The following is a 72,089-nucleotide window of genomic DNA, read 5'->3' as shown; positions in this document are numbered from 1 at the left end:
CCCATGAAGGGACAGGTGCATCCAGGATCATCCCATGAAGGGACAGGTGCATCCAAGATCCTCCCATGAAGGGACCAGTGCATCCAGATCATCCCATGAAGGGACAGGTGCATCCAGGATCATCCCATTAGGGGACCAGTGCATCCAGGATCATCCCCTGAAGGGAGTAGTGCATCCAGGATCATCCCATGAAGGTACAGGTGCATCCAGGATCATCCCATGAAGGGACAGGTGCATCCAGGATCATCCCATGAAGGGAGTAGTGCATCCAGGATCATCCCATGAAGGGAGTAGTGCATCTAGGATCATCCCATGAAGGGAGTAGTGCATCCAGGATCATCCCATGAAGAGAGTAGTGCATCCTGGATCATCCCCTGAAGGGAGTAGTGCATCCAGGATCATCCCCTGAAGGGAGTAGTGCATCCAAGATCATCCCCTGAAGGGAGTAGTGCATCCAGGATCATTCCATAAAGGGACAGGTGCATCCAGGATCATCCCATAAAGGGAGTAGTGCATCCAGGAACATCCCATAAAGGGACAGGTGCATCCAGGATCATCCCATAAAGGGAGTAGTGCATCCAGATCATCCCATGAAGGGACAGGTGCATCCAGGATCATCCCATAAAGGGAGTAGTGCATCCAGGATCATCCCATTAAGGGACAGGTGCATTCAGATCATCCCATGAAGGGACAGGTGCATCGAGGATCATCCCATGAAGGGAGTAGTGCATCCAGGAACATCCCTTGAAGGGAGTAGTGCATCCAGGACCATCCCCTGAAGGGAGTAGTGCATCCAGGATCATCCCATAAAGGGAGTAGTGCATTAGGATCCTCCCATGAAGGGAGTAGTGCATCCAGGATCATACCCTGAAGGGAGTAGTGCATCCAGGATCATCCCCTGAAGGGAGTAGTGCATCCAGGATCATCCCCTGAAGGGAGTAGTGCATCCAGGATCATCCCACGAAGTGAGTAGTGCATTCAGGATCATCCCACGAAGGGAGTAGTGCATCCAGGATCATCACCTGAAGGGAGTAGTGCATCCAGGATCATCACCTGAAGGGAGTAGTGCATCCAGGATCATCCCCTGAAGGGAGTAGTGCAACCAGGATCATCCCATGAAGGGACAGGTGCATCCAGGATCAACCCATGAAGGGAAAGGTGCGTCCTGGATCATCCCATGAAGGGACAGGTGCATCCAGGATCATCTCATGAAGGGACAGGTGCATCCAGGATCATCCCATGAAGGGACAGGTGCATCCAGGATCATCCCCTGAAGGGAGTAGTGCATCCAGGATCATCCGATGAAGGGACAGGTGCATCCGGGATCATCCCATGAAGGGACAGGTGCATCCAGATCATCCCATGAAGGGACAGGTGCATCCAGATCATCCCATGAAGGGACAGGTGCATCCAGGATCATCCCCTGAAGGGAGTAGTGCATCCAGGATCATCCCCTGAAGGGAGTAGTGCATCCAGATCATCCCATGAAGGGACAGGTGCCTCCAGGATCATCCCATAAAGGGAGTAGCGCATCTAGGATCATCCCATGAAGGGACAGGTGCATGCATCCAGATCATCCCATGAAGGGACAGGTGAATGCATCCAGATCATCCCATGAAGGGACAGGTGCATCCAGGATCATCCCATAAAGGGAGTAGTGCATCCAGGATCATCCCATGAAGGGACAGGTGCATCCAGATCATCCCATGAAGGGACAGGTGCATCCAGGTTCATCCCATAAAGGGAGTAGTGCATCCAGGATCATCCCATGAAGGGAAAGGTGCATCCAGGATCATCCCATGAAGGGACATGTGCATCCAGGATCATACCATGAAGGGACAGGTGCATCCAGGATCATCCCATGAAGGGACAGGTGCATCCAGGATCATCCCATGAAGGGACAGGTGCATCCAGATCATCCCATGAAGGGATAGGTGCATCCAGATCATCCCAGGAAGGGACAGGTGCATCGAGGATCATCCCCTGAAGGGAGTACTGCATCCAGGATCATCCCATGAAGGGAGTAGTACATCCAGGATCATCCCATGAAGGGAGTAGTGCATCCAGGATCATCCCCTGAAGGGAGTAGTGCATCCAGATCATCCCATGAAGGGACAGGTGCATCCAGGATCATCCCATGAAGGGACAGGTGCATCCAGACCATCCCATGAAGGGACAGGTGCATCGAGGATCATCCCCTGAAGGGAGTAGTGCATCCAGGATCATCCCATGAAGGGAGTAGTGCATCCAGGATCATCCCATGAAGGGACAGGTGCATCCAGATCATCCCATGAAGGGACAGGTGCATCCAGATCATCCCATGAAGGGACAGGTGCATCCAGATCATCCCATGAAGGGACAGGTGCATCCAGACCATCCCATGAAGGGACAGGTGCATCGAGGATCATCCCCTGAAGGGAGTAGTGCATCCAGGATCATCCCCTGAAGGGAGTAGTGCATCCAGGATCATCCCATGAAGGGAGAGGTGCATCCAGGATCATCCCTTGAAGGGACAGGTGCATCCAGCATCATCCCATGAAGGGAGTAGTGCATCCAGGATCATCCCCTGAAGGGAGTAGTGCATCCAGGATCATCCCATGAAGGGACAGGTGCATCCAGGATCATCCCATGAAGGGACAGGTGCATCCAAGATCCTCCCATGAAGGGACCAGTGCATCCAGATCATCCCATGAAGGGACAGGTGCATCCAGGATCATCCCATTAGGGGACCAGTGCATCCAGGATCATCCCCTGAAGGGAGTAGTGCATCCAGGATCATCCCATGAAGGTACAGGTGCATCCAGGATCATCCCATGAAGGGACAGGTGCATCCAGGATCATCCCATGAAGGGAGTAGTGCATCCAGGATCATCCCATGAAGGGAGTAGTGCATCTAGGATCATCCCATGAAGGGAGTAGTGCATCCAGGATCATCCCATGAAGAGAGTAGTGCATCCTGGATCATCCCCTGAAGGGAGTAGTGCATCCAGGATCATCCCCTGAAGGGAGTAGTGCATCCAAGATCATCCCCTGAAGGGAGTAGTGCATCCAGGATCATTCCATAAAGGGACAGGTGCATCCAGGATCATCCCATAAAGGGAGTAGTGCATCCAGGAACATCCCATAAAGGGACAGGTGCATCCAGGATCATCCCATAAAGGGAGTAGTGCATCCAGATTATCCCATGAAGGGACAGGTGCATCCAGGATCATCCCATAAAGGGAGTAGTGCATCCAGGATCATCCCATTAAGGGACAGGTGCATTCAGATCATCCCATGAAGGGACAGGTGCATCGAGGATCATCCCATGAAGGGAGTAGTGCATCCAGGAACATCCCTTGAAGGGAGTAGTGCATCCAGGACCATCCCCTGAAGGGAGTAGTGCATCCAGGATCATCCCATAAAGGGAGTAGTGCATTAGGATCCTCCCATGAAGGGAGTAGTGCATCCAGGATCATACCCTGAAGGGAGTAGTGCATCCAGGATCATCCCCTGAAGGGAGTAGTGCATCCAGGATCATCCCCTGAAGGGAGTAGTGCATCCAGGATCATCCCACGAAGTGAGTAGTGCATTCAGGATCATCCCACGAAGGGAGTAGTGCATCCAGGATCATCACCTGAAGGGAGTAGTGCATCCAGGATCATCACCTGAAGGGAGTAGTGCATCCAGGATCATCCCCTGAAGGGAGTAGTGCAACCAGGATCATCCCATGAAGGGACAGGTGCATCCAGGATCAACCCATGAAGGGAAAGGTGCGTCCTGGATCATCCCATGAAGGGACAGGTGCATCCAGGATCATCTCATGAAGGGACAGGTGCATCCAGGATCATCCCATGAAGGGACAGGTGCATCCAGGATCATCCCCTGAAGGGAGTAGTGCATCCAGGATCATCCGATGAAGGGACAGGTGCATCCGGGATCATCCCATGAAGGGACAGGTGCATCCAGATCATCCCATGAAGGGACAGGTGCATCCAGATCATCCCATGAAGGGACAGGTGCATCCAGGATCATCCCCTGAAGGGAGTAGTGCATCCAGGATCATCCCCTGAAGGGAGTAGTGCATCCAGATCATCCCATGAAGGGACAGGTGCCTCCAGGATCATCCCATAAAGGGAGTAGCGCATCTAGGATCATCCCATGAAGGGACAGGTGCATGCATCCAGATCATCCCATGAAGGGACAGGTGAATGCATCCAGATCATCCCATGAAGGGACAGGTGCATCCAGGATCATCCCATAAAGGGAGTAGTGCATCCAGGATCATCCCATGAAGGGACAGGTGCATCCAGATCATCCCATGAAGGGACAGGTGCATCCAGATCATCCCATGAAGGGACAGGTGCCTCCAGGATCATCCCATAAAGGGAGTAGTGCATCCAGGATCATCCCCTGAAGGGAGTAGTGCATCCAGGATCATCCCATTAAGGGAGTAGTGCATCCAGGATCATCCCATGAAGGGACAGGTGCATCCAGATCATCCCATGAAGGGACAGGTGCATCCAGATCATCCCATGAAGGGACAGGTGCATCCAGATCATCCCATGAAGGGACAGGTGCATCCAGATCATCCCATGAAGGGACAGGTGCATCTAGATCATCCCCTGAAGGGAGTAGTGCATCCAGGATCATCCCCTGAAGGGAGTAGTGCATCCAGGATCATCCCCTGAAGGGAGTAGTGCATCCAGGATCATCCCCTGAAGGGAGTAGTGCATCCAGGATCATCCCATGAAGGGACAGGTGCATCCAGATCATCCCATGAAGGGACAGGTGCATCCAGATCATCTCATGAAGGGACAGGTGCCTCCAGGATCATCCCATAAAGGGAGTAGCGCATCTAGGATCATCCCATGAAGGGACAGGTGCATGCATCCAGATCATCCCATGAAGGGACAGGTGCATCCAGGATCATTCCATAAAGGGAGTAGTGCATCCAGGATCATCCCATGAAGGGACAGGTGCATCCAGATCATCCCATGAAGGGACAGGTGCATCCAGATCATCCCATGAAGGGAGTAGTGCATCCAGGATCATCCCATGAAGGGAGTAGTGCATCCAGGATCATCCCATGAAGGGACAGGTGCATCCAGATCATCCCATGAAGGGACAGGTGCATCCAGATCATCCCATCCAGATCATCCCATGAAGGGACAGGTGCATCTAGATCATCCCATGAAGGAACAGGTGCATCTAGAAGGAACAGGTGCATCTAGATGGGACAGGTGCATCTAGATCATCCCATGAAGGGACAGGTGCATCTAGCTCATCCCCTGAAGGGAGTAGTGCATCCAGGATCATCCCCTGAAGGGAGAAGTGCATCCAGGGTCATCCCATGAAGGGAGTAGTGCATCCAGGATCATCCCATGAAGGGAGTAGTGCATCCAGGATCATCCCATGAAGGGAGTAGTGCATCCAGAATCATCCCATGAAGGGAGCAGTGCATCCAGGATCATCCCATGAAGGGACAGGTGCATCCAGGATCATCCCATTAGGGGACCAGTGCATCCAGGATCATCCCCTGAAGGGAGTAGTGCATCCAGGATCATCCCATGAAGGGACAGTTGTATCCAGGATCATCCCATAAAGGGAGTAGTGCATCCAGGATCATCCCATGAAGGGAGTAGTGCATCCAAGATCATCCCATGAAGGGACAGTTGCATCCAGATCATCCCATGAAGGGACAGGTGCATCCAGGATCATCCCATAAAGGGAGTAGTGCATCCAGGATCATCCCATGAAGGGACAGGTGCATCCAGATCATCCCATGAAGGGACAGGTGCATCCAGATCATCCCATGAAGGGACAGGTGCATCCAGATCATCCCATGAAGGGACAGGTGCATCTAGCTCATCCCCTGAAGGGAGTAGTGCATCCAGGATCATCCCATAAAGGGAGTAGTGCATCCAGGATCATCCCATGAAGGGACAGGTGCATCCAGGATCATCCCATGAAGGGAGTAGTGCATCCAGGATCATCCCATGAAGGGAGTAGTGCATCCAGATCATCCCATGAAGGGACAGGTGCATCCAGATCATCCCATGAAGGGACAGGTGCATCCAGATCATCCCATGAAGGGACAGGTGCATCGAGGATCATCCCCTGAAGGGAGTAGTGCATCCAGGATCATCCCCTGAAGGGAGTAGTGCATCCAGGATCATCCCATGAAAGGAGTAGTGCATCCAGGATCATCCCCTGAAGGGAGTAGTGCATCCAGATCATCCCATTAAGGGACAGGTGCATCCAGGATCATCCCCTGAAGGGAGTAGTGCATCTAGATCATCCCATGAAGGGACAGGTGCATCCAGATCATCCCATGAAGGGACAGGTGCATCCAGATCATCCCATGAAGGGACAGGTGCATCCAGATCATCCCATGAAGGGACAGGTGCATCCAGATCAACCCATGAAGGGACAGGTGCATCCAGGTTCATCCCATAAAGGGAGTAGTGCATCCAGGATCATCCCATGAAGGGACAGGTGCATCCAGGATCATCCCATGAAGGGACAGGTGCATCCAGATCATCCCATGAAGGGACAGGTGCATCGAGGATCATCCCCTGAAGGGAGTACTGCATCCAGGATCATCCCATGAAGGGAGTAGTGCATCCAGGATCATCCCATGAAGGGAGTAGTGCATCCAGGATCATCCCCTGAAGGGAGTAGTGCATCCAGATCATCCCATGAAGGGACAGGTGCATCCAGGATCATCCCCTGAAGGGAGTAGTGCATCCAGATCATCCCATGAAGGGACAGGTGCATCCAGATCATCCCATGAAGGGACAGGTGCATCGAGGATCATCCCATGAAGGGACAGGTGCATCCAGACCATCCCATGAAGGGACAGGTGCATCGAGGATCATCCCCTGAAGGGAGTAGTGCATCCAGGACCATCCCATAAAGGGAGTAGTGCATCCAGGACCATCCCCTGAAGGGAGTAGTGCATCCAGGACCATCCCCTGAAGGGAGTAGTGCATCCAGGATCATCCCATGAAGGGAGCAGTGCATCCAGGACCATCCCATGAAGGGAGTAGTGCATCCAGGACCATCCCATGAAGGGAGTAGTGCATCCAGGACCATCCCCTGAAGGGAGTAGTGCATCCAGGATCATCCCATGAAGGGAGCAGTGCATCCAGGATCATCCCATGAAGGGACAGGTGCATCCAGGATCATCCCATTAGGGGACCAGTGCATCCAGGATCATCCCCTGAAGGGAGTAGTGCATCCAGGATCATCCCATGAAGGGACAGGTGCATCCAGATCATCCCATGAAGGGACAGGTGCATCCAGGATCATCCCATAAAGGGAGTAGTGCATCCAGGATCATCCCATGAAGGGAGTAGTGCATCCAGGATCATCCCATGAAGGGACAGGTGCATCCAGATCATCCCATGAAGGGACAGGTGCATCCAGATCATCCCATGAAGGGACAGGTGCATCCAGATCATCCCATGAAGGGACAGGTGCATCCAGATCAACCCATGAAGGGACAGGTGCATCCAGGTTCATCCCATAAAGGGAGTAGTGCATCCAGGATCATCCCATGAAGGGACAGGTGCATCCAGGATCATCCCATGAAGGGACAGGTGCATCCAGATCATCCCATGAAGGGACAGGTGCATCCAGATCATCCCATGAAGGGACAGGTGCATCCAGATCATCCCATGAAGGGACAGGTGCATCGAGGATCATCCCCTGAAGGGAGTACTGCATCCAGGATCATCCCATGATGGGAGTAGTGCATCCAGGATCATCCCATGAAGGGAGTAGTGCATCCAGGATCATCCCCTGAAGGGAGTAGTGCATCCAGGTCATCCCATGAAGGGACAGGTGCATCCAGGATCATCCCCTGAAGGGAGTAGTGCATCCAGATCATCCCATGAAGGGACAGGTGCATCCAGATCATCCCATGAAGGGACAGGTGCATCGAGGATCATCCCATGAAGGGACAGGTGCATCGAGGATCATCCCCTGAAGGGAGTAGTGCATCCAGGACCATCCCATGAAGGGAGTAGTGCATCCAGGACCATCCCCTGAAGGGAGTAGTGCATCCAGGACCATCCCCTGAAGGGAGTAGTGCATCCAGGACCATCCCCTGAAGGGAGTAGTGCATCCAGGACCATCCCCTGAAGGGAGTAGTGCATCCAGGATCATCCCATAAAGGGAGTAGTGCATCCAGGATCATCCCATAAAGGGAGTAGTGCATCCAGGATCATCCCATGAAGGGAGTAGTGCATCCAGGATCATCCCATGAAGGGAGCAGTGCATCCAGGATCATCCCATGAAGGGACATGTGCATCCAGGATCCTCCCATTAGGGGACCAGTGCATCCAGGATCATCCCCTGAAGGGAGTAGTGCATCCAGGATCATCCCATGAAGGGACAGGTGTATCCAGGATCATCCCATAGTGGGAGTAGTGCATCCAGGATCATCCCATGAAGGGAGTAGTGCATCCAGGATGATCCCCTGAAGGGAGTAGTGCATCCAGGATGATCCCCTGAATGGAGTAGTGCATCCAGATCATCCCATGAAGGGACAGGTGCATCCAGGATCATCCCCTGAAGGGAGTAGTGCATCCAGATCATCCCATGAAGGGACAGGTGCATCCAGATCATCCCATGAAGGGACAGGTGCATCCAGATCATCCCATGAAGGGACAGGTGCATCGAGGATCATCCCCTGAAGGGAGTAGTGCATCCAGGATCATCCCATGAAGGGAGTAGTGCATCCAGGATCATCCCATGAAGGGACAGGTGCATCCAGATCATCCCATGAAGGGAGTAGTGCATCCAGATCATCCCCTGAAGGGAGTAGTGCATCCAGGATCATCCCCTGAAGGGAGTAGTGCATCCAGGATCATCCCCTGAAGGGAGTAGTGCATCCAGGATCATCCCCTGAAGGGAGTAGTGCATCCAGGATCATCCCCTGAAGGGAGTAGTGCATCCAGGATCATCCCATGAAGGGACAGGTGCATCCAGGATTATCCCATGAAGGGACAGGTGCATCCAGGATCATCCCATGAAGGGAGTAGTGCATCCAGGATCATCCCCTGAAGGGAGTAGTGCATCCAGGATCATCCCATGAAGGGACAGGTGCATCCAGGATCATCCCCTGAAGGGAGTAGTGCATCCAGGATCATCCCCTGAAGGGAGTAGTGCATCCAGGATCATCCCCTGAAGGGAGTAGTGCATCCAGGATCATCCCCTGAAGGGAGTAGTGTATCCAGGATCATCCCCTGAAGGGAGTAGTGCATCCAGGATCATCCCATGAAGGGAGCAGTGCATCCAGGATCATCCCATGAAGGGACAGGTGCATCCAGGATCATCCCATGAAGGGACAGGTGCATCCAGGATCATCCCATGAAGGGACAGGTGCATCCAGGATCATCCCATGAAGGGACAGGTGCATCCAGGATCATCCCATAAAGGGACAGGTGCATCCAGGATCATCACATGTAGGGACAGGTGCATCCACATCATCCCCTGAAGGCAGTAGTGCATCCAGGATCATCCCATGAAGGGACAGGTGCATCCAGGATCATCCCATTAAGGGAGTAGTGCATCCAGGATCATCCCATGAAGGGACTAGTGCACCCAGGATCATCCCCTGAAGGGAGTAGTGCGTCCAGGATCACCCCCTGAAGGGAGTAGTGCGTCCAGGATCATCCCCTGAAAGGAGTAGTGCGACCAGGATCATCCCATGAAGGGACAGGTGCATCCAGATCATCCCATCAAGGGACAGGTGCATCCAGATCATCCCATGAAGGGACAGGTGCATCCAGATCATCCCATGAAGGGTCAGGTGCATCAAGGATCATCCCCTGAAGGGAGTAGTACATCCTGGATCATCCCCTGAAGGGAGTAGTGCATCCAGGATCATCCCATGAAGGGAGTAGTGCATCCAGGATCATCCCATGAAGGGACAGGTGCATCCAGATCATCCCATGAAGGGACAGGTGCATCCAGATCATCCCATGAAGGGACAGGTGCATCCAGATCATCCCCTGAAGGGAGTAGTGCATCCAGGATCATCCCCTGAAGGGAGTAGTGCATCCAGGATCATCCCCTGAAGGGAGTAGTGCATCCAGGATCATCCCATGAAGGGACAGGTGCATCCAGGATCATCCCATGAAGGGACAGGTGCATCCAGGATCATCCCATGAAGGGACAGGTGCATCCAGGATCATCCCATGAAGGGAGTAGTGCATCCAGGATCATCCCATGAAGGGACAGGTGCATCCAGGATCATCCCCTGAAGGGAGTAGTGCATCCAGGATCATCCCATGAAGGGAGTAGTGCATCCAGGATCATCCCATGAAGGGAGTAGTGCATCCAGGACCATCCCATGAAAGGAGTAGTGCATCCAGGATCATCCCATGAAGGGAGTAGTGCATCCAGGAGCATCCCCTCAAGGGAGTAGTGCATCCAGATCATCCCATGAATGGACAGGTGCATCCAGGATCATCCCATGAAGGGACAGGTGCATCCAGGATCATCCCATGAAGGGACAGGTGCATCCAGATCATCCCATGAAGGGACAGGTGCATCCAGGATCATCCCCTGAAGGGAGTAGTGCATCCAGGATCATCCCCTGAAGGGACAGGTGCATCCAGATCATCCCATGAAGGGACAGGTGCATCCAGGATCATCCCATAAAGGGACAGGTGCATCCAGGATCATCCCATAAAGGGACAGGTGCATCCAGGATCATCCCATGAAGGGACAGGTGCATCCAGGATCATCCCATGAAGGGACAGGTGCATCCAGGATCATCCCATGAAGGGAGTAGTGCATCCTGGATCATCCCCTGAAGGAAGTAGTGCATCCTGGATCATCCCCTGAAGGGAGTAGTGCATCCTGGATCATCCCCTGAAGGGAGTAGTGCATCCAGGATCATCCCATGAAGGGACAGGTGCATCCAGGATCATCCCATAAAGGGAGTAGTGCATCCAGGATCATCCCATGAAGGGACAGGTGCTTCCAGGATCATCCCATAAAGGGAGTAGCGCATCTAGGATCATCCCAAGAAGGGACAGGTGCATGCATCCAGATGATCCCATGAAGGGACAGGTGCATCCAGGATCATCCCATAAAGGGAGTAGTGCATCCAGGATCATCCCATGAAGGGACAGGTGCATCCAGATCATCCCATGAAGGGACAGGTGCATCCAGATCATCCCATGAAGGGACAGGTGCATCCAGATCATCCCATGAAGGGACAGGTGCCTCCAGGATCATCCCATAAAGGGAGTAGCGCATCTAGGATCATCCCATGAAGGGACAGGTGCATGCATCCAGATCATCCCATGAAGGGAGTAGTGCATCCAGGATCATCCCCTGAAGGGAGTAGTGCATCCAGGATCATCCCATTAAGGGAGTAGTGCATCCAGGATCATCCCATTAAGGGACAGGTGCATCCAGATCATCCCATGAAGGGACAGGTGCATCCAGATCATCCCATGAAGGGACAGGTGCATCCAGATCATCCCATGAAGGGACAGGTGCATCCAGGATCATCCCATGAAGGGACAGGTGCATCCAGGATCATCCCATAAAGGGACAGGTGCCTCCAGGATCATCCCATAAAGGGAGTAGCGCATCTAGGATCATCCCATGAAGGGACAGGTGCATGCATCCAGATCATCCCATGAAGGGACAGGTGCATCCAGGATCATCCCATAAAGGGAGTAGTGCATCCAGGATCATCCCATGAAGGGACAGGTGCATCCAGATCATCCCATGAAGGGACAGGTGCATCCAGATCATCCCATGAAGGGACAGGTGCATCCAGGATCATCCCATGAAGGGACAGGTGCATCCAGGATCATCCAATGAAGGGACAGGTGCATCCAGGATCATCCCCTGAAGGGAGTAGTGCATCCAGGATCATCCCCTGAAGGGAGTAGTGCATCCAGGATCATCCCATAAAGGGAGTAGTGCATCCAGGATCATCCCATGAAGGGACAGGTGCATCCAGGATCATCCCCTGAAGGGACAGGTGCATCCAGGATCATCCCATGAAGGGACAGGTGAATCCAGGATCATCCCATGAAGGGACAGGTGCATCCAGGATCATCCCATGAAGGGACAGGTGCATCGAGGATCATCCCTTGAAGGGAGTAGTGCATCCAGGATCATCCCCTGAAGGGAGTAGTACATCCAGGATCATCCCCTGAAGGGAGTAGTGCGTCCAGGATCATCCCCTGAAGAGAGTAGTGAATCCAGGATCATCCCATGAAGGGACAGGTGTATCCAGATCATCCCATGAAGGGACAGGTGCATCGAGGATCATCCCCTGAAGGGAGTAGTGCATCCAGGATCATCCCATGAAGGGAGTAGTGCATCCAGGACCATCCCCTGAAGGGAGTAGTGCATCCAGGACCATCCCCTGAAGGGAGTAGTGCATCCAGGACCATCCCCTGAAGGGAGTAGTGCATCCAGGACCATCCCCTGAAGGGAGTAGTGCATACAGGATCATCCCCTGAAGGGAGTAGTGCATACAGGATCATCCCCTGAAGGGAGCAGTGCATACAGGATCATCCCATGAAGGGAGTAGTGCATACAGGATCATCCCATGAAGGGAGTAGTGCATCCAGGATCATCTCATGTAGGGAGTAGTGCATCCAGGATCATCCCATGAAGGGAGTAGTGCATCCAGGATCATCCCCTGAAGGGAGTAGTGCATCCAGAATCATTCCCTGAAGGGAGTAGTGCATCCAGGATCATCCCCTGAAGGTAGTAGTGCATCCAGGATCATCCCATGAAGGGACAGGTCCATCCAGGATCATCCCATAAAGGGACAGGTGCATCCAGGATCATCCCATAAAGGGAGTAGTGCATCCAGATCATCCCATAAAGGGAGTAGTGCATCCAGGATCATCCCATTAAGGGACAGGTGCATCCAGATCATCCCATGAAGGGACAGGTGCATCGAGGATCATCCCATGAAGGGAGTAGTGCATCCAGGATCATCCCCTTAAGGGAGTAGTGCATCCAGGATCATCCCCTTAAGGGAGTAGTGCATCCAGGACCATCCCCTGAAGGGAGTAGTGCATCCAGGATCATCCCATAAAGGGAGTAGTGCATTAGGATCCTCCCATGAAGGGAGTAGTGCATCCAGGATCATCCCATAAAGGGAGTAGTGCATCCAGGATCATCCCATAAAGGGAGTAGTGCATTAGGATCATCCCCTGAAGGGAGTAGTGCATTCAGGATCATCCCATGAAGGGAGTAGTGCATCCAGGATCATCCCCTGAAGGGAGTAGTGCATCCAGGATCATCCCCTGAAGGGACAGGTGCATCCAGGATCATCCCCTGAAGGGAGTAGTGCATCCAGGATCATCCCCTGAAGGGAGTAGTGCGTCCAGGATCATCCCCTGAAGGGAGTTGTGCATCCAGGATCATCCCCTGAAGAGAGTAGTGAATCCAGGATCATCCCATGAAGGGACAGGTGTATCCAGATCATCCCATGAAGGGACAGGTGCATCGAGGATCATCCCCTGAAGGGAGTAGTGCATCCAGGATCATCCCATGAAGGGAGTAGTGCATCCAGGACCATCCCCTGAAGGGAGTAGTGCATCCAGGACCATCCCCTGAAGAAAGTAGTGCATCCAGGACCATCCCCTGAAGGGAGTAGTGCATCCAGGACCATCCCCTGAAGGGAGTAGTGCATACAGGATCATCCCCTGAAGGGAGCAGTGCATACAGGATCATCCCATGAAGGGAGTAGTGCATACAGGATCATCCCATGAAGGGAGTAGTGCATCCAGGATCATCTCATGTAGGGAGTAGTGCATCCAGAATCATCCCCTGAAGGGAGTAGTGCATCCAGAATCATCCCCTGAAGGGAGTAGTGCATCCAGAATCATCCCCTGAAGGGAGTAGTGCATCCAGAATCATCCCCTGAAGGGAGTAGTGCATCCAGGATCATCCCCTGAAGGTAGTAGTGCATCCAGGATCATCCCATGAAGGGACAGGTCCATCCAGGATCATCCCATAAAGGGACAGGTGCATCCAGGATCATCCCATAAAGGGAGTAGTGCATCCAGATCATCCCATGAAGGGACAGGTGCATCCAGGATCATCCCATAAAGGGAGTAGTGCATCCAGGATCATCCCATTAAGGGACAGGTGCATCCAGATCATCCCATGAAGGGACAGGTGCATCGAGGATCATCCCATGAAGGGAGTAGTGCATCCAGGATCATCCCCTTAAGGGAGTAGTGCATCCAGGACCATCCCCTGAAGGGAGTAGTGCATCCAGGATCATCCCATAAAGGGAGTAGTGCATTAGGATCCTCCCATGAAGGGAGTAGTGCATCCAGGATCATCCCATAAAGGGAGTAGTGCATCCAGGATCATCCCATAAAGGGAGTAGTGCATTAGGATCATCCCCTGAAGGGAGTAGTGCATCCAGGATCATCCCCTGAAGGGAGTAGTGCATCCAGGATCATCCCCTGAAGGGAGTAGTGCATCCAGGATCATTCCATGAAGGGACAGGTGTATCCAGGATCATTCCATGAAGGGACAGGTGTATCCAGGATCATTCCATGAAGGGACAGGTGTATCCAGGATCATCCCATGAAGGGAGTAGTGCATTCAGGATCATCCCATGAAGGGAGTAGTGCATCCAGGATCATCCCCTGAAGGGAGTAGTGCATCCAGGATCATCCCCTGAAGGGAGTAGTGCAACCAGGATCATCCCTTGAAGGGACAGGTGCATCCAGGATCAACCCATGAAGGGAAATGTGCATCCAGGATCATCCCATGAAGGGACAGGTGCATCCAGGATCATCTCATGAAGGGACAGGTGCATCCAGGATCATCCCCTGAAGGGAGTAGTGCATCCAGGATCATCCCATGAAGGTACAGGTGCATCCAGGATCATCCCATGAAGGGAGTAGTGCATCCAGGATCATCCCATGAAGGGACAGGTGCATCCAGGATCATCCCATAAAGGGACAGGTGCATCCAGATCATCCCATGAAGGGACAGGTGCATCCAGGATCATCCCATAAAGGGACAGGTGCATCCAGATCATCCCATGAAGGGACAGGTTGAGGTTCCGTGACGGTTCCGTGACGACTTGAACCCGTGTTTTCAAGTTTGTCGGAAATACATAAAATTAGTATCAGCGAACCGCAAATGATCCATTTAGTATATCCTAGTGTTTTCGCTACGCTACGAGCAAGAGCACTCCTTCCACTGACACATTTCTGATATACACACGGCATCCATCTTAGATCGTGGCCGCCATTTTTGTGGTTCCTTGCCCTCACATATGCAATAGCCTCTGATCATTTCATTCACTTCACTTTGATTAAAGACACGTAGCCTTAGCCGGAGATTCACCTCTTACATGACACGTGCACCTTAAACCAGATCACGCTGAAGCTGCATGACTCGACAAAGGCTGCCTCCTCTGCCCGAGGCCAGCCCACCTGAACTGGTTTTCCTGTCCATTGTACCTGATCATGATTAGGCGGCCGAAGCCGGTAGCCTTGCCCATTTACAACCCACAAACATCTCTTATCCCGTTTTCTATCTTCTGCACCTGGCTCTGCTCCTTTTCCTTCTGGGCCTTTATTAGGGGGAGGTAACGAACTTTACGATGAGGCGGTCCGGGTCTTGAATGCAATATTGACAAGGGATTGTGATGGACTGGTGGGAACCCCTCTTCGTGATGTTTGGTATCAGATATTATCGACAGTTCCTGTGTAACGCCAAATATTTATTGTTTAGAGACACAAAAGGTTTGGGAATGTACCGACATGTGAAATATTTGCCTAGAGCACAATTTTTGGTATATAAGGAGCAACCCTCAATGTACAAATCGAACAGTCTCCTAGATTCTGCCCGTGTGTAGATTCTGTGACTTCTGTGTCCCTGCAGTAATAAACCTTTGGTCTTTGACGCCACCATCGAGAAGCCCGTGTTTCTGTTCATTTGTGCACCAAGGCAGGTGGGACTCCGGGGTCTTTGGGTGTTGTACCCTGACACCTCTGGACGGAACCAAAAAGTCCAGAACTCCAATTGGCGCCCAACGTGGGGCGACGTCATTCGGTACCGGTCCAAAAGCCTGAAGAGTTCGAGAAGCTTCGTGTGAAGATTCCTGAGGGAGGCGCCCCACTTCATCGATCCCGGCATATCGCAAAAGTGGCCCTGAAGTTCTCTTCCACGAGGGTTCCCGTTCAGGACGGCTGCAGTGGGCCGTTGCCTTGACCGTCGCCCTGTCTTGGACCCGAAGTGGTGCAGTCCTTAGTACAGCGAAACGTGACGGGTTTCTCCTTGGTGACGTCTTCAGTGACTCAGTTAAGTATTTAGTGATAGCTAGCTGGTTACTTTTGTGAGGATTGTTAAAAATCCTTGATCGGTTCTTGGTTTGGTTTGGTTTCGTAAGATTATCACTAGTTGTTCTGGTTACGATAATCTATTTGGTTCAGTTTTGGGTATCGATACATCAGTTCGTTTTTGGTAGGCCTAAGTTCTTGGTTCAAGTGCACAATTTGTTCCGTGTTTGTTTGTTTTGTGTTCCGGACTGAAAATGGTAAGTCGGAAAATGTTGTCTTGTTTTAGTTGCAACAGTGACTCACAATTAGAGGATTCCTGTCTGGTTCCTCCGATTGGGACTCCCCTATATGACCTATATTGTAAGTATGGTGTGGGTCCTATAACTTATAATGAGATATGGGTCCGTTATTGTAAGAAGGATGGTGTCCTTAGCTGGCCACTGCATGGTAGTTTTGAACAAGAGATTCTCGACAATTTAGAAGCGAAATTGTTTAGGAAGAAAGCCCGGCCGGCAATGTTTGACTCTTTTCGTTATTGGCGGAAAGAATCCAAACAGAGAGAAATGAAAAGGTTGAAAAAAGAGCAAAAAGAACTAGAAGAGTTAACTCTAGAGCAAGCGACTAAGCAGTTGCAGGCTGACGAGTGTGAGAAAGCCATAGATGTAGCCATTAGAGAGCGTAACTTAGCGATTGACAAGTGCTATCCTGCCTTGCCATCGAAAATGGCTAAGATACTGGAGGATTCCGAAAACGATCCTCTGCTATCTTATCTGTTACGGTCGCCTCCACCGTATGCACAAGGTGCTGCGGCTCCACTCATCCCGAATGTTCAATTGCCGGTTGCTGGACAACCTGGTGTTCTTGTTCCTCAGAATCAAGTTCCTATACCTCCTGTGGTGAATGTAAATGTTCCTACAGCTCCTCCTCTTCCCGCACTGCCCGCTCCTATACCTACCACTGTACCTATTGGTCCTCAAACTATTTTCCTCGATACTCCTACTGTTTCGTCATCTATTCCTACCTCTACTGCATTTTCTATGTCTGCGAGTGTACTAACTCCACTTTCTGTTCGTCGAAGAATTACTGATTCTGTTACTAATATGCTGTCGCCTATATATAAAACCTTGATTAAGACTCCTACTCCTGACTCTGTTCAGAGACGGAGTCAGCTTCCAAGTACTGAGGAACGGGGAGTTTTAGACTCCACAGCTCTCAGATGGATTACAAAAGTTAGAAGATATAGTACGAAAGATGTGTTAGAGACATTTATGCAATGGGGAGAGCCAACGCAGCGATACGTCTTCGACGAGATGTGCTCGTTGTTGCGTGAGGAAATAGAAGAAGACGATGTCGAATCAGATTTGGAAGATTTAATTAAAATTCAAAAAGAGTTTGCTGCTGGAATGATAGTGGGTGAGAAAATAAAGCAAGCGATGGAACTCATTTTAAGTTTTAGGAATGATCCATCTCTTCGTTCTCCGAGAGATTTAGAGAAAGGTAAAATGAAGCTAAGTCGCCAATATCCTATGAGGGAGGTTCCTCCAATTTGGCGCGAAGCAGTGCCACGTGATGATAATGCTGGTATTGCAGGTGCTCCAGCGCAGTTCCAACGAGTATGGATACATATTCCGTGGAAGCGAGCAGAAGTGTTAGCAGTGAAACAGGCCTTGCCAGATCCACGTAAGAATCCAGCCGGATATTACAAGGAATTGACACAGACAGTTGAGGCTTGTATAATGAACTTAGCCGACATTGATATGTTGTTTGGTAATGTAGTTCCACAACCAGTGTGGGCTAAAATTCGTAGAGAGGATCATCAGGCTGCTTTAGGTGGTGATTGGGCAGCTATCACTGCAGCAGATGCTCAACAAACAGGTGGTGCGAAACCCGAACCCCTAATTGCTAATCTTCCTGGCAGAATAATAGATTTAATGAAGACTCTGATGCCAGCATTGCGTGTTAATTGGGATAAATTATCCGCATGCAAGCAGAAGAAAGACGAAAGTGTCTCCGACTTCTTCACGAGGTTCGAAGAGACTTTTGTAGACCATAGTGGTCAGGATATGAGCACTGAAGGAGGACAGAGATTGTTTGTCGATAAATTTGTGCATAATTTGTTACCCGAATTATGCAATAAATTGAAAGACTCAGAAAGTGCGTGGGCTGTATCTACGACAGCGCAAATACTTGCGACTGCACAGTACTATGAAAATAGGGATAAAGAGGAAAAGGAGAAATCAGAGAAGAAAACGAAAGATTTAAAGACTAAAGTTCTTTTACAGCAGGCGTATCCGCCTCGCACGAATCAGACTAATATGCAACAGAATTCGTATCAAAAGACAGATTATAATTCGACCAGGCCTCAATACCAGTGGAATCAGTGTGCGTACTGTAAGAAAGAGGGTCACTATAAAAATGATTGTCAGATTTTAGCGCAAAATAATGCGGCAGCAGCTCAGAGAGGTCGTGGTGGTTTTGCACAGAATTCTAGAGGTCGGGGACGAGGTGCTATGCCTCCACAAACGAATGATCGTCCTTCTAATCACTTTGATCAACAAAATGTACAGTCAGCTCAACAGAATAGATCTCAGCAATATCTTGTTGAGGATTATTGTGAAGTTGAAGAGGGATTTCAACAAAATGGGTACTAGGACAGCCATGGACAGAGAAAGGGAGTAGTATCAGTTCCAGTGGATCAGAGTGGGCCTTATGTCGCAGTAGCAACATCAGGTGTAGTCGAACCGTTTCTGTTGGATACTGGTGCCGCAAAAAGTTCTATCATGCATGCGAAACTCCCTGGCGCACCTTTGTCTGGCTCAACAAATGTTTCCGTAGGTTTTTCAGGCGCCCCTGTGTACAACCCGATATCTGGTCCTTTGTCTATTTCTGTTGGACCGTGTCAATTGAAAGCACCCTTAATTTTGACGACAGGTTGTAATGAAAATCTGCTTGGTTTAGATTTGTTAAAACGACTATATGCGACATTGTACTGTTCTCCGGAAGGAGTACAGCTTACTTTGGGTAAAAGACTCACCTCTCCGATGTACTTGTCAATGGACGCACTCCCGCCGGAGCTCCGTTCACTCCCTGATTCTCTTTGGGCGACTGGTCCTAATGATGTAGGTCTACTAGAGATTCCACCGTATGTAGTAACTTTGAAAGCGAATGTGAAATTTCCAAGAATTCCTCAATATAAAATATCGAATGAAGGTGAGCGTGCACTCTTATTGATTGTGCAAGATTTGATTAAAAAAGGTGTGGTTGAAGAAACGCGAGGAAATGTTTGTAATAGTCCTGTATTGCCGATTTTGAAACGAACAGATCCTACAAAGCCTCCAGTCTATAGGTTTGTCATAGACCTTAGAGAAGTTAATAAGATTGTAATTCCGCAGTTTCCTGTAGTGCCAGACATTACTGCCTTGCTAACATTGATTCCCGCTACAGCCAATTGGTTCTCAGTCATCGACTTGAAGAATGCCTTTTTCAGCATTCCGATAGCCGAGGAAAGCAGAGATATTTTTGGCTTCTGTTTAGGAGGTCGCAGTTTCAGATTTAAACGCGCTCCACAAGGCTACTGTGAAAGTCCATCTATTTACAGTCAAGCTTTAAAAAGCCAGTTAGATTCTTTTGTCCTTCCTCCAGGTTCTGCCCTAGTACAGTACGTAGACGATCTTTTGGTGGCTGCCGATGACAAGGAAACTTGCAAGGCAGCTACAATTTCACTATTGCATCATTTGTCTAATTTGAATCATAAGGTGTCACCTTCCAAAATGCAATATTGCTGCCAAGAAGTAACCTACTTAGGTCATCTCTTGTCAAAGGAGGGAAGGAAGTTGACCCCAGAAAGAATAAAAGCAATTATGCAAATGAGTGTTCCACGCACACAGAGGGAAGTACGTGCCTTTCTAGGTATTACCTCTTACTGTAGGCAATGGATCCCAAATTTTTCACTTTTAGCAAAGCCATTGGTAGCTTTGACTGGGAAAAATGTTCCGAGTCCGGTGCCATGGTCTGATGAATGTCAAAAGAGTTTTGCTGAATTACGAAAAGCTTTGTGTTCAGCTCCTGTATTGGGCACACCTGATTACAGTAAGCCATTCACGCTCTACGTTCACGAAAGAGAAGGTTGCGCGTTGAGTGTCTTGACACAGAAGTTTGGTGATAAACAACGCCCTTGTGCGTATTTCTCATCAACATTAGATCCGGTAGCTAGAGCATTGCCTAGTTGTTTGAGGGCTACAGCGGCAGCTGCAGCTTCCATTCGACAATCTGCTGGTTTGGTGATGAACAATATGCTAGTGGTCATGGTTCCTCATGCAGTGGACACACTCATGAACCGAACGAAGACACAACACCTTACTAGTGCGAGATTATCTGGTTACGAGCTGACGTTATTAGCGAGTCATATTCAGATCAAAAGATGCAATGTATTGAACCCAGCAACATTGTTGCCAACTGATCAAGAGTCGAGTGATTCTGAGCCACATGACTGTTATTTCAAAACGGAGGAAGAGACAAAAGGTCGTATCGACTTGAGAGATACTCCCCTGTCCGACCCAGATGGTACGCTGTATGTGGACGGGTCATGTTTTAAATTGGAGAATGGTGATGTGACTGCTGCCTACGCGGTAACGACTTTGAAGACGATTGTGGAGACTGCAAGAGTGAGTCAGAATTCTGCCCAAGCTGCAGAGTTAATAGCTCTTACGAGAGCGTGTGTTTTAGCTGAGGGAAAGAGAGTGAATGTGTTTACAGATAGTCAGTACGCATTTGGCGTGGCCCATAGTTTTGGCCGGTTGTGGAGAGAAAGGGGTTTCATTACGTCCCATGGGACTAAGATTCAACATGGTCAGCTAGTTAACGACTTGTTAGAATCTCTAACCTTACCGACTGAAGTTGCGATTGTGAAGTGCAGTGCTCATAAAGCAATCACGGATGATGTTGGTCGGGGAAATGCCTTTGCTGATGAAACCGCTAAACAGACAGCTAGAGACACGATGAGTAGAATGTACGTTGCTACGTCTGCAAGATGGATTGCTGAGTCTGGAATGTGTGAGGACACAATGGAAAGTGTGAAAGAGATTCAGAAAGAAGCGACTGAGGAAGAGAAACGCGTATGGAGAGAAAGTACGGGCAAATTGGACTCGAATGGATGTTGGATCGATTTGACAGAACAGCAGCGTTGGATGTTGCCTGATGCGTATGTGCTTGCAGTAGTGACGATGGCGCATGGAGTGGCGCACATAAGTTCTAAAGGGATATGTAAGATGTTAGCTCCGGTTTGGAAGAATGAGGGAATCAGTAAGTGTGCAGAGAGAGTGGTGAAAAATTGTATGGTGTGCTTGATGCATAATCCTGGCAAGGGAACTCCAACTCCAGCTGGTCATTTTGCTCCTCCTTCCTGTCCCTTTGAAGTAATACAGTTAGACTTCATTCACATGGAACGCTGCAACAATTTAAAATACGTCCTGGTGGTGGTTTGTGCTTTTTCCAGGTGGATAGAAGCATACCCACTAAAGGACAACACTGCTTTATCAACTGCCAAAATTCTTCTCAAAGAATTTTTCCCTAGGTATGGAATGCCACGGATTGTATGGTCAGATAACGGAAGTGAGTTTATAGGGAAAGTTATGCAGAGTGTGTGTGCTGGTCTAGGATTGAAACAAAAATTTCATAGTGCGAACCATCCCCAGTCTGCTGGTTTAGTCGAGGGTTACAATGGCACCCTCAAGCTTAAAATAGCCAAAATTCAAGCATCCACAGGTTTGGCTTGGCCAGACGCACTTCCTTTGGCCTTGTTATCAACGAGAGCAACAGTGCATTCTAGAATAGGGCTTTCTCCATATGAGATTGTATTTGGCCGCCCGGCAAATGTCTGGGGTGTGCCAAGGCCTAAACAATTCTGCTCCATTGAATATCCTATGTTGATAGACTATCTTTATGACTTGACTGCTAAATTAAGTCTTATTCATCAACAGGTTTTTGATGCTTTGCCAAAGCCTCCGGAGAGTCCAGGGCATCAACTGAAACCGGGTGACTTCATAGTGGTCCGGAACTTCGCGAGGACAAAGAATCTTCAGCCTCGCTACATCGGCCCCTTCCAAATCCTGCTGGCAACGAGGACAGCTGTACGTGTTGCTGGCCGGAAGAACTGGATCCACGCTTCTCACGTAAAGCGTGTTCCACTGCCGCTGCCCTACGACGACTGGGTGAGGAAGGGAATTTGTGCCTCCGAATCTGAAATAACTCCAAAATTTGTCCCTTTCAGCGATGCCGATTTGATTTCTGACACTTTGAAACGTGACTCTCCTCTTGAAAAGACTACTTTGAACATTGAACATTTGTCTCCAGCATCAGAAGAAACTTTGCCATCTGCGAACGTAAACTCTGCAACAGCTGCTAGTGATACACTATTTTCCGATCAGACAGTACCAGCAAGGAAAAGATACAACCTTAGAAGCCATAAAACGAACTAATAAAGCAGGCAACTGCATATTGTGATTTTGATATTTATATACATTGGACTTTTTTGCTTTTCAGCCAGGAAGTTTGCTATTGTTTATTGTTTTTAATAAATTGCCTTGCCGTCTGGGTAGCCGTAGGGTCGTGGCTGTGTGCCTAGTTTGAATTTGCAGGGGTCTGACACAAGGTCGATCTTTCTGTTAGTACTGGGAACTCCCAGGGCTGACAGAGGCATTTTCATCTACGTACACATCATCAGTGGTCGCGAGCGGATTGTAGAAGATGGAACTTCCTGCGCTGCAACGAGAAAATGTGATTTACGTTCGCAGAAACAGACTAAATAGAATTCTTCATAGCAAATGTTTCTTGATGCAATGTGCCATTACATTTTTGATTGTTTTAGCAACACTGGTGGGTGGAATTGTCTTTAGCATAAATTTGATTTTTGTGCCAGTATCTACAGTACCTCCCCTTGATCCTGCTATTTCTACTGTTTCTTCTATACACTCTTTTCACTCGTTTCCGGAACATGAGCAAGCTCGACGCTCAGAATTCATTAATAATACTTTTGTACAGCTCTTGCACCAACACCAACTGGTAGTTAACACGACAGACTGTTGGGTGTGTGGCTTGATACCCCACACTATGGATAAAGGTATTCCCTATCTGGTTTTGCCTTTCAGCTACAATGGATCATTTCAGGCCCTTCAAACCATCTTTGCTTATGCCCTTGAAACCTATCCTCCACGTCCACCACGCTCCACTAAATATAACTCTGCCAACAAAGCTTTAGTCCAGGGAATTATTGACATGATCAAAGACGTCAATAATACTCCATCTTACCCTAGAGACGAATTGCGAGTATATTTAAGTTGGAATACTTCAGAGTATCGCCTTAGTTTAGGAGAAAGCAAGCGTAAAAGCTCAACTCCAATCTGGGTCGTACCTCACCGAGGTCAGGTCTGTTTGCAAGGTAATGGGAGAAATCCGAGAGCTCAGCTAGGGAGGAGTGAGTGCGTAGAGACTTATGTGTTTCCGGCTAACTCTTCCCCTGCCTTCCTTACTGCCAGGGGTACCTACTTCATCTGTCGAGACAGAGCTTATACATGGTTGCCTGCTGACTTTTCAGGTTCATGTTATATTGCTCGATTGTTGCCTCCGACATACACTGCTTCACCGGATTACCACAGAATAAGAGTAGCTAGAGGTGTTTTCAGTAAGGAAGATACCGCTGGTCAGGAAGCTGGAGACTTCTTCAAAGGCTTCCTTCCGTTCTGGGGGCCTATGGCCAATAGTAGAAACATACGTCAGCTAACACGGGTAGTTGAATCTACTATTACCGAAACTGCTGGTGCCCTTAGCAATCTGACAGCTGAGCTTCAGGCGGATAGGCTCATGACATTGCAGAACCGTATGGTTCTAGATGTTATACTTGCAGATCGAGGTGGGGTATGCAGAATGATCCAATCGAGCTGCTGTGTCTTTATTCCTAATAATGCTCCAACAGTTTACGAGGCGATCTCTAAGTTGCACAAGATTTCGGACTCCATACATGTAGATGAGGGAAACTGGTCCTTTATGGAGTGGGTTTGGACTCTGATCTCCGCGTGGGGATGGAAGGTTCTAATGGTCATTGGTGTCATCTTAATATTACTATTCTCATGTTGTCTGATTATCCAGTGTGGTCCTGCTCTGTGTAGTCTTTGTGCTACAACCTGTTTTAGGAAACCACCTGCATTTGGAGAAAAGACACGAGAAAGGATGATGATACAACAACATGTCACTGACCTGATGAGCATAGAACTAGATTCAGACATAGATTGAGTAATTGCCTATGTAAGGGCAAAAGGAGGGTCTGAGGTTCCGTGACGGTTCCGTGACGACTTGAACCCGTGTTTTCAAGTTTGTCGGAAATACATAAAATTAGTATCAGCGAACCGCAAATGATCCATTTAGTATATCCTAGTGTTTTCGCTACGCTACGAGCAAGAGCACTCCTTCCACTGACACATTTCTGATATACACACGGCATCCATCTTAGATCGTGGCCGCCATTTTTGTGGTTCCTTGCCCTCACATATGCAATAGCCTCTGATCATTTCATTCACTTCACTTTGATTAAAGACACGTAGCCTTAGCCGGAGATTCACCTCTTACATGACACGTGCACCTTAAACCAGATCACGCTGAAGCTGCATGACTCGACAAAGGCTGCCTCCTCTGCCCGAGGCCAGCCCACCTGAACTGGTTTTCCTGTCCATTGTACCTGATCATGATTAGGCGGCCGAAGCCGGTAGCCTTGCCCATTTACAACCCACAAACATCTCTTATCCCGTTTTCTATCTTCTGCACCTGGCTCTGCTCCTTTTCCTTCTGGGCCTTTATTAGGGGGAGGTAACGAACTTTACGATGAGGCGGTCCGGGTCTTGAATGCAATATTGACAAGGGATTGTGATGGACTGGTGGGAACCCCTCTTCGTGATGTTTGGTATCAGATATTATCGACAGTTCCTGTGTAACGCCAAATATTTATTGTTTAGAGACACAAAAGGTTTGGGAATGTACCGACATGTGAAATATTTGCCTAGAGCACAATTTTTGGTATATAAGGAGCAACCCTCAATGTACAAATCGAACAGTCTCCTAGATTCTGCCCGTGTGTAGATTCTGTGACTTCTGTGTCCCTGCAGTAATAAACCTTTGGTCTTTGACGCCACCATCGAGAAGCCCGTGTTTCTGTTCATTTGTGCACCAAGGCAGGTGGGACTCCGGGGTCTTTGGGTGTTGTACCCTGACACCTCTGGACGGAACCAAAAAGTCCAGAACTCCAAGGTGCATCCAGATCATCCCATGAAGGGACAGGTGCATCCAGATCATCCCATGAAGGGACAGGTGCATCCAGATCATCCCATGAAGGGACAGGTGCATCCAGATCATCCCATGAAGGGACAGGTGCATCCAGATCATCCCATGAAGGGACAGGTGCATCCAGATCATCCCATGAAGGGACAGGTGCATCCAGATCATCCCCTGAAGGGACAGGTGCATCGAGGATCATCCCCTGGAGGGACAGGTGCATCGAGGATCATCCCCTGGAGGGAGTAGTGCATCCAGGATCATCCCATGAAGGGAGTAGTGCATCGAGGATCATCCCATGAAGGGAGTAGTGCATCCAGGATCATCCCATGAAGGGAGTAGTGCATCCAGGATCATCCCCTGAAGGGAGTAGTGCATCCAGGATCATCCCCTGAAGGGAGTAGTGCATCCAGGATCATCCCCTGAAGGGAGTAGTGCATCCAGGATCATCCCATGAAGGGACAGGTGCATCCAAGATCATCCCATAAAGGGACCGGTGCATACAGGATCATCCCATGAAGGGAGTAGTGCATCCAGGATCATCCCCTGAAGGGAGTAGTGCATCCAGGATCATCTCATGTAGGGAGTAGTGCATCCAGGATCATCCCATGAAGGGAGTAGTGCATCCAGGATCATCCCCTGAAGGGAGTAGTGCATCCAGAATCATCCCCTGAAGGGAGTAGTGCATCAAGGATCATCCCATGAAGGTACAGGTGCATCCAGGATCATCCCATGAAGGGAGTAGTGCATCCAGGATCATCCCATGAAGGGGCAGGTGCATCCAGGATCATCCCATAAAGGGACAGGTGCATCCAGGATCATCCCATAAAGGGACAGGTGCATCCAGATCATCCCATGAAGGGACAGGTGCATCCAGATCATCCCATGAAGGGACAGGTGCATCCAGATCATCCCATGAAGGGACAGGTGCATCCAGATCATCCCATGAAGGGACAGGTGCATCCAGATCATCCCCTGAAGGGACAGGTGCATCCAGATCATCCCCTGAAGGGACAGGTGCATCGAGGATCATCCCCTGGAGGGACAGGTGCATCGAGGATCATCCCCTGGAGGGAGTAGTGCATCCAGGATCATCCCATGAAGGGAGTAGTGCATCGAGGATCATCCCATGAAGGGAGTAGTGCATCCAGGATCATCCCATGAAGGGAGTAGTGCATCCAGGATCATCCCCTGAAGGGAGTAGTGCATCCAGGATCATCCCCTGAAGGGAGTAGTGCATCCAGGATCATCCCCTGAAGGGAGTAGTGCATCCAGGATCATCCCATGAAGGGACAGGTGCATCCAAGATCATCCCATAAAGGGACCGGTGCATACAGGATCATCCCATGAAGGGAGTAGTGCATCCAGGATCATCCCCTGAAGGGAGTAGTGCATCCAGGATCATCTCATGTAGGGAGTAGTGCATCCAGGATCATCCCATGAAGGGAGTAGTGCATCCAGGATCATCCCCTGAAGGGAGTAGTGCATCCAGAATCATCCCCTGAAGGGAGTAGTGCATCCAGAATCATCCCCTGAAGGTAGTAGTGCATCCAGGATCATCCCATGAAGGGACAGGTCCATCCAGGATCATCCCATAAAGGGACAGGTGCATCCAGGATCATCCCATAAAGGGAGTAGTGCATCCAGATCATCCCATGAAGGGACAGGTGCATCCAGGATCATCCCATAAAGGGAGTAGTGCATCCAGGATCATCCCATTAAGGGACAGGTGCATCCAGATCATCCCATGAAGGGACAGGTGCATCGAGGATCATCCCATGAAGGGAGTAGTGCATCCAGGATCATCCCCTTAAGGGAGTAGTGCATCCAGGATCATCCCCTTAAGGGAGTAGTGCATCCAGGACCATCCCCTGAAGGGAGTAGTGCATCCAGGATCATCCCATAAAGGGAGTAGTGCATTAGGATCCTCCCATGAAGGGAGTAGTGCATCCAGGATCATCCCATAAAGGGAGTAGTGCATCCAGGATCATCCCATAAAGGGAGTAGTGCATTAGGATCATCCCCTGAAGGGAGTAGTGCATTCAGGATCATCCCATGAAGGGAGTAGTGCATCCAGGATCATCCCCTGAAGGGAGTAGTGCATCCAGGATCATCCCCTGAAGGGACAGGTGCATCCAGGATCATCCCCTGAAGGGAGTAGTGCATCCAGGATCATCCCCTGAAGGGAGTAGTGCGTCCAGGATCATCCCCTGAAGGGAGTTGTGCATCCAGGATCATCCACTGAAGGGAGTAGTGCATCCAGGAACATCCCCTGAAGAGAGTAGTGAATCCAGGATCATCCCATGAAGGGACAGGTGTATCCAGATCATCCCATGAAGGGACAGGTGCATCGAGGATCATCCCCTGAAGGGAGTAGTGCATCCAGGATCATCCCATGAAGGGAGTAGTGCATCCAGGACCATCCCCTGAAGGGAGTAGTGCATCCAGGACCATCCCCTGAAGAAAGTAGTGCATCCAGGACCATCCCCTGAAGGGAGTAGTGCATCCAGGACCATCCCCTGAAGGGAGTAGTGCATACAGGATCATCCCCTGAAGGGAGCAGTGCATACAGGATCATCCCATGAAGGGAGTAGTGCATACAGGATCATCCCATGAAGGGAGTAGTGCATCCAGGATCATCTCATGTAGGGAGTAGTGCATCCAGGATCATCCCCTGAAGGGAGTAGTGCATCCAGAATCATCCCCTGAAGGGAGTAGTGCATCCAGAATCATCCCCTGAAGGGAGTAGTGCATCCAGGATCATCCCCTGAAGGTAGTAGTGCATCCAGGATCATCCCATGAAGGGACAGGTCCATCCAGGATCATCCCATAAAGGGACAGGTGCATCCAGGATCATCCCATAAAGGGAGTAGTGCATCCAGATCATCCCATGAAGGGACAGGTGCATCCAGGATCATCCCATAAAGGGAGTAGTGCATCCAGGATCATCCCATTAAGGGACAGGTGCATCCAGATCATCCCATGAAGGGACAGGTGCATCGAGGATCATCCCATGAAGGGAGTAGTGCATCCAGGATCATCCCCTTAAGGGAGTAGTGCATCCAGGACCATCCCCTGAAGGGAGTAGTGCATCCAGGATCATCCCATAAAGGGAGTAGTGCATTAGGATCCTCCCATGAAAGGAGTAGTGCATCCAGGATCATCCCATAAAGGGAGTAGTGCATCCAGGATCATCCCATAAAGGGAGTAGTGCATTAGGATCATCCCCTGAAGGGAGTAGTGCATCCAGGACCATCCCCTGAAGGGAGTAGTGCATCCAGGATCATCCCCTGAAGGGAGTAGTGCATCCAGGATCATTCCATGAAGGGACAGGTGTATCCAGGATCATTCCATGAAGGGACAGGTGTATCCAGGATCATCCCATGAAGGGACAGGTGCATCCACAGCATCCCATGAAGGAACAGGTGCATCCAGGATCATCCCCTGAAGGGAGTAGTGCATCCAGGATCATCCCATGAAGGGAGTAGTGCATTCAGGATCATCCCATGAAGGGAGTAGTGCATCCAGGATCATCCCCTGAAGGGAGTAGTGCATCCAGGATCATCCCCTGAAGGGAGTAGTGCAACCAGGATCATCCCTTGAAGGGACAGGTGCATCCAGGATCAACCCATGAAGGGAAATGTGCATCCAGGATCATCCCATGAAGGGACAGGTGCATCCAGGATCATCTCATGAAGGGACAGGTGCATCCAGGATCATCCCCTGAAGGAAGTAGTGCATCCAGGATCATCCCATGAAGGTACAGCTGCATCCAGGATCATCCCATGAAGGGAGTAGTGCATCCAGGATCATCCCATAAAGGGAGTAGTGCATTAGGATCATCCCCTGAAGGGAGTAGTGCATTCAGGATCATCCCATGAAGGGAGTAGTGCATCCAGGATCATCCCATAAAGGGACAGGTGCATCCAGATCATCCCATGAAGGGACAGGTGCATCCAGATCATCCCATGAAGGGACAGGTGCATCCAGATCATCCCATGAAGGGACAGGTGCATCCAGATCATCCCATGAAGGGACAGGTGCATCCAGATCATCCCATGAAGGGACAGGTGCATCCAGATCATCCCATGAAGGGACAGGTGCATCCAGATCATCCCATGAAGGGACAGGTGCATCCAGATCATCCCATGAAGGGACAGGTGCATCCAGATCATCCCATGAAGGGACAGGTGCATCGAGGATCATCCCCTGGAGGGACAGGTGCATCGAGGATCATCCCCTGGAGGGAGTAGTGCATCCAGGATCATCCCATGAAGGGAGTAGTGCATCGAGGATCATCCCATGAAGGGAGTAGTGCATCCAGGATCATCCCATGAAGGGAGTAGTGCATCCAGGATCATCCCCTGAAGGGAGTAGTGCATCCAGGATCATCCCCTGAAGGGAGTAGTGCATCCAGGATCATCCCCTGAAGGGAGTAGTGCATCCAGGATCATCCCATGAAGGGACAGGTGCATCCAAGATCATCCCATAAAGGGACCGGTGCATACAGGATCATCCCATGAAGGGAGTAGTGCATCCAGGATCATCCCCTGAAGGGAGTAGTGCATCCAGGAGCATCCCATGTAGGGAGTAGTGCATACAGGATCATCCCCTGAAGGGAGTAGTGCATCCAGGATCATCCCCTGAAGGGAGTAGTGCATCCAGGATCATCCCCTGAAGGGAGTAGTGCATCCAGGATCATCCCTGGAAGGGACAGGTGCATCCAAGATCATCCCATGAAGGGACAGGTGCATCCAGATAATCCCATGAAGGGACAGGTGCATCCAGATCATCCCATGAAGGGACAGGTCCATCCAGATCATCCCATGAAGGGACAGGTCCATCCAGATCATCCCATGAAGGGACAGGTGCATCCAGATCATCCCATGAAGGGACAGGTGCATCCAGATCATCCCATGAAGGGACAGGTGCATCCAGATCATCCCATAAAGGGACCGGTGCATACAGGATCATCCCATGAAGGGAGTAGTGCATCCAGGAGCATCCCATGTAGGGAGTAGTGCATACAGGATCATCCCCTGAAGGGAGTAGTGCATCCAGGATCATCCCCTGAAGGGACAGGTGCATCCAATATCATCCCATGAAGGGACAGGTGCATCCAAGATCATCCCATGAAGGGACAGGTGCATCCAGATAATCCCATGAAGGGACAGGTGCATCCAGATCATCCCATGAAGGGACAGGTCCATCCAGATCATCCCATGAAGGGACAGGTGCATCCAGATCATCCCATGAAGGGACAGGTGCATCCAGATCATCCCATAAAGGGACCGGTGCATCCAGATCATCCCATAAAGGGACCGGTGCATACAGGATCATCCCATGAAGGGACAGGTGCATCGAGGATCATCCCCTAGAGGGACAGGTGCATCGAGGATCATCCCATGAAGGGAGTAGTGCATCCAGGATCATCCCCTGAAGGGAGTAGTGCATCCAGGATCATCCCCTGAAGGGAGTAGTGCATCCAAGATCATCCCATGAAGGGACAGGTGCATCCAAGATCATCCCATGAAGGGACAGGTGCATCGAGGATCATCCCCTGGAGGGACAGGTGCATCGAGGATCATCCCCTGGAGGGACAGGTGCATCGAGGATCATCCCCTGGAGGGAGTAGTGCATCCAGGATCATCCCATGAAGGGAGTAGTGCATCTAGGATCATCCCCTGAAGGGAGTAGTGCATCCAGGATCATCCCCTGAAGGGAGTAGTGCATCCAGGATCATCCCCTGAAGGGAGTAGTGCATCCAGGATCATCCCATAAAGGGAGTAGTGCATCCAGGATCATCCCATAAAGGGAGTAGTGCATCCAGGATCATCCCATAAAGGGAGTAGTGCATTAAGATCCTCCCATAAAGGGAGTAGTGCATCCAGGATCATCCAATGAAGGGACAGGTGCATCCAGGATCATCCCATAAAGTGACAGGTGCATCCAGGATCATCCCCTGAAGGGAGTAGTGCATCCAGGATCATCCCCTGAAGGGATTGGGCATCCAGGATCATCCCATAAAGGGAGTAGTGCATCCAGGATCATCCCATAAAGGGAGTAGTGCATCCAGGATCATCCCATGAAGGGACAGGTGCATCCAGGATCATCCCCTGAAGGAGGTAGTGCATCCAGGATCATCCCCTGAAGGGAGTAGTGCGTCCAGGATCATCCCCTGAAGGGAGTAGTGCGTCCAGGATCATCCCCTGAAGGGAGTAGTGCGTCCAGAAACATCCCCTGAAGGGAGTAGTGCATCCAGGATCATCCCCTGAAGGGAGTAGTGCATCCAGGATCATCCCCTGAAGGGAGTAGTGCGTCCAGGATCATCCCCTGAAGGGAGTAGTGCATCCAGGAACATCCCCTGAAGGGAGTAGTGCATCCAGGATCATCCCCTGAAGGAGTAGTGCATCCAGGATCATCCCCTGAAGGGAGTAGTGCATCCAGGATTATCCCCTGAAGGGAGTAGTGCATTCAGGATCATCCCCTGAAGGGAGTAGTGCATCCAGGAACATCCCCTGAAGGGAGTAGTGCATTAGGATCCTCCCATAAAAGGAGTAGTGCATCCAGGATCATCCCATAAAGGGACAGGTGCATCCAGGATCATCCAATGAAGGGACAGGTGCATCCAGGATCATCCCCTGAAGGGAGTAGTGCATCCAGGATCATCCCCTGAAGGGAGTAGTGCATCCAGGATCATCCCATAAAGGGAGTAGTGCATCCAGGATCATCCCCTGAAGGGACAGGTGCATCCAGGATCATCCCATGAAGGGACGGGTGCATCCAGGATCATCCCATGAAGGGACAGGTGCATCCAGGATCATCCCATGAAGGGACAGGTGCATCCGGGATCATCCCATGAAGGGAGTAGTGCATCCTGGATCATCCCCTGAAGGGAGTAGTGCATCCAGGATCATCCCCTGAAGGGAGTAGTGCGTCGAGGTTCATCCCCTGAAGGGAGTAGTGCGTCCAGGATCATCCTCTGAAGGGAGTAGTGCGTCCAGGATCATCCCCTGAAGGGAGTAGTGCGTCCAGGAACATCCCCTGAAGGGAGTAGTGCATCCAGGAACATCCCCTGAAGAGAGTAGTGCGTCCAGGATCATCCCCTGAAGGGAGTAGTGCATCCAGGATCATCCCCTGAAGGGAGTAGTGCATCCAGGATCATCCCCTGAAGGGAGTAGTGCATCCAGGATCATCCCATGAAGGGAGTAGTGCATCCAGGATCATCCCCTGAAGGGAGTAGTGCATCCAAGATCATCCCATAAAGGGAGTAGTGCATCCAGGATCATCCCATGAAGGGACAGGTGCATCCAGGATCATCCCCTGAAGGGAGTAGTGCGTCCAGGATCATCCCCTGAAGGGAGTAGTGCGTCCAGGATCATCCCCTGAAGGGAGTAGTACATCCAGGAACATCCCCTGAAGGGAGTAGTGCATCCAGGAACATCCCCTGAAGGGAGTAGTGCATCCAAGATCATCCCATGAAGGGACAGGTGCATCCAAGATCATCCCATGAAGGGACAGGTGCATCCAGGATCATCCCATGAAGGGACAGGTGCATCGAGGATCATCCCATGAAGGGAGTAGTGCATCCAGGATCATCCCCTGAAGGGAGTAGTGCGTCCAGGTTCATCCCCTGAAGAGAGTAGTGAATCCAGGATCATCCCATGAAGGGACAGGTGTATCCAGATCATCCCATGAAGGGACAGGTGCATCGAGGATCATCCCCTGAAGGGAGTAGTGCATCCAGGATCATCCCATGAAGGGAGTAGTGCATCCAGGACCATCCCCTGAAGGGAGTAGTGCATCCAGGACCATCCCCTGAAGGGAGTAGTGCATCCAGGACCATCCCCTGAAGGGAGTAGTGCATCCAGGATCATCCCCTGAAGGGAGAAGTGCATACAGGATCATCCCCTGAAGGGAGAAGTGCATACAGGATCATCCCATGAAGGGAGCAGTGCATACAGGATCATCCCATGAAGGGAGTAGTGCATCCAGGATCATCTCATGTAGGGAGTAGTGCATCCAGGATCATCCCATGAAGGGAGTAGTGCATCCAGGATCATCCCCTGAAGGGAGTAGTGCATCCAGAATCATCCCCTGAAGGGAGTAGTGCATCCAGGATCATCCCCTGAAGGTAGTAGTGCATCCAGGATCATCCCATGAAGGGACAGGTCCATCCAGGATCATCCCATAAAGGGACAGGTGCATCCAGGATCATCCCATAAAGGGACAGGTGCATCCAGGATCATCCCATAAAGGGACAGGTGCATCCAGGATCATCCCATAAAGGGAGTAGTGCATCCAGATCATCCCATGAAGGGACAGGTGCATCCAGGATCATCCCATAAAGGGAGTAGTGCATCCAGGATCATCCCATTAAGTACAGGTGCATCCAGATCATCCCATGAAGGGACAGGTGCATCGAGGATCATCCCATGAAGGGAGTAGTGCATCCAGGATCATCCCCTTAAGGGAGTAGTGCATCCAGGACCATCCCCTGAAGGGAGTAGTGCATCCAGGATCATCCCATAAAGGGAGTAGTGCATTAGGATCCTCCCATGAAGGGAGTAGTGCATCCAGGATCATCCCATAAAGGGAGTAGTGCATCCAGGATCATCCCATAAAGGGAGTAGTGCATTAGGATCATCCCCTGAAGGGAGTAGTGCATCCAGGATCATCCCCTGAAGGGAGTAGTGCATCCAGGATCATCCCCTGAAGGGAGTAGTGCATCCAGGATCATTCCATGAAGGGACAGGTGTATCCAGGATCATTCCATGAAGGGACAGGTGTATCCAAGATCATCCCATGAAGGGACAGGTGCATCGAGGATCATCCCCTGGAGGGACAGGTGCATCGAGGATCATCCCCTGGAGGGACAGGTGCATCGAGGATCATCCCATGAAGGGAGTAGTGCATCCAGGATCATCCCCTGAAGGGAGTAGTGCATCCAGGATCATCCCCTGAAGGGAGTAGTGCATCCAGGATCATCCCCTGAAGGGAGTAGTGCATCCAGGATCATCCCCTGAAGGGAGTAGTGCATCCAGGATCATCCCATAAAGGGAGTAGTGCATTAAGATCCTCCCATAAAGGGAGTAGTGCATCCAGGATCATCCAATGAAGGGACAGGTGCATCCAGGATCCTCCCATAAAGTGACAGGTGCATCCAGGATCATCCCCTGAAGGGAGTAGTGCATCCAGGATCATCCCCTGAAGGGATTGGGCATCCAGGATCATCCCATAAAGGGAGTAGTGCATCCAGGATCATCCCATAAAGGGAGTAGTGCATCCAGGATCATCCCATGAAGGGACAGGTGCATCCAGGATCATCCCCTGAAGGAAGTAGTGCATCCAGGATCATCCCCTGAAGGGAGTAGTGCATCCAGGATCATCCCCTGAAGGGAGTAGTGCGTCCAGGATCAGCCCCTGAAGGGAGTAGTGCGTCCAGGAACATCCCCTGAAGGGAGTAGTGCATCCAGGATCATCCCCTGAAGGGAGTAGTGCGTCCAGGATCATCCCCTGAAGGGAGTAGTGCGTCCAGGATCATCCCCTGAAGGGAGTAGTGCGTCCAGGATCATCCCCTGAAGGGAGTAGTGCGTCCAGGAACATCCCCTGAAGGGAGTAGTGCATCCAGGATCATCCCCTGAAGGGAGTAGTGCATCCAGGATCATCCCCTGAAGGGAGTAGTGCATTCAGGATCATCCCCTGAAGGGAGTAGTGCATCCAGGAACATCCCCTGAAGGGAGTAGTGCATTAGGATCCTCCCATAAAAGGAGTAGTGCATCCAGGATCATCCCATGAAGGGACAGGTGCATCCAGGATCATCCAATGAAGGGACAGGTGCATCCAGGATCATCCCCTGAAGGGAGTAGTGCATCCAGGATCATCCCATAAAGGGAGTAGTGCATCCAGGATCATCCCATGAAGGGACAGGTGCATCCAGGATCATCCCCTGAAGAGACAGGTGCATCCAGGATCATCCCATGAAGGGACAGGTGCATCCAGGATCATCCCATTAAGGGACAGGTGCATCCAGGATCATCCCATGAAGGGACAGGTGCATCCGGGATCATCCCATGACGGGAGTAGTGCATCCTGGATCATCCCCTGAAGGGAGTAGTGCGTCCAGGATCATCCCCTGAAGGGAGTAGTGCGTCCAGGATCATCCCCTGAAGGGAGTAGTGCGTCCAGGATCATCCCCTGAAGGGAGTAGTGCGTCCAGGATCATCCCCTGAAGGGAGTAGTGCGTCCAGGAACATCCCCTGAAGGGAGTAGTGCATCCAGGAACATCCCCTGAAGAGAGTAGTGCGTCCAGGATCATCCCCTGAAGGGAGTAGTGCATCCAGGATCATCCCCTGAAGGGAGTAGTGCATCCAGGATCATCCCCTGAAGGGAGTAGTGCATCCAGGATCATCCCCTGAAGGGAGTAGTGCATCCAGGGTCATCCCCTGAAGGGAGTAGTGCGTCCAGGATCATCCCATGAAGGGAGTAGTGCATCCAGGATCATCCCCTGAAGGGAGTAGTGCATCCAAGATCATCCCATAAAGGGAGTAGTGCATCTAGGATCATCCCATGAAGGGACAGGTGCATCCAGGATCATCCCCTGAAGGGAGTAGTGCGTCCAGGATCATCCCCTGAAGGGAGTAGTGCATCCAGGATCATCCCCTGAAGGGAGTAGTGCATCCAGGATCATCCCCTGAAGGGAGTAGTGCATCCAGGAACATCCCCTGAAGGGAGTAGTGCATCCAGGAACATCCCCTGAATAGAGTAGTGCATCCAAGATCATCCCATGAAGGGACAGTGCATCCAAGATCATCCCATGAAGGGACAGGTGCATCCAGGATCATCCCATGAAGGGACAGGTGCATCGAGGATCATCCCATGAAGGGAGTAGTGCATCCAGGATCATCCCCTGAAGGGAGTAGTGCGTCCAGGATCATCCCCTGAAGGGAGTAGTGCGTCCAGGATCATCCCCTGAAGGGAGTAGTGCATCCAGGAACATCCCCTGAAGGGAGTAGTGCATCCAGGAACATCCCCTGAAGGGAGTAGTGCATTAGGATCCTCCCACAAAAAGGAGTAGTGCATCCAGGATCATCCAATGAAGGGACAGGTGCATCCAGAATCATCCAATGAAGGGACAGGTGCATCCAGGATCATCCCCTGAAGGGAGTAGTGCATCCAGGATCATCCCCTGAAGGGAGTAGTGCATCCAGGATCATCCCCTGAAGGGAGTAGTGCATCCAGGATCATCCCATGAAGGGACAGGTGCATCCAGGATCATCCCCTGAAGGGAGTAGTGCGTCCAGGATCATCCCCTGAAGGGACAGGTGCATCCAGATCATCCCATGAAGGGACAGGTGCATCCAGATCATCCCATGAAGGGACAGGTGCATCCAGATCATCCCATGAAGGGACAGGTGCATCGAGGATCATCCCCTGAAGGGACAGGTGCATCGAGGATCATCCCATGAAGGGACAGGTGCATCGAGGATCATCCCCTGAAGGGAGTAGTGCATCCAGGATCATCCCCTGAAGGGAATAGTGCATCCAGGATCATCCCCTGAAGGGAGTAGTGCATCTAGGATCATCCACTGAAGGGAGTAGTGCATCCAGGATCATCCCCTGAAGGGACAGGTGCATCCAGGATCATCCCATGAAGGGACAGGTGCATCCAGGATCATCCCATGAAGGGACAGGTGCATCCGGGATCATCCCCTGAAGGGAGTAGTGCATCCAGGATCATCCCATAAAGGGAGTAGTGCATTAGGATCCTCCCATGAAGGGAGTAGTGCATCCAGGATCATCCCCTGAAGGGAGTAGTGCATCCAGGATCATCCCCTGAAGGGAGTAGTGCATCCAGGATCATTCCATGAAGGGACAGGTGTATCCAGGATCATTCCATGAAGGGACAGGTGTATCCAGGATCATCCCATGAAGGGACAGGTGCATCCACAGCATCCCATGAAGGAACAGGTGCATCCAGGATCATCCCCTGAAGGGAGTAGTGCATCCAGGATCATCCCATGAAGGGAGTAGTGCATTCAGGATCATCCCATGAAGGGAGTAGTGCATCCAGGATCATCCCCTGAAGGGAGTAGTGCATCCAGGATCATCCCCTGAAGGGAGTAGTGCAACCAGGATCATCCCTTGAAGGGACAGGTGCATCCAGGATCAACCCATGAAGGGAAATGTGCATCCAGGATCATCCCATGAAGGGACAGGTGCATCCAGGATCATCTCATGAAGGGACAGGTGCATCCAGGATCATCCCCTGAAGGGAGTAGTGCATCCAGGATCATCCCATGAAGGGACAGGTGCATACAGGATCATCCCCTGAAGGGAGTAGTGCATCCAGGATCATCCCATGAAGGGACAGGTGCATCCAGGATCATCCCATGAAGGGACAGGTGCATCCAGGTTCATCCCATGAAGGGACCAGTGCATCCAAATCATCCCATGAAGGGACAGGTGCATCCAGGATCATCCTATTAGGGGACCAGTGCATCCAGGATCATCCCCTGAAGGGAGTAGTGCATCCAGGATCATCCCATGAAGGTACAGGTGCATCCAGGATCATCCCATGAAGGGACAAGTGCATCCAGGATCATCCTATGAAGGGAGTAGTGCATCCAGATCATCCCATGAAGGGACAGGTGCATCGAGGATCATCCCCTGAAGGGAGTAGTGCTTCCAGGATCATCCCATGAAGGGAGTAGTGCATCCAGGATCATCCCCTGAAGGGAGTAGTGCATCCAGATCATCCCATGAAGGGACAGGTGCATCCAGGATCATCCCATGAAGGGACAGGTGCATCCAGGATCATCCCATGAAGGGACAGGTGCATCCAGGATCATCCCATGAAGGGAGGAGTGCATCCTGGATCATCCCCTGAAGGGAGTAGTGCATCCAGGATCATCCCCTGAAGGGAGTAGTGCATCCAGGATCATTCCATAAAGGGACAGGTGCATCCAGGATCATCCCATAAAGGGAGTAGTGCATCCAGGTCATCCCATGAAGGGACAGGTGCATCCAGATCATCCCATGAAGGAACAGGTGCATCCAGATCATCCCATGAAGGGACAGATGCATCCAGATCATCCCATGAAGGGACAGGTGCATCCAGATCATCCCATGAAGGGAGTAGTGCATCTAGAATCATCTCCTGAAGGGAGTAGTGCATCCAGGATCATCCCCTGAAGGGAATAGTGCTTCCAGGATCATCCCCTGAAGGGAGTAGTGCATCCAGGATCATCCCTTGTAGGGAGTAGTGCATCCAGGACCATCCCATGAAGGGAGTAGTGCATCCAGGATCATCCCATGAAGGTACAGGTGCATCCAGGATCATCCCATGAAGGGAGTAGTGCATCCAGGATCATCCCATGAAGGGACAGGTGCATCCAGGATCATCCCCTGAACGGAGTAGTGCATCCAGGATAATCCCCTGAAGGGAGTAGTGCATCCAGGATCATCCCATGAAGGGAGTAGTGCATATAGGATCATCCCATGAAGGGACAGGTGCATCCAGATCATCCCATAAAGGGAGAAGTTCATCCAGGATCATCCCATAAAGGGAGTAATTCATCCAGGATCATCCCATGAAGGGACAGGTGCATCCAGATCATCCCATGAAGGGACAGGTGCATCCAGGATCATCCCCTGAAGGGAGTAGTGCATCCAGGATCATCCCATAAAGGGACAGGTGCATCCAGATCATCCCATGAAGGGACAGGCGCATCCAGATCATCCCATGAAGGGACAGGTGCATCCAGATCATCCCATGAAGGGACAGGTGCATCCAGATCATCCCATGAAGGGACAGGTGCATCCAGATCATCCCATGAAGGGACAGGTGCATCAAGGATCATCCCCTGAAGGGACAGGTGCATCGAGGATCATCCCCTGGAGGGAGTAGTGCATCCAGGATCATCCCATGAAGGGAGTAGTGCATCCAGGATCATCCCATAAAGGGAGTAGTGCATCCAGGATCATCCCATGAAGGGACAGGTGCATCCAGGATCATCCCCTGAAGGGATTGGGCATCCAGGATCATCCCATAAAGGGAGTAGTGCATCCAGGATCATCCCATAAAGGGAGTAGTGCATCCAGGATCATCCCATGAAGGGACAGGTGCATCCAGGATCATCCCCTGAAGGAAGTAGTGCATCCAGGATCATCCCCTGAAGGGAGTAGTGCATCCAGGATCATCCCCTGAAGGGAGTAGTGCGTCCAGGATCATCCCCTGAAGGGAGTAGTGCGTCCAGGAACATCCCCTGAAGGGAGTAGTGCATCCAGGATCATCCCCTGAAGGGAGTAGTGCATCCAGGATCATCCCCTGAAGGGAGTAGTGCATCCAGGATCATCCCCTGAAGGGAGTAGTGCGTCCAGGATCATCCCCTGAAGGGAGTAGTGCATCCAGGAACATCCCCTGAAGGGAGTAGTGCGTCCAGGATCATCCCCTGAAGGGAGTAGTGCGTCCAGGATCATCCCCTGAAGGGAGTAGTGCATCCAGGATCATCCCCTGAAGGGAGTAGTGCATCCAGGATCATCCCCTGAAGGGAGTAGTGCATTCAGGATCATCCCCTGAAGGGAGTAGTGCAACCAGGATCATCCCTTGAAGGGAGTAGTGCATCCAGGAACATCCCCTGAAGGGAGTAGTGCATTAGGATCCTCCCATAAAAGGAGTAGTGCATCCAGGATCATCCCATGAAGGGACAGGTGCATCCAGGATCATCCAATGAAGGGACAGGTGCATCCAGGATCATCCCCTGAAGGGAGTAGTGCATCCAGGATCATCCCCTGAAGGGAGTAGTGCATCCAGGATCATCCCATAAAGGGAGTAGTGCATCCAGGATCATCCCATGAAGGGACAGGTGCATCCAGGATCATCCCCTGAAGGGACAGGTGCATCCAGGATCATCCCATGAAGGGACAGGTGCATCCAGGATCATCCCATGAAGGGACAGGTGCATCCGGGATCATCCCATGAAGGGAGTAGTGCATCCTGGATCATCCCCTGAAGGGAGTAGTGCATCCAGGATCATCCCCTGAAGGGAGTAGTGCGTCCAGGATCATCCCCTGAAGGGAGTAGTGCGTCCAGGATCATCCCCTGAAGGGAGTAATACGTCCAGGATCATCCCCTGAAGGGAGTAATACATCCAGGATCATCCCCTGAAGGGAGTAGTGCGTCCAGGAACATCCCCTGAAGGGAGTAGTGCATCCAGGAACATCCCCTGAAGGGAGTAGTGCATCCAAGATCATCCCATAAAGGGAGTAGTGCATCCAGGATCATCCCATGAAGGGACAGGTGCATCCAGGATCATCCCCTGAAGGGAGTAGAGCGTCCAGGATCATCCCCTGAAGGGAGTAGTGCATCCAGGATCATCCCCTGAAGGGAGTAGTGCATCCAGGAACATCCCCTGAAGGGAGTAGTGCATCCAGGAACATCCCCTGAAGGGATTAGTGCATCCAGGAACATCCCCTGAAGGGAGTAGTGCATCCAGGAACATCCCCTGAAGGGAGTAGTGCATCCAGGAACATCCCCTGAAGAGAGTAGTGCATCCAGGATCATCCCCTGAAGGGAGTAGTGCATCCAGGATCATCCCCTGAAGGGAGTAGTGCATCCAGGATCATCCCCTGAAGGGAGTAGTGCATCCAGGATCATCCCCTGAAGGGAGTAGTGCATCCAGGATCATCCCCTGAAGGGAGTAGTGCGTCCAGGATCATCCCATGAAGGGAGTAGTGAATCCAGGATCATCCCCTGAAGGGAGTAGTGCATCCAAGATCATCCCATAAAGGGAGTAGTGCATCCAGGATCATCCCATGAAGGGACAGGTGCATCCAGGATCATCCCCTGAAGGGAGTAGTGCATCCAGGATCATCCCCTGAAGGGAGTAGTGCATCCAGGAACATCCCCTGAAGGGAGTAGTGCATCCAGGAACATCCCCTGAATAGAGTAGTGCATCCAAGATCATCCCATGAAGGGACAGGTGCATCCAAGATCATCCCATGAAGGGACAGGTGCATCCAGGATCATCCCATGAAGGGACAGGTGCATCGAGGATCATCCCATGAAGGGAGTAGTGCATCCAGGATCATCCCCTGAAGGGAGTAGTGCGTCCAGGATCATCCCCTGAAGGGAGTAGTGCGTCCAGGATCATCCCCTGAAGGGAGTAGTGCATCCAGGAACATCCCCTGAAGGGAGTAGTGCATGAGGATCCTCCCACAAAAAGGAGTAGTGCATCCAGGATCATCCAATGAAGGGACAGGTGCATCCAGAATCATCCAATGAAGGGACAGGTGCATCCAGGATCATCCCCTGAAGGGAGTAGTGCATCCAGGATCATCCCCTGAAGGGAGTAGTGCATCCAGGATCATCCCATAAAGGGAGTAGTGCATCCAGGATCATCCCATGAAGGGACAGGTGCATCCAGGATCATCCCCTGAAGGGAGTAGTGCGTCCAGGATCATCCCCTGAAGGGACAGGTGCATCCAGATCATCCCATGAAGGGACAGGTGCATCCAGATCATCCCATGAAGGGACAGGTGCATCGAGGATCATCCCCTGAAGGGACAGGTGCATCGAGGATCATCCCATGAAGGGACAGGTGCATCGAGGATCATCCCCTGAAGGGAGTAGTGCATCCAGGATCATCCCCTGAAGGGAATAGTGCATCCAGGATCATCCCCTGAAGGGAGTAGTGCATCTAGGATCATCCCCTGAAGGGAGTAGTGCATCCAGGATCATCCCCTGAAGGGACAGGTGCATCCAGGATCATCCCATGAAGGGACAGGTGCATCCAGGATCATCCCATAAAGGGAGTAGTGCATCCAGGAACATCCCATGAAGGGACAGGTGCATCCAGGATCATCCCATGAAGGGAGTAGTGCATCCTGGATCATCCCCTGAAGGGAGTAGTGCATCCAGGATCATCCCCTGAAGGGAGTAGTGCATCCAGGATCATCCCCTGAAGGGAGTAGTGCATCCAGGATCATCCCATGAAGGGACAGGTGCATCCAGGATCATCCCATAAAGGGAGTAGTGCATCCTGGAACATCCCATGAAGGGACAGGTGCATCCAGGGTCATCCCATAAAGGGAGTAGTGCATCCAGATCATCCCATGAATGGACAGGTGCATCCAGGATCATCCCATAAAGGGAGTAGTGCATCCAGGATCATCCCATTAAGGGACAGGTGCATCCAGATCATCCCATGAAGGGACAGGTGCATCGAGGATCATCCCATGAAGGGAGTAGTGCATCCAGGATCATCCCTTAAGGGAGTAGTGCATCCAGGACCATCCCCTGAAGGGAGTAGTGCATCCAGGATCATCCCATAAAGGGAGTAGTGCATTAGGATCCTCCCATGAAGGGAGTAGTGCATCCAGGATCATCCCCTGAAGGGAGTAGTGCATCCAGGATCATCCCCTGAAGGGAGTAGTGCATCCAGGATCATTCCATGAAGGGACAGGTGTATCCAGGATCATTCCATGAAGGGACAGGTGTATCCAGGATCATCCCATGAAGGGACAGGTGCATCCACAGCATCCCATGAAGGAACAGGTGCATCCAGGATCATCCCCTGAAGGGAGTAGTGCATCCAGGATCATCCCATGAAGGGAGTAGTGCATTCAGGATCATCCCATGAAGGGAGTAGTGCATCCAGGATCATCCCCTGAAGGGAGTAGTGCATCCAGGATCATCCCCTGAAGGGAGTAGTGCAACCAGGATCATCCCTTGAAGGGACAGGTGCATCCAGGATCAACCCATGAAGGGAAATGTGCATCCAGGATCATCCCATGAAGGGACAGGTGCATCCAGGATCATCTCATGAAGGGACAGGTGCATCCAGGATCATCCCCTGAAGGGAGTAGTGCATCCAGGATCATCCCATGAAGGGACAGGTGCATACAGGATCATCCCCTGAAGGGAGTAGTGCATCCAGGATCATCCCATGAAGGGACAGGTGCATCCAGGATCATCCCATGAAGGGACAGGTGCATCCAGGATCATCCCATGAAGGGACCAGTGCATCCAAATCATCCCATGAAGGGACAGGTGCATCCAGGATCATCCCATTAGGGGACCAGTGCATCCAGGATCATCCCCTGAAGGGAGTAGTGCATCCAGGATCATCCCATGAAGGTACAGGTGCATCCAGGATCATCCCATGAAGGGACAAGTGCATCCAGGATCATCCTATGAAGGGAGTAGTGCATCCAGATCATCCCATGAAGGGACAGGTGCATCGAGGATCATCCCCTGAAGGGAGTAGTGCTTCCAGGATCATCCCATGAAGGGAGTAGTGCATCCAGGATCATCCCCTGAAGGGAGTAGTGCATCCAGATCATCCCATGAAGGGACAGTTGCATCCAGGATCATCCCATGAAGGGACAGGTGCATCCAGGATCATCCCATGAAGGGACAGGTGCATCCAGGATCATCCCATGAAGGGAGGAGTGCATCCTGGATCATCCCCTGAAGGGAGTAGTGCATCCAGGATCATCCCCTGAAGGGAGTAGTGCATCCAGGATCATTCCATAAAGGGACAGGTGCATCCAGGATCATCCCATAAAGGGAGTAGTGCATCCAGGTCATCCCATGAAGGGACAGGTGCATCCAGATCATCCCATGAAGGAACAGGTGCATCCAGATCATCCCATGAAGGGACAGATGCATCCAGATCATCCCATGAAGGGACAGGTGCATCCAGATCATCCCATGAAGGGAGTAGAGCATCTAGAATCATCTCCTGAAGGGAGTAGTGCATCCAGGATCATCCCCTGAAGGGAATAGTGCTTCCAGGATCATCCCCTGAAGGGAGTAGTGCATCCAGGATCATCCCATGTAGGGAGTAGTGCATCCAGGACCATCCCATGAAGGGAGTAGTGCATCCAGGATCATCCCATGAAGGTACAGGTGCATCCAGGATCATCCCATGAAGGGAGTAGTGCATCCAGGATCATCCCATGAAGGGACAGGTGCATCCAGATCATCCCATAAAGGGACAGGTGCATCCAGGATCATCCCATAAAGGGAGTAATTCATCCAGGATCATCCCATGAAGGGACAGGTGCATCCAGATCATCCCATGAAGGGACAGGTGCATCCAGATCATCCCATGAAGGGACAGGTGCATCCAGGATCATCCCCTGAAGGGAGTAGTGCATCCAGGATCATCCCATAAAGGGACAGGTGCATCCAGATCATCCCATGAAGGGACAGGCGCATCCAGATCATCCCATGAAGGGACAGGTGCATCCAGATCATCCCATGAAGGGACAGGTGCATCCAGATCATCCCATGAAGGGACAGGTGCATCCAGATCATCCCATGAAGGGACAGGTGCATCGAGGATCATCCCCTGGAGGGACAGGTGCATCGAGGATCATCCCCTGGAGGGAGTAGTGCATCCAGGATCATCCCATGAAGGGAGTAGTGCATCCAGGATCATCCCCTGAAGGGAGTAGTGCATCCAGGATCATCCCCTGAAGGGAGTAGTGCATCCAGGATCATCCCCTGAAGGGAGTAGTGCATCCAGGATCATCCCATGAAGGGACAGGTGCATCCAAGATCATCCCATAAAGTGACAGGTGCATCCAGGATCATCCCCTGAAGGGAGTAGTGCATCCAGGATCATCCCCTGAAGGGAGTAGTGCACCCAGGATCATCCCATGAAGGGACAGGTGCATCCAAGATCATCCCATGAAGGGACAGGTGCATCCAGGATCATCCCCTGAAGGGAGTAGTGCGTCAAGGATCATCCCCTGCAGGGAGTAGTGCATCCAGGAACATCCCCTGAAGGGAGTAGTGCATCCAGGAACATCCCCTGAAGGGAGTAGTGCATCCAGGAACATCCCCTGAAGGGAGTAGTGCATCCAGGAACATCCCCTGAAGGGAGTAGTGCATCCAGGAACATCCCCTGAAGAGAGTAGTGCATCCAGGATCATCCCATGAAGGGACAGGTGCATCCTTGGCAGTTCGGGGTGTACTGTTCCCATGTGGCACAGGGTCAAGGCTGATTTGCATATGGCCATGTCTGTATAGGGTTAGTGTAGAGTGCAAGAAAAGTATGGATTTAGGCCCAGATCTCTCTACTGGGGTGAATGTATGACATTGTTCTGCATTCAGTCCATCAACTGTTATTTTTGCATTTGTCTCCCTTAGTGGGATGGGTATGCTCAGACGCGAGTCCCATGCTCTCCGCACCACTGGAGTCCAGCTATCCTGGCTGAAGACCGCTGATAGCCAGAAACCGGTCCTAGGATGCTTGATTCCGGTCCAGGAAAGACATGGCTTGGCAGTTCGGGCTGTACTGTTCCCATGAGGGACAGGGTCTAGGCTGATTTGCTCATGGCCATGTCTGAACTGGGGTGGTGCTGAGTGCAAAAAAACTATGGATTTAGGCCCAGATCTCTGCAGAACAATGTCATACATTCACCCCAGTACATTCTGTCCATCAACTTATTTTTGCATCCAGGATCATCTCATGAAGGGACCGGTGCATCCAGGATCATCCCCTGAAGGGAGTAGTGCATCCAGGATCATCCCCTGAAGGGAGTAGTGCATCCAGGATCATCCCCTGAAGGGAGTAGTGCATTCAGGATCATCCCCTGAAGGGAGTAGTGCATTCAGGATCATCCCCTGAAGGGAGTAGTGCATCCAGGATCATCCCCTGAAGGGAGTAGTGCGTCCAGGATCATCCCATGAAGGGAGTAGTGCATCCAGGATCATCCCCTGAAGGGAGTAGTGCATCCAGGATCATCCCATGAAGGGACAGGTGCATCCAAGATCATCCCATAAAGGGACAGGTGCATACAGTATCATCACCTGAAGGGACCGGTGCATACAGGATCATCCCATGAAGGGACCGGTGCATACAGGATCATCCCATGAAGGGACCGGTGCATCCAGTATCATCCCATGAAGGGAGTAGTGCATCCAGGATCATCCCCTGAAGGGAGTAGTGCATCCAGGGTCATCCCCTGAAGGGAGTAGTGCATCCAGGATCATCCCCTGAAGGGAGTAGTGCATCCAGGATCATCCCATGAAGGGACAGGTGCATCCAAGATCATCCCATAAAGTGACAGGTGCATCCAGGATCATCCCCTGAAGGGAGTAGTGCATCCAGGATCATCCCCTGAAGGGAGTAGTGCATCCAGGATCATCCCATAAAGGGAGTAGTGCATCCAGGATCCTCCCATGAAGGGACAGGTGCATCCAGGATCATCCCCTGAAGGGAGTAGTGCGTCCAGGATCATCCCCTGCAGGGAGTAGTGCATCCAGGAACATCCCCTGAAGGGAGTAGTGCATCCAGGAACATCCCCTGAAGGGAGTAGTGCATCCAGGAACATCACCTGAAGGGAGTAGTGCATCCAGGAACATCACCTGAAGGGAGTAGTGCATCCAGGAACATCCCCTGAAGAGAGTAGTGCATCCAGGATCATCCCATGAAGGGACAGGTGCATCCTTGGCAGTTCGGGGTGTACTGTTCCCATGAGGCACAGGGTCAAGGCTGATTTGCATATGGCCATGTCTGTATAGGGTTAGTGTGGAGTGCAAGGAAAGTATGGATTTAGGCCCAGATCTCTGTACTGGGGTGAATGTATGACATTGTTCTGGATTCAGTCCATCAACTGTTATTTTTGCATTTGTCTCCCTTAGTGGGATGGGTATGCTCAGACGCGAGTCCCATGCTCTCCGCACCACTGGAGTCCAGCTATCCTGGCTGAAGACCGCTGATAGCCAGAAACCGGTCCTAGGATGCTTGATTCCGGTCCAGGAAAGACATGGCTTGGCAGTTCGGGCTGTACTGTTCCCATGAGGGACAGGGTCTAGGCTGATTTGCTCATGGCCATGTCTGAACTGGGGTGGTGCGGAGTGCAAAAAAACTATGGATTTAGGCCCAGATCTCTGCAGAACAATGTCATACATTCACCCCAGTACATTCTGTCCATCAACTTATTTTTGCATCCAGGATCATCTCATGAAGGGACCGGTGCATCCAGGATCATCCCCTGAAGGGAGAAGTGCATCCAGGATCATCCCCTGAAGGGAGTAGTGCATCCAGGATCATCCCCTGAAGGGAGTAGTGCATCCAGGATCATCCCCTGAAGGGAGTAGTGCATCCAGGATCATCCCCTGAAGGGAGTAGTGCATCCAGGATCATCCCCTGAAGGGAGTAGTGCATCCAGGATCATCCCCTGAAGGGAGTAGTGCGTCCAGGATCATCCCATGAAGGGAGTAGTGCATCCAAGATCATCCCATAAAGGGAGTAGTGCATCCAGGATCATCCCATGAAGGGACAGGTGCATCCAGGATCATCCCCTGAAGGGAGTAGTGTGTCCAGGTTCATCCCCTGAAGGGAGTAGTGCATCCAGGATCATCCCCTGAAGGGAGTAGTGCATCCAGGATCATCCCCTGAAGGGAGTAGTGCATCCAGGAACATCCCCTGAAGGGAGTAGTGCATCCAGGATCATCCCCTGAAGGGACAGGTGCATCCAAGATCATCCCATGAAGGGACAGGTGCATCCAGATCATCTCATGAAGGGACAGGTGCATCCATATCATCCCATGAAGGGACAGGTACATCCAGATCATCCCATGAAGGGACAGGTGCATCCAGATCATCCCATGAAGGGACAGGTGCATCGAGGATCATCCCCTGGAGGGACAGGTGCATCGAGGATCATCCCCTGAAGGGAGTAGTGCATCCAGGATCATCCCCTGAAGGGAGTAGTGCATCCAGGATCATCCCCTGAAGGGAGTAGTGCATCCAAGATCATCCCATGAAGGGACAGGTGCATCCAAGATCATCCCATGAAGGGACAGGTGCATCGAGGATCATCCCCTGGAGGGACAGGTGCATCGAGTATCATCCCCTGGAGGGACAGGTGCATCGAGGATCATCCCCTGGAGGGAGTAGTGCATCCAGGAACATCCCCTGAATAGAGTAGTGCATCCAAGATCATCCCATGAAGGGACAGGTGCATCCAAGATCATCCCCTGAAGGGAGTAGTGCATCCAGGAACATCCCCTGAAGGGAGTAGTGCATTAGGATCCTCCCACAAAAAGGAGTAGTGCATCCAGGATCATCCAATGAAGGGACAGGTGCATCCAGAATCATCCAATGAAGGGACAGGTGCATCCAGGATCATCCCCTGAAGGGAGTAGTGCATCCAGGATCATCCCCTGAAGGGAGTAGTACATCCAGGATCATCCCATAAAGGGAGTAGTGCATCCAGGATCATCCCATGAAGGGACAGGTGCATCCAGGATCATCCCCTGAAGGGAGTAGTGCGTCCAGGATCATCCCCTGAAGGGAGTAGTGCATCCAGATCATCCCATGAAGGGACAGGTGCATCCAGATCATCCCATGAAGGGACAGGTGCATCGAGGATCATCCCCTGAAGGGACAGGTGCATCGAGGATCATCCCATGAAGGGACAGGTGCATCGAGGATCATCCCCTGAAGGGAGTAGTGCATCCAGGATCATCCCCTGAAGGGAATAGTGCATCCAGGATCATCCCCTGAAGGGAGTAGTGCATCTAGGATCATCCCCTGAAGGGAGTAGTGCATCCAGGATCATCCCCTGAAGGGACAGGTGCATCCAGGATAATCCCATGAAGGGACAGGTGCATCCAGGATCATCCCATGAAGGGACAGGTGCATCCGGGATCATCCCATGAAGGGAGTAGTGCATCCTGGATCATCCCCTGAAGGGAGTAGTGCATCCAGGATCTTCCCCTGAAGGGAGTAGTGCATCCAGGATCATCCCCTGAAGGGAGTAGTGCATCCAGGATCATCCCATGAAGGGACAGGTGCATCCAGGATCATCCCATAAAGGGAGTAGTGCATCCAGGAACATCCCATGAAGGGACAGGTGCATCCAGGATCATCCCATAAAGGGAGTAGTGCATCCAGATCATCCCATGAATGGACAGGTGCATCCAGGATCATCCCATAAAGGGAGTAGTGCATCCAGGATCATCCCATTAAGGGACAGGTGCATCCAGATCATCCCATGAAGGGACAGGTGCATCGAGGATCATCCCATGAAGGGAGTAGTGCATCCAGGATCATCCCATGAAGGGAGTAGTGCATCCAGGACCATCCCCTGAAGGGAGTAGTGCATCCAGGATCATCCCATAAAGGGAGTAGTGCATTAGGATCCTCCCATGAAGGGAGTAGTGCATCCAGGATCATCCCCTGAAGGGAGAAGTGCATCCAGGATCATCCCCTGAAGGGAGTAGTGCATCCAGGATCATTCCATGAAGGGACAGGTGTATCCAGGATCATTCCATGAAGGGACAGGTGTATCCAGGATCATCCCATGAAGGGACAGGTGCATCCACAGCATCCCATGAAGGAACAGGTTCATCCAGGATCATCCCCTGAAGGGAGTAGTGCATCCAGGATCATCCCATGAAGGGAGTAGTGCATTCAGGATCATCCCATGAAGGGAGTAGTGCATCCAGGATCATCCCCTGAAGGGAGTAGTGCATCCAGGATCATCCCCTGAAGGGAGTAGTGCAACCAGGATCATCCCTTGAAGGGAAAGGTGCATCCAGGATCAACCCATGAAGGGAAATGTGCATCCAGGATCATCCCATGAAGGGACAGGTGCATCCAGGATCATCTCATGAAGGGACAGGTGCATCCAGGATCATCCCCTGAAGGGAGTAGTGCATCCAGGATCATCCCATGAAGGGACAGGTGCATACAGGATCATCCCCTGAAGGGAGTAGTGCATCCAGGATCATCCCATGAAGGGACAGGTGCATCCAGGATCATCCCATGAAGGGACAGGTGCATCCAGGATCATCCCATGAAGGGACAGATGCATCCAGATCATCCCATGAAGGTACAGGTGCATCCAGGATCATCCCATGAAGGTACAGGTGCATCCAGGATCATCCCATGAAGGGACAGGTGCATCCAGGATCATCCTATGAAGGGAGTAGTGCATCCAGATCATCCCATGAAGGGACAGGTGCATCGAGGATCATCCCCTGAAGGGAGTAGTGCTTCCAGGATCATCCCATGAAGGGAGTAGTGCATACAGGATCATCCCCTGAAGGGAGTAGTGCATCCAGATCATCCCATGAAGGGACAGGTGCATCCAGGATCATCCCATGAAGGGACAGGTGCATCCAGGATCATCCCATGAAGGGACAAGTGCATCCAGGATCATCCCATGAAGGGAGGAGTGCACCCTGGATCATCCCCTGAAGGGAGTAGTGCATCCAGGATCATCCCCTGAAGGGAGTAGTGCATCCAGGATCATTCCATAAAGGGACAGGTGCATCCAGGATCATCCCATAAAGGGAGTAGTGCATCCAGGTCATCCCATGAAGGGACAGGTGCATCCAGATCATCCCATGAAGGAACAGGTGCATCCAGATCATCCCATGAAGGGACAGATGCATCCAGATCATCCCATGAAGGGACAGGTGCATCCAGATCATCCCATGAAGGGAGTAGTGCATCTAGAATCATCTCCTGAAGGGAGTAGTGCATCCAGGATCATCCCCTGAAGAGAATAGTGCTTCCAGGATCATCCCCTGAAGGGAGTAGTGCATCCAGGATCATCCCATGTAGGGAGTAGTGCATCCAGGACCATCCCATGAAGGGAGTAGTGCATCCAGGGTCATCCCATGAAGGTACAGGTGCATCCAGGATCATCCCATGAAGGTAGTAGTGCATCCAGGATCATCCCATGAAGGGACAGGTGCATCGAGGATCATCCCCTGAACGGAGTAGTGCATCCAGGATAATCCCCTGAAGGGAGTAGTGCATCCAGGATCATCCCATGAAGGGAGTAGTGCATATAGGATCATCCCATGAAGGGACAGGTGCATCCAGATCATCCCATAAAGGGAGAAGTTCATCCAGGATCATCCCATAAAGGGAGTAATTCATCCAGGATCATCCCATGAAGGGACAGGTGCATCCAGATCATCCCATGAAGGGACAGGTGCATCCAGGATCATCCCCTGAAGGGAGTAGTGCATCCAGGATCATCCCATAAAGGGACAGGTGCATCCAGATCATCCCATGAAGGGACAGGTGCATCGAGGATCATCCCCTGGAGGGACAGGTGCATCGAGGATCATCCCCTGAAGGGAGTAGTGCATCCAGGATCATCCCCTGAAGGGAGTAGTGCATCCAGGATCATCCCCTGAAGGGAGTAGTGCATCCAAGATCATCCCATGAAGGGACAAGTGCATCCAATATCATCCCATGAAGGGACAGGTGCATCGAGGATCATCCCCTGGAGGGACAGGTGCATCGAGGATCATCCCCTGGAGGGACAGGTGCATCGAGGATCATCCCCTGGAGGGACAGGTGCATCGAGGATCATCCCCTGGAGGGAGTAGTGCATCCAGGATCATCCCATGAAGGGAGTAGTGCATCCAGGATCATCCCATGAAGGGAGTAGTGCATCCAGGATCATCCCCTGAAGGGAGTAGTGCATCCAGGATCATCCCCTGAAGAAAGTAGTGCATCCAGGATCATCCCATAAAGGGAGTAGTGCATTAAGATCCTCCCATAAAGGGAGTAGTGCATCCAGGATCATCCAATGAAGGGACAGGTGCATCCAGGATCATCCCATAAAGTGACAGGTGCATCCAGGATCATCCCCTGAAGGGAGTCGTGCATCCAGGATCATCCCCTGAAGGGATTGGGCATCCAGGATCATCCCATAAAGGGAGTAGTGCATCCAGGATCATCCCATAAAGGGAGTAGTGCATCCAGGATCATCCCATAAAGGGAGTAGTGCATTAAGATCCTCCCATAAAGGGAGTAGTGCATCCAGGATCATCCAATGAAGGGACAGGTGCATCCAGGATCATCCCATAAAGTGACAGGTGCATCCAGGATCATCCCCTGAAGGGAGTCGTGCATCCAGGATCATCCCCTGAAGGGATTGGGCATCCAGGATCATCCCATAAAGGGAGTAGTGCATCCAGGATCATCCCATAAAGGGAGTCGTGCATCCAGGATCATCCCATGAAGGGACAGGTGCATCCAGGATCATCCCCTGAAGGGAGTAGTGCGTCCAGGATCATCCCCTGAAGGGAGTAGTGCGTCCAGGATCATCCCCTGAAGGGAGTAGTGCATCCAGGATCATCCCCTGAAGGGAGTAGTGCGTCCAGGATCATCCCCTGAAGGGAGTAGTGCGTCCAGGATCATCCCCTGAAGGGAGTAGTGCGTCCAGGATCATCCCCTGAAGGGAGTAGTGCGTCCAGGATCATCCCCTGAAGGGAGTAGTGCATCCAGGATCATCCCCTGAAGGGAGTAGTGCATCCAGGATCATCCCCTGAAGGGAGTAGTGCATCCAGGATCATCCCCTGAAGGGAGTAGAGCATCCAAGATCATCCCATAAAGGGAGTAGTGCATCCAGGATCATCCCATGAAGGGACAGGTGCATCCAGGATCATCCCCTGAAGGGAGTAGTGCGTCCAGGATCATCCCCTGAAGGGAGTAGTGCATCCAGGATCATCCCCTGAAGGGAGTAGTGCATCCAGGAACATCCCCTGAAGAGAGTAGTGCATCCAAGATCATCCCATGAAGGGACAGGTGCATCCAAGATCATCCCATGAAGGGACAGGTGCATCCAAGATCATCCCATGAAGGGACAGGTGCATCGAGGATCATCCCATGAAGGGAGTAGTGCATCCAGGATCATCCCCTGAAGGGAGTAGTGCGTCCAGGAACATCCCCTGAAGGGAGTAGTGCATCCAGGAACATCCCCTGAAGGGAGTAGTGCATTAGGATCCTCCCATAAAAGGAGTAGTGCATCCAGGATCATCCCATGAAGGGACAGGTGCATCCAGGATCATCCAATGAAGGGACAGGTGCATCCAGGATCATCCCCTGAAGGGAGTAGTGCATCCAGGATCATCCCATAAAGGGAGTAGTGCATCCAGGATCATCCCATAAAGGGAGTAGTGCATCCAGGATCATCCCATGAAGGGACAGGTGCATCCAGGATCATCCCATGAAGGGACAGGTGCATCCAGGATCATCCCATAAAGTGACAGGTGCATCCAGGATCATCCCCTGAAGGGAGTCGTGCATCCAGGATCATCCCCTGAAGGGAGTAGTGCATCCAGGAACATCCCCTGAAGGGAGTAGTGCGTCCAGGATCATCTCCTGAAGGGAGTAGTGCATCCAGGATCATCCCCTGAAGGGAGTAGTGCATCCAGGAGCATCCCCTGAAGGGAGTAGTGCATCCAGGAGCATCCCCTGAAGGGAGTAGTGCATCCAGGATCATCCCCTGAAGGGAGTAGTGCGTCCAGGATCATCCCCTGAAGGGAGTAGTGCATCCAAGATCATCCCATAAAGGGAGTAGTGCATCCAGGATCATCCCATGAAGGGACAGGTGCATCCAGGATCATCCCCTGAAGGGAGTAGTGCGTCCAGGATCATCCCCTGAAGGGAGTAGTGCATCCAGGATCATCCCCTGAAGGGAGTAGTGCATCCAGGATCATCCCCTGAAGGGAGTAGTGCATCCAGGATCATCCCCTGAAGGGAGTAGTGCATCCAGGAACATCCCCTGAAGGGAGTAGTGCATCCAGGAACATCCCCTGAAGAGAGTAGTGCATCCAAGATCATCCCATGAAGGGACAGGTGCATCCAAGATCATCCCATGAAGGGACAGGTGCATCCAAGATCATCCCATGAAGGGACAGGTGCATCGAGGATCATCCCATGAAGGGAGTAGTGCATCCAGGATCATCCCCTGAAGGGAGTAGTGCATCCAGGATCATCCCCTGAAGGGAGTAGTGCATCCAGGATCATACCCTGAAGGGAGTAGTGCATCCAGGAACATCCCCTGAAGGGAGTAGTGCATTAGGATCCTCCCATAAAAGGAGTAGTGCATCCAGGATCATCCCATGAAGGGACAGGTGCATCCAGGATCATCCAATGAAGGGACAGGTGCATCCAGGATCATCCCCTGAAGGGAGTAGTGCATCCAGGATCATCCCCTGAAGGGAGTAGTGCATCCAGGATCATCCCATGAAGGGACAGGTGCATCCAGGATCATCTCCTGAAGGGACAGGTGCATCCAGGATCATCCCATGAAGGGACAGGTGCATCCAGGATCATCCCATGAAGGGACAGGTGCATCCGGGATCATCCCATGAAGGGAGTAGTGCATCCTGGATCATCCCCTGAAGGGAGTAGTGCATCCAGGATCATCCCCTGAAGGGAGTAGTGCGTCCAGGATCATCCCCTGAAGGGAGTAGTGCGTCCAGGATCATCCCCTGAAGGGAGTAGTGCATCCAAGATCATCCCATAAAGGGAGTAGTGCATCCAGGATCATCCCATGAAGGGACAGGTGCATCCAGGATCATCCCCTGAAGGGAGTAGTGCGTCCAGGATCATCCCCTGAAGGGAGTAGTGCGTCCAGGATCATCCCCTGAAGGGAGTAGTGCATCCAGGATCATCCCCTGAAGGGAGTAGTGCATCCAGGAACATCCCCTGAAGGGAGTAGTGCATCCAGGAACATCCCCTGAATAGAGTAGTGCATCCAAGATCATCCCATGAAGGGACAGGTGCATCCAAGATCATCCCATGAAGGGACAGGTGCATCCAGGATCATCCCCTGAAGGGAGTAGTGCATCCAGGAACATCCCCTGAAGGGAGTAGTGCATTAGGATCCTCCCACAAAAAGGAGTAGTGCATCCAGGATCATCCAATGAAGGGACAGGTGCATCCAGAATCATCCAATGAAGGGACAGGTGCATCCAGGATCATCCCCTGAAGGGAGTAGTGCATCCAGGATCATCCCCTGAAGGGAGTAGTGCATCCAGGATCATCCCATAAAGGGAGTAGTGCATCCAGGATCATCCCATGAAGGGACAGGTGCATCCAGGATCATCCCCTGAAGGGAGTAGTGCGTCCAGGATCATCCCCTGAAGGGAGTAGTGCATCCAGATCATCCTATGAAGGGACAGGTGCATCCAGATCATCCCATGAAGGGACAGGTGCATCGAGGATCATCCCCTGAAGGGACAGGTGCATCGAGGATCATCCCATGAAGGGACAGGTGCATCGAGGATCATCCCATGAAGGGACAGGTGCATCGAGGATCATCCCCTGAAGGGAGTAGTGCATCCAGGATCATCCCCTGAAGGGAATAGTGCATCCAGGATCATCCCCTGAAGGGAGTAGTGCATCTAGGATCATCCCCTGAAGGGAGTAGTGCATCCAGGATCATCCCCTGAAGGGACAGGTGCATCCAGGATCATCCCATGAAGGGACAGGTGCATCCAGGATCATCCCATGAAGGGAGTAGTGCATCCGGGATCATCCCCTGAAGGGAGTAGTGCATCCTGGATCATCCCCTGAAGGGAGTAGTGCATCCAGGATCATCCCCTGAAGGGAGTAGTGCATCCAGGATCATCCCCTGAAGGGAGTAGTGCATCCAGGATCATCCCATGAAGGGACAGGTGCATCCAGGATCATCCCATAAAGGGAGTAGTGCATCCAGGATCATCCCATTAAGGGACAGGTGCATCCAGATCATCCCATGAAGGGACAGGTGCATCGAGGATCATCCCATGAAGGGAGTAGTGCATCCAGGATCATCCCCTTAAGGGAGTAGTGCATCCAGGACCATCCCCTGAAGGGAGTAGTGCATCCAGGATCATCCCATAAAGGGAGTAGTGCATTAGGATCCTCCCATGAAGGGAGTAGTGCATCCAGGATCATCCCCTGAAGGGAGTAGTGCATCCAGGATCATCCCCTGAAGGGAGTAGTGCATCCAGGATCATTCCATGAAGGGACAGGTGTATCCAGGATCATTCCATGAAGGGACAGGTGTATCCAGGATCATCCCATGAAGGGACAGGTGCATCCACAGCATCCCATGAAGGAACAGGTTCATCCAGGATCATCCCCTGAAGGGAGTAGTGCATCCAGGATCATCCCCTGAAGGGAGTAGTGCATCCAGGATCATCCCCTGAAGGGAGTAGTGCAACCAGGATCATCCCTTGAAGGGACAGGTGCATCCAGGATCAACCCATGAAGGGAAATGTGCATCCAGGATCATCCCATGAAGGGACAGGTGCATCCAGGATCATCTCATGAAGGGACAGGTGCATCCAGGATCATCCCATGAAGGGACAGGTGCATACAGGATCATCCCCTGAAGGGAGTAGTGCATCCAGGATCATCCCATGTAGGGACAGGTGCATCCAGGATCATCCCATGAAGGGACAGGTGCATCCAGGATCATCCCATGAAGGGACCGGTGCATCCAGGATCATCCCATGAAGGGACAGGTGCATCCAGGATCATCCCATTAGGGGACCAGTGCATCCAGGATCATCCCCTGAAGGGAGTAGTGCATCCAGGATCATCCCATGAAGGTACAGGTGCATCCAGGATCATCCCATGAAGGGACAGGTGCATCCAGGATCATCCTATGAAGGGAGTAGTGCATCCAGATCATCCCATGAAGGGACAGGTGCATCGAGAATCATCCCCTGAAGGGAGTAGTGCTTCCTGGATCATCCCCTGAAGGGAGTAGTGCACCTAGGATCATCCCCTGAAGGGAGTAGTGCATCCAGGATCATTCCATAAAGGGACAGGTGCATCCAGGATCATCCCATAAAGGGAGTAGTGCATCCAGGTCATCCCATGAAGGGACAGGTGCATCCAGATCATCCCATGAAGGAACAGGTGCATCCAGATCATCCCATGAAGGGACAGATGCATCCAGATCATCCCATGAAGGGACAGATGCATCCAGATCATCCCATGAAGGGACAGGTGCATCCAGATCATCCCATGAAGGGAGTAGTGCATCTAGAATCATCTCCTGAAGGGAGTAGTGCATCCAGGATCATCCCCTGAAGGGAATAGTGCTTCCAGGATCATCCCCTGAAGGGAGTAGTGCATCCAGGATCATCCCATGTAGGGAGTAGTGCATCCAGGACCATCCCATGAAGGGAGTAGTGCATCCAGGATCATCCCATGAAGGTACAGGTGCATCCAGGATCATCCCATGAAGGGAGTAGTGCATCCAGGATCATCCCATGAAGGGACAGGTGCATCGAGGATCATCCCCTGAACGGAGTAGTGCATCCAGGATAATCCCCTGAAGGGAGTAGTGCATCCAGGATCATCCCATGAAGGGAGTAGTGCATATAGGATCATCCCATGAAGGGACAGGTGCATCCAGATCATCCCATAAAGGGAGAAGTTCATCCAGGATCATCCCATAAAGGGAGTAACTCATCCAGGATCATCCCATGAAGGGACAGGTGCATCCAGATCATCCCATGAAGGGACAGGTGCATCCAGAATCATCCCCTGAAGGGAGTAGTGCATCCAGGATCATCCCATAAAGGGACAGGTGCATCCAGATCATCCCATGAAGGGACAGGCGCATCCAGATCATCCCATGAAGGGACAGGTGCATCCAGATCATCCCATGAAGGGACAGGTGCATCCAGATCATCCCATGAAGGGACAGGTGCATCCAGATCATCCCATGAAGGGACAGGTGCATCGAGGATCATCCCCTGAAGGGACAGGTGCATCGAGGATCATCCCCTGGAGGGAGTAGTGCATCCAGGATCATCCCATGAAGGGAGTAGTGCATCCAGGATCATCCCCTGAAGGGAGTAGTGCATCCAGGATCATCCCCTGAAGGGAGTAGTGCATCCAGGATCATCCCCTGAAGGGAGTAGTGCATCCAGGATCATCCCATGAAGGGACAGGTGCATCCAAGATCATCCCATAAAGTGACAGGTGCATCCAGGATCATCCCCTGAAGGGAGTAGTGCATCCAGGATCATCCCCTGAAGGGAGTAGTGCATCCAGGATCATCCCATAAAGGGAGTAGTGCATCCAGGATCATCCCATGAAGGGACAGGTGCATCCAGGATCATCCCCTGAAGGGAGTAGTGCGTCCAGGATCATCCCCTGCAGGGAGTAGTGCATCCAGGAACATCCCCTGAAGGGAGTAGTGCATCCAGGAACATCCCCTGAAGGGAGTAGTGCATCCAGGAACATCCCCTGAAGGGAGTAGTGCATCCAGGAACATCCCCTGAAGGGAGTAGTGCATCCAGGATCATCCCATGAAGGGACAGGTGCATCCTTGGCAGTTCGGGGTGTACTGTTCCCATGAGGCACAGGGTCAAGGCTGATTTGCATATTGCCATGTCTGTATAGGGTTAGTGTGGAGTGCAAGAAAAGTATGGATTTAGGCCCAGATCTCTGTACTGGGGTGAATGTATGACATTGTTCTGCATTCAGTCCATCAACGGTTATTTTTGCATTTGTCTCCCTTAGTGGGATGGGTATGCTCAGACGCGAGTCCCATGCTCTCCGCACCACTGGAGTCCAGCTATCCTGGCTGAAGACCGCTGATAGCCAGAAACCGGTCCTAGGATGCTTGATTCCGGTCCAGGAAAGACATGGCTTGGCAGTTCGGGCTGTACTGTTCCCATGAGGGACAGGGTCTAGGCTGATTTGCTCATGGCCATGTCTGAACTGGGGTGGTGCGGAGTGCAAAAAAACTATGGATTTAGGCCCAGATCTCTGCAGAACAATGTCATACATTCACCCCAGTACATTCTGTCCATCAACTTATTTTTGCATCCAGGATCATCTCATGAAGGGACCGGTGCATCCAGGATCATCCCCTGAAGGGAGTAGTGCATCCAGGATCATCCCCTGAAGGGAGTAGTGCATCCAGGATCATCCCCTGAAGGGAGTAGTGCATTCAGGATCATCCCCTGAAGGGAGTAGTGCATCCAGGATCATCCCCTGAAGGGAGTAGTGCGTCCAGGATCATCCCATGAAGGGAGTAGTGCATCCAGGATCATCCCCTGAAGGGAGTAGTGCATCCAAGATCATCCCATTAAGGGAGTAGTGCATCCAGGATCATCCCATGAAGGGACAGGTGCATCCAGGATCATCCCCTGAAGGGAGTAGTGCGTCCAGGATCATCCCCTGAAGGGAGTAGTGCATCCAGGATCATCCCCTGAAGGGAGTAGTGCATCCAGGATCATCCCCTGAAGGGAGTAGTGCATCCAGGATCATCCCCTGAAGGGAGTAGTGCATCCAGGAACATCCCCTGAAGGGAGTAGTGCATCCAGGAACATCCCCTGAAGGGAGTAGTGCATCCAGGAACATCCCCTGAAGAGAGTAGTGCATCCAAGATCATCCCATGAAGGGACAGGTGCATCCAAGATCATCCCATGAAGGGACAGGTGCATCCAGGATCATCCCATGAAGGGACAGGTGCATCGAGGATCATCCCATGAAGGGAGTAGTGCATCCAGGATCATCCCCTGAAGGGAGTAGTGCATCCAGGAACATCCCCTGAAGGGAGTAGTGCATTAGGATCCTCCCATAAAAGGAGTAGTGCATCCAGGATCATCCAATGAAGGTACAGGTGCATCCAGGATCATCCAATGAAGGGACAGGTGCATCCAGGATCATCCCATGAAGGGACAGGTGCATCCGGGATCATCCCATGAAGGGAGTAGTGCATCCTGGATCATCCCCTGAAGGGAGTAGTGCATCCAGGATCATCCCCTGAAGGGAGTAGTGCATCCAGGAACATCCCCTGAAGGGAGTAGTGCATCCAGGAACATCCCCTGAAGAGAGTAGTGCGTCCAGGATCATCCCCTGAAGGGAGTAGTGCGTCCAGGATCATCCCATGAAGGGAGTAGTGCGTCCAGGATCATCCCCTGAAGGGAGTAGTGCATCCAGGATCATCCCCTGAAGGGAGTAGTGCGTCCAGGATCATCCCATGAAGGGAGTAGTGCGTCCAGGATCATCCCCTGAAGGGAGTAGTGCATCCAAGATCATCCCATAAAGGGAGTAGTGCATCCAGGATCATCCCATGAAGGGACAGGTGCATCCAGGATCATCCCCTGAAGGGAGTAGTGCATCCAGGATCATCCCCTGAAGGGAGTAGTGCATCCAGGATCATCCCCTGAAGGGAGTAGTGCATCCAGGAACATCCCCTGAAGGGAGTAGTGCATCCAGGAACATCCCCTGAAGGGAGTAGTGCATCCAGGAACATCCCCTGAATAGAGTAGTGCATCCAAGATCATCCCATGAAGGGACAGGTGCATCCAAGATCATCCCATGAAGGGACAGGTGCATCCAGGATCATCCCATGAAGGGACAGGTGCATCCAGGATCATCCCATGAAGGGAGTAGTGCATCCAGGATCATCCCCTGAAGGGAGTAGTGCATCCAGGATCATCCCCTGAAGGGAGTAGTGCGTCCAGGATCATCCCCTGAAGGGAGTAGTGCATCCAGGAACATCCCCTGAAGGGAGTAGTGTATTAGGATCCTCCCATAAAAGGAGTAGTGCATCCAGGATCATCCAATGAAGGGACAGGTGCATCCAGAATCATCCAATGAAGGGACAGGTGCATCCAGGATCATCCCCTGAAGGGAGTAGTGCATCCAAGATCATCCCCTGAAGGGAGTAGTGCATCCAAGATCATCCCATAAAGGGAGTAGTGCATCCAGGATCATCCCATGAAGGGACAGGTGCATCCAGGATCATCCCCTGAAGGGAGTAGTGCGTCCAGGATCATCCCCTGAAGGGACAGGTGCATCCAGATCATCCCATGAAGGGACAGGTGCATCCAGATCATCCCATGAAGGGACAGGTGCATCGAGGATCATCCCCTGAAGGGACAGGTGCATCGAGGATCATCCCATGAAGGGACAGGTGCATCAAGGATCATCCCCTGTAAGGAATAGTGCATCCAGGATCATCCCCTGAAGGGAGTAGTGCATCCAGGATCATCCCCTGAAGGGAGTAGTGCATCTAGGATCATCCCCTGAAGGGAGTAGTGCATCCAGGATCATCCCCTGAAGGGACAGGTGCATCCAGGATCATCCCATGAAGGGACAGGTGCATCCAGGATCATCCCATGAAGGGACAGGTGCATCCGGGATCATCCCATGAAGGGAGTAGTGCATCCTGGATCATCCCCTGAAGGGAGTAGTGCATCCAGGATCATCCCCTGAAGGGAGTAGTGCATCCAGGATCATCCCCTGAAGGGAGTAGTGCATCCAGGATCATCCCCTGAAGGGAGTAGTGCATCCAGGATCATCCCATGAAGGGACAGGTGCATCCAGGATCATCCCATAAAGGGAGTAGTGCATCCAGGAACATCCCATGAAGGGACAGGTGCATCCAGGATCATCCCATAAAGGGAGTAGTGCATCCAGATCATCCCATGAAGGGACAGGTGCATCCAGGATCATCCCATAAAGGGAGTAGTGCATCCAGGATCATCCCATTAAGGGACAGGTGCATCCAGATCACCCCATGAAGGGACAGGTGCATCGAGGATCATCCCATGAAGGGAGTAGTGCATCCAGGATCATCCCCTTAAGGGAGTAGTGCATCCAGGATCATCCCCTTAAGGGAGTAGTGCATCCAGGACCATCCCCTGAAGGGAGTAGTGCATCCAGGATCATCCCATGAAGGGAGTAGTGCATTAGGATCCTCCCATGAAGGGAGTAGTGCATCCAGGATCATCCCCTGAAGGGAGTAGTGCATCCAGGATCATCCCCTGAAGGGAGTAGTGCATCCAGGATCATTCCATGAAGGGACAGGTGTATCCAGGATCATTCCATGAAGGGACAGGTGTATCCAGGATCATTCCATGAAGGGACAGGTGTATCCAGGATCATCCCATGAAGGGACAGGTGCATCCACAGCATCCCATGAAGGAACAGGTGCATCCAGGATCATCCCCTGAAGGGAGTAGTGCATCCAGTATCATCCCATGAAGGGAGTAGTGCATTCAGGATCATCCCATGAAGGGAGTAGTGCATCCAGGATCATCCCCTGAAGGGAGTAGTGCATCCAGGATTATCCCCTGAAGGGAGTAGTGCATCCAGGATCATCCCATGAAGGGACAGGTGCATCCAGGATCATCCCCTGAAGGGAGTAGTGCATCCAGGATCATCCCATGAAGGGACAGGTGCATCCAGGATCATCCCCTGAAGGGAGTAGTGCATCCAGGATCATCCCATGAAGGGACAGGTGCATCCAGGATCATCCCATGAAGGGACAGGTGCATCCAGGATCATCCCATGAGACCAGTGCATCCAGATCATCCCATGAAGGGACAGGTGCATCCAGGATCATCCCATTAGGGGACCAGTGCATCCAGGATCATCCCCTGAAGGGAGTAGTGCATCCAGGATCATCCCATGAAGGTACAGGTGCATCCAGGATCATCCCATGAAGGGACAGGTACATCCAGGATCATCCCATGAAGGGAGTAGTGCATCCAGATCATCCCATGAAGGGACAGGTGCATCGAGGATCATCCCCTGAAGGGAGTAGTGCTTCCAGGATCATCCCATGAAGGGAGTAGTGCATCCAGGATCATCCCCTGAAGGGAGCAGTGCATCCAGATCATCCCATGAAGGGACAGGTGCATCCAGGATCATCCCATGAAGGGACAGGTGCATCCAGGATCATCCCATGAAGGGACAGGTGCATCCAGATCATCCCATGAAGGAACAGGTGCATCCAGATCATCCCATGAAGGGACAGATGCATCCAGATCATCCCATGAAGGGACAGGTGCATCTAGATCATCCCATGAAGGGAGTAGTGCATCTAGAATCATCTCCTGAAGGGAGTAGTGCATCCAGGATCATCCCCTGAAGGGAATAGTGCATCCAGGATCATCCCCTGAAGGGAGTAGTGCATCCAGGATCATCCCATGTAGGGAGTAGTGCATCCAGGACCATCCCATGAAGGGAGTAGTGCATCCAGGATCATCCCATGAAGGTGCAGGTGCATCCAGGATCATCCCATGAAGGGAGTAGTGCATCCAGGATCATCCCATGAAGGGACAGGTGCATCGAGGATCATCCCCTGAACGGAGTAGTGCATCCAGGATAATCCCCTGAAGGGAGTAGTGCATCCAGGATCATCCCATGAAGGGAGTAGTGCATATAGGATCATCTCATGAAGGGACAGGTGCATCCAGATCATCCCATAAAGACAGAAGTTCATCCAGGATCATCCCATAAAGGGAGTAATTCATCCAGGATCATCCCATGAAGGGACAGGTGCATCCAGATCATCCCATGAGGGACAGGTGCATCCAGGATCATCCCCTGAAGGGAGTAGTGCATCCAGGATCATCCCATAAAGGGACAGGTGCATCCAGATCATCCCATGAAGGGACAGGCGCATCCAGATCATCCCATGAAGGGACAGGTGCATCCAAGATCATCCCATAAAGGGACCGGTGCATCCAGGATCATCCCATGAAGGGAGTAGTGCATCCAGGAGCATCCCATGTAGGGAGTAGTGCATCCAGGATCATCCCCATGAAGGGAGTAGTGCATACAGGATCAACCCATGAAGGGAGTAGTGCATCCAGGACCATCCCCTGAAGGGAGTAGTGCATCCAGGATCATCCCATAAAGGGAGTAGTGCATCCAGGATCCTCCCATAAAGGGAGTAGTGCATCCAGGATCATCCCATAAAGTGACAGGTGCATCCAGGATCATCCCATAAAGTGACAGGTGCATCCAGGATCACCCCCTGAAGGGAGTAGTGCATCCAGGATCATCCCCTGAAGGGAGTAGTGCATCCAGGATCATCCCCTGAAGGGAGTAGTGCATCCAGGATCATCCCCTGAAGGGAGTAGTGCATCCAGGATCATCCCATGAAGGGACAGGTGCATCCAGGATCATCCCATAAAGTGACAGGTGCATCCAGGATCATCCCCTGAAGGGAGTAGTGCATCCAGGAACATCCCATGAAGGGAGTAGTGCATTAGGATCCTCCCATAAAGGGAGTAGTGCATACAGGATCATCCAATGAAGGGACAGGTGCATCCAGGATCATCCTCTGAAGGGAGTAGTGCATCCAGGATCATCCCCTGAAGGGAGTAGTGCATCCAGGATCATCCCCTGAAGGGAGTAGTGCATCCAGGATCATCCCCTGAAGGGACGGGTGCATCCAGATCATCCCATGAAGGGACAGGTGCATCCAGATCATCCCATGAAGGGACAGGTGCATCCAGATCATCCCATGAAGGGACAGGTGCATCCAGATCATCCCATGAAGGGACAGGTGCATCCAGATCATCCCCTGGAGGGAGTAGTGCATCCAGCATCATCCCCTGAAGGGAGTAGTTCATCCAGGATCATCCCTGAAGGGAGTAGTTCATCCAGGATCATCCCCTGAAGGGAGTAGTGCCTCCGGGATCATCCCCTGAAGGGAGTAGTGCATCCAGGATCATCCCATCAAGGGACAGGTGCATCCAGGATCATCCCATCAAGGGACAGGTGCATCCAAGATCATCCCATAAAGGGACCGGTGCATACAGGATCATCCCATAAAGGGAGTAGTGCATCCAGGAGCATCCCATGTAGGGAGTAGTGCATTCAGGATCATCCCCTGAAGGGAGTAGTTCATACAGGATCAACCCATGAAGGGAGTAGTGCATCCAGGACCATCCCCTGAAGGGAGTAGTGCATCCAGGATCATCCCATAAAGGGAGTAGTGCATTAGGATCCTCCCATAAAGGGAGTGGTGCATCCAGGATCATCCCATAAAGGGAGTAGTGCATCCAGGATCATCCCATAAAGGGAGTAGTGCATCCAGGATCATCCCATGAAGGGACAGGTGCATCCAGGATCATCCCCTGAAGGGAGTAGTGCGTCCAGGATCATCCCCTGAAGGGAGTAGTGCGTCCAGGATCATCCCCTGAAGGGAGTAGTGCGTCCAGGATCATCCCCTGAAGGGAGTAGTGCATCCAGGATCATCCCCTGAAGGGAGTAGTGCATCCAGGATCATAGGGACAGGTGCATCCAGGATCATCCCCTGAAGGGAGTAGTGCGTCCAGGATCATCCCCTGAAGGGAGTAGTGCGTCCAGGATCATCCCCTGAAGGGAGTAGTGCGTCCAGGATCATCCCCTGAAGGGAGTAGTGCATCCAGGATCATCCCCTGAAGGGAGTAGTGCATCCAGGATCATCCCCTGAAGGGAGTAGTGCATCCAGAAACATCCCCTGAAGGGAGTAGTGCATCCAGGAACATCCCCTGAAGGGAGTAGTGCATCCAGGAACATCCCCTGAAGGGAGTAGTGCATCCAGGAACATCCCCTGAAGGGAGTAGTGCATCCAGGATCATCCCATGAAGGGAGAGGTGCATCCTTGGCAGTTCGGGGTGTACTGTTTCCATGAGGCACAGGGTCAAGGCTGATTTGCATATGGCCATGTCTGAATAGGGTTGGTGTGGAGTGCAAGAAAAGTATGGATTTAGGCCCAGATCTCTGTACTGGGGTGAATGTATGACATTGTTCTGCATTCAGTCCATCAACTGTTATTTTTGCATTTGTCTCCCTTAGTGGGATGGGTATGCTCAGACGCGAGTCCCATGCTCTCCACACCACTGGAGTCCAGCTATCCTGGCTGAAGACCGCTGATAGCCAGAAACCGGTCCTAGGATGCTTGATTCCGCTCCAGGAAAGACATGGCTTGGCAGTTCGGGCTGTACTGTTCCCATGAGGGACAGGGTCTAGGCTGATTTGCTCATGGCCATGTCTGAACTGGGGTGGTGCGGAGTGCAAAAAAACTATGGATTTAGGCCCAGATCTCTGCAGAACAATGTCATACATTCACCCCAGTACATTCTGTCCATCAACTGTTATTTTTGCATCCAGGATCATCTCATGAAGGGACCGGTGCATCCAGGATCATCCCCTGGAGGGAGTAGTGCATCCAGGATCATCCCCATAAGGGAGTAGTGCATCCAGGATCATCCCCTGAAGGGAGTAGTGTATCCAGGATCATCCCCTGAAGGGAGTAGTGCATCCAGGATCATCCCCTGAAGGGAGTAGTGTATCCAGGATCATCCCCTGAAGGGAGTAGTGCATCCAGAATCATCCCCTGAAGGGAGTAGTGCATCCAGGATCATCCCCTGAAGGGAGTAGTGCATCCAGGAACATCCCCTGAAGGGAGTAGTGCATCCAGGATCATCCCCTGAAGGGAGTAGTGCATCCAGGATCATCCCCTGAAGGGAGTAGTGCATCCAAGATCATCCCATGAAGGGACAGGTGCATCCAGATCATCCCATGAAGGGACAGGTGCATCCAGATCATCCCATGAAGGGACAGGTGCATCCAGATCATCCCATGAAGGGACAGGTGCATCCAGATCATCCCATGGAGTGACAGGTGCATCGAGGATCATCCCCTGGAGGGAGTAGTGCATCCAGGATCATCCCCTGAAGGGAGTAGTGCATCCAGGATCATCCCCTGAAGGGAGTAGTGCATCCAGGATCATCCCCTGAAGGGAGTAGTGAATCCAGGATCATCCCCTGAAGGGAGTAGTGCATCCAGGATCATCCCCTGAAGGGAGTAGTGCATCCAGGATCATCCCCTGAAGGGAGTAGTGCATCCAGGATCATCCCCTGAAGGGAGTAGTGCATCCAGGATCTTCCCCTGAAGGGAGTAGTGCATCCAGGATCATCCCATGAAGGGACAGGTGCATCCAAGATCATCCCATAAAGGGACCGGTGTATACAGGATCATCCCATGAAGGGAGTAGTGCATCCAGGAGCATCCCATGTAGGGAGTAGTGCATCCAGGATCATCCCCTGAAGTGAGTAGTGCATACAGGATCAACCCATGAAGGGAGTAGTGTATCCAGGACCATCCCCTGAAGGGAGTAGTGCATCCAGGATCATCCCATAAAGGGAGTAGTGCATTAGGATCCTCCCATAAAGGGAGTAGTGCATCCAGGATCTTCCCCTGAAGGGAGTAGTGCATCCAGGATCATCCCATGAAGGGACAGGTGCATCCAAGATCATCCCATAAAGTGACAGGTGCATCCAGGATCATCCCCTGAAGGGAGTAGTGCATCCAGGATCATCCCCTGAAGGGAGTAGTGCATCCAGGATCATCCCCTGAAGGGAGTAGTGCATCCAGGATCATCCCCTGAAGGGAGTAGTGCATCCAGGATTATCCCATAAAGGGAGTAGTGCATCCAGGATCATCCCATGAAGGGACAGGTGCATCCAGGATAATCCCCTGAAGGGAGTAGTGCGTCCAGGATCATCCCCTGAAGGGAGTAGTGCATCCAGGATCATCCCCTGAAGGGAGTAGTGCATCCAGGATCATCCCCTGAAGGGAGTAGTGCATCCAGGATCATCCCCTGAAGGGAGTAGTGCATCCAGGATCATCCCATGATGGGACAGGTGCATCCAGGATCATCCCATGAAGGGACAGGTGCATCCAGGATCATCCCCTGAAGGGAGTAGTGCGTCCAGGATCATCCCCTGAAGGGAGTAGTGCATCCAGGATCATCCCCTGAAGGGAGTAGTGCATCCAGGATCATCCCATAAAGGGAGTAGTGCATCCAGGATCATCCCATGAAGGGAGTAATGCGTCCAGGATCATCCCCTGAAGGGAGTAGTGCATCCAGGATCATCCCCTGAAGGGAGTAGTGCATCCAGGATCATCCCCTGAAGGGAGTAGTGCATCCAGGATCATCCCCTGAAGGGAGTAGTGCATCCAGGAACATCCCCTGAAGGGAGTAGTGCATCCAGGAACATCCCCTGAAGGGAGTAGTGCATCCAGGAACATCCCCTGAAGAGAGTAGTGCATCCAGGATCATCCCATGAAGGGACAGGTGCATCCTTGGCAGTTCGGGTGTACTGTTCCCATGAGGCACAGGGTCAAGGCTGATTTGCATATGGCCATGTCTGAACTGGGTTGGTGTGGAGTGCAAGAAAAGTATGGATTTAGGCCCAGATCTCTGTACTGGGGTGAATGTATGACATTGTTCTGCATTCAGTCCATCAACTGTTATTTTTGCATTTGTCTCCCTTAGTGGGATGGGTATGCTCAGACGCGAGTCCCATGCTCTCCACACCACTGGAGTCCAGCTATCCTGGCTGAAGACCGCTGATAGCCAGAAACCGGTCCTAGGATGCTTGATTCCGCTCCAGGAAAGACATGGCTTGGCAGTTCGGGCTGTACTGTTCCCATGAGGGACAGGGTCTAGGCTGATTTGCTCATGGCCATGTCTGAACTGGGGTGGTGCGGAGTGCAAAAAAACCTATGGATTTAGGCCCAGATCTCTGCAGAACAATGTCATACATTCACCCCAGTACATTCTGTCCATCAACTTATTTTTGCATCCAGGATCATCTCATGAAGGGACCGGTGCATCCAGGATCATCCCATGGAGGGAGTAGTGCATCCAGTATCATCCCCTGAAGGGAGTAGTGCATCCAGGATCATCCCCTGAAGGGAGTAGTGCATCCAGGATCATCCCCTGAAGGGAGTAGTGCATCCAAGATCATCCCATGAAGGGACAGGTGCATCCAAGATCATCCCATGAAGGGACAGGTGCATCCAGGATCATCCCATGAAGGGACAGGTACATCCAGAATCATCCCATAAAGGGAGTAGTGCATCCAGGATTATCCCATTAAGGGACAGGTGCATCCAGATCATCCCATTAAGGGACAGGTGCATCCAGATCATCCCATGAAGGGACAGGTGCATCGAGGATCATCCCATGAAGGGAGTAGTGCATCCAGGATCATCCCCTGAAGGGAGTAGTGCATCCAGGATCATCCCCTGAAGGGAGTAGTGCGTCCAGGATCACCCCCTGAAGGGAGTAGTGCATCCAGGAACATCCCCTGAAGGGAGTAGTGCATTAGGATCCTCCCATAAAGGGAGTAGTGCATCCAGGATCATCCAATGAAGGGACAGGTGCATCCAGGATCATCCAATGAAGGGACAGGTGCATCCAGGATCATCCCCTGAAGGGAGTAGTGCATCCAGAATCATCCCATAAAGGGAGTAGTGCATCCAGGATCATCCCATGAAGGGACAGGTGCATCCAGGATCAACCCCTGAAGGGAGTAGTGCATCTAGGATCATCCCCTGAAGGGAGTAGTGCATCCAGGATCATCCCCTGAAGGGAGTAGTGCATCCAGAATCATCCCATAAAGGGAGTAGTGCATCCAGGATCATCCCATGAAGGGACAGGTGCATCCAGGATCAACCCCTGAAGGGAGTAGTGCATCTAGGATCATCCCCTGAAGGGAGTAGTGCATCCAGGATCATCCCCTGAAGGGAGTAGTGCATCCAGGATCATCCCCTGAAGGGAGTAGTGCATCCAGGATCATCCCCTGAAGGGAGTAGTGCATCCAGGATCATCCCCTGAAGGGAGTAGTGCGTCCAGGATCATCCCCTGAAGGGAGTAGTGCGTCCAGGATCACCCCCTGAAGGGAGTAGTGCGTCCAGGATCATCCCCTGAAGGGAGTAGTGCATCCAGGATCATCCCCTGAAGGGAGTAGTGCATTCCCTGAAGGGAGTAGTGCATCCAAGATCATCCCATGAAGGGACAGGTGCATCCAAGATCATCCCATGAAGGGAGTAGTGCATCCAGGATCATCCCCTGAAGGGAGTAGTGCATTCAGGATCATCCCCTGAAGGGAGTAGTGCATCCAGGATCATCCCATAAAGGGAGTAGTGCATCCAGGATCATCCCATAAAGGGAGTAGTGCATCCAGGATCATCCCATAAAGGGAGTAGTGCATCCAGGATCATCCCATGAAGGGACAGGTGCGTCCAGGATCATCCCCTGAAGGGAGTAGTGCGTCCAGGATCATCCCCTGAAGGGAGTAGTGCATCCAGGAACATCCCCTGAAGGGAGTAGTGCATCCAGGAACATCCCCTGAAGGGAGTAGTGCATCTAGGAACATCCCCTGAAGGGAGTAGTGCATCCAGGAACATCCCCTGAAGGGAGTAGTGCATCCAGGAACATCCCCTGAAGGGAGTAGTGCATCCACGATCATTCCATGAAGGGACAGGTGCATCCTTGGCAGTTCGGGGTGTACTGTTCCCATGAGGCACAGGGTCAAGGCTGATTTGCATATGGCCATGTCTGAATAGGGTTGGTGTGGAGTGTAAGAAAAGTATGGATTTAGGCCTAGATCTCTGTACTGGGGTGAATATATGACATTGTTCTGCATTCAGTCCATCAACTGTTATTTTTGCATTTGTCTCCCTTAGTGGGATGGGTATGCTCAGACGCGAGTCCCATGCTCTCCGCACCACTGGAGTCCAGCTATCCTGGCTGAAGACCGCTGATAGCCAGAAACCGGTCCTAGGATGTTTGATTCCGGTCCAGGAAAGACATGGCTTGGCAGTTCGGGCTGTACTGTTCCCATGAGGGACAGGGTCTAGGCTGATTTGCTCATGGCCATGTCTGAACTGGGGTGGTGCGGAGTGCAAAAATACTATGGATTTAGGCCCAGATCTCTACAGAACAATGCCATACATTCACCCCAGTACATTCTGTCCATCAACTGTTATTTTTGCATCCAGGATCATCTCATGAAGGGACCGGTGCATCCAGGATCATCCCCTGGAGGGAGTAGTGCATCCAGGATCATCCCCATAAGGGAGTAGTGCATCCAGGATCATCCCCATAAGGGAGTAGTGTATCCAGGATCATCCCCTGAAGGGAGTAGTGCATCCAGGATCATCCCCTGAAGGGAGTAGTGCATCCAGGATCATCCCCTGAAGGGAGTAGTGCATCCAAGATCATCCCATGAAGGGACAGGTGCATCCAAGATCATCCCATGAAGGGACAGGTGCATCCAAGATCATCCCATGAAGGGACAGGTGCATCCAGATCATCCCATGAAGGGACAGGTGCATCCAGATCATCCCATGAAGGGACAGGTGCATCCAGATCATCCCATGAAGGGACAGGTGCATCCATATCATCCCATGGAGGGACAGGTGCATCGAGGATCATCCCCTGGAGGGAGTAGTGCATCCAGGATCATCCCCTGGAGGGAGTAGTGCATCCAGGATCATCCCCTGAAGGGAGTAGTGCATCCAGGATCATCCCCCTGAAGGGAGTAGTGCATCCAGGATCATCCCCTGAAGGGAGTAGTGCATCCAGGATCTTCCCCTGAAGGGAGTAGTGCATCCAGGATCTTCCCCTGAAGGGAGTAGTGCATCCAGGATCATCCCATGAAGGGACAGGTGCATCCAAGATCATCCCATAAAGGGACCGGTGTATACAGGATCATCCCATGAAGGGAGTAGTGCATCCAGGAGCATCCCATGTAGGGAGTAGTGCATCCAGGATCATCCCCTGAAGTGAGTAGTGCATACAGGATCAACCCATGAAGGGAGTAGTGCATCCAGGACCATCCCCTGAAGGGAGTAGTGCATCCAGGATCATCCCATAAAGGGAGTAGTGCATTAGGATCCTCCCATAAAGGGAGTAGTGCATCCAGGATCATCCAATGAAGGGACAGGTGCATCCAGTATCATCACATAAAGTGACAGGTGCATCCAGGATCATCCCCTGAAGAGAGTAGTGCATCCAGGATCATCCCCTGAAGGGAGTAGTGCATCCAGGATCATCCCCTGAAGGGAGTAGTGCATCCAGGATCATCCCCTGAAGGGAGTAGTGCAT

The sequence above is a fragment of the Lissotriton vulgaris genome, chromosome 10 (assembly GCF_964263255.1).
Source record: "Lissotriton vulgaris chromosome 10, aLisVul1.2, whole genome shotgun sequence".
In the NCBI taxonomy this organism is placed as follows: domain Eukaryota; kingdom Metazoa; phylum Chordata; class Amphibia; order Caudata; family Salamandridae; genus Lissotriton; species Lissotriton vulgaris.
The sequence above is the reverse complement of the archived record's forward strand: the minus strand, read 5'-3'. Positions refer to the sequence as shown.